The following is a 72,089-nucleotide window of genomic DNA, read 5'->3' on the forward strand; positions in this document are numbered from 1 at the left end:
TCCCACTGACACCAATGATGGGGCACTATTCCTTGCACTGATACCAATGATGGGCACTATTCCCCCCACTGACACCAATGATGGGGCACTATTCCTCCCACTGACACCAATGATGGGGCACTATTCCTCCCACTGACACCAATGATGGGGCACTATTCCTCCCACTGACACCAATGATGGGGCACTATTCCTCCCTTTGATCCCAATGATGGGCCACTATTGCTCCCACTGATCCCAATGATGGGACACTATTCCTCCCACTGACACCAATGATGGGGCACTATTCCTCCCACTGACACCAATGATGGGGCACTATTCCTCCCACTGACACCAAAGACGGGGTGCCATTCCTCACTGACACCAATAGGGGGGCACTATTCCTTCCACTGGCACCAATGATGGGGCACTATTCCTCCCTTTGATCCCAATGATGGGCCACTATTGCTCCCACTGATCCCAATGATGGGACACTATTCCTCCCACTGACACCAATGATGGGGCACTATTCCTCCCACTGACACCAATGATGGGGCACTATTCCTCCCACTAATACCAAGGATGGGGCACTATTCCTCCCACTAATACCAATGATGGGGCACTATTCCTCCCACTGACACCAATGATGGGACACTATTCCTCCCACTGACACCAATGATGGGGCACTATTCCTCCCACTGATACCAATGATGGGGCACTATTCCTCCCACTGACACCAATGATGGGACACTGTTCCTCCCACTGATACCAATGATGGGACACTATTCCTCCCACTGATACCAATGATGGGGCACTATTCCTCCCACTGACACCAATGATGGGGCACTATTCCTCCCACTGACACCAATGATGGGACACTATTCTTCCCACTAATACCAATGATGGGGCACTATTCCTCCCACTGACACCAATGATGGGGCACTATTCCTCCCACTGACACCAATGATGGGGCACTATTCCTCCCACTGACACCAATGATGGGGCACTATTACTTCTCCTACTGACCACAGGCACTATGCAACTGAACACCATACCTGAGGCAATACCCAGCCTAGGACATTTTCTACCCTCCCACTGGCCACAATCCGGCCCCCCAAAAAACTGAAGGATAGTAAACTGGCCCTTTGTTTGGAAAGTTTTGAGACCCCTGCACTAAAGTAATGCAGCTCCAACAATAAAAGGGTTGCAATGCACCATAATGCACAATAACGCACTACAACATCCATTGTGCATTGCATTTCCAAAAATCCTATTTCCTGTCTACATGCACTCCGGTGATGGCTGTATGGGATTTCTTAGGGCAGGTCTTCTGGTGGTGACATCAGTGGACCATGCCTGTGTAAAGTGCGTAGGAACTGCAGCTTGTGACAACACAGAAGCACAGCCAGGAGACAAGGACAGAGCATTGTCACACTTTTTTCGGAAGATCCTGCATCAGGAAAGAGAGCAGGGATAACTCATGACTTGGGGAAAAGTCAATGTTCTGTATATGGCCTGAGCCTAGGATCTCAAAAGGCTCCACAAAGGGATTGATCTGAAGTAGAATCTTCAGATTAATCCCTTTGTGGAGCCTTTTGAGATCCTAGGCTCAGGCCTTCTACAGAACGTTGACTTTTCTCCAAGTCAAGAGTTATCCCTGCTCTCTTTCCTGATACAGGATCTTCCGAATAAAGGGTGCCAATGCTCTGTCCTTGTCTCCTGGCTCCTATCTGAGGTTCCAGAATTACCAGCAGAAGAGGATTATGCAAATGGAGATTCCTCAGTGGACGCTGTGGGATCCCCATTCCTCCTCAAGCAGTCTAACCGTGCAAAATAACCTAGGAGTTGTCACCTTATACTCCTTTTAGGCCGGGTCAGGTTCACTTTAATTGGTCCATCTCACCAATGAATCTGATATATGTTGTCAGAGATGTAATGACACAACTGTCCACCAGAGGGAACTCTTATCCACACAAGGACTAATATACCATCTCTGACCACCAGGGGGAGTGCACCCCCATAGGACAATATCTATACCATTTTTTTTTTTTTTTTGCATTTTTGTGTCACATTTGATTGCCATTTTCATAACACAACTGATTTGGCAAATTCAGTGACTCCTAACTAATTCCTAATATGAATCCTCTTATTATATCCGGCTAATTTATTGCTTGCACATTCATGGTCCTATAAATAATGATTTTTTTTTAACTTTTTTTTTTAACATAATGTCCTCTTTTCCATAGGCTAACATTTGCCCTATGAGCACGGTGATATAAAATCCCACATGGAAGAAAAATATATTTTAAAAATATTCTTCCCAAATATATTGCCATATATTTGAAATGCTACAATTTCGGCCATATGCTATATATATTTTTTACTAGTAATGGCGGCAATCAGCGACTTATGGCGGGACTGCGGCAGGCATTCTGACACTAGGGGGGGGGGACTGACTTGGTGTCACGGACATCCCCAGTGACACCAATACAGTGATCAGTGCTAATAAAAATCACTGACACTGTATACTGGCACTGGGCAGGAAGGGGTTAACATCTGGGGCAATCAAAGGGTTAACTGTGTACTGGAGTGTTTTCCTGTAAGAACATTGCTATGCAGAGCCATACAAAGCAGTGTTCAGGAGCTGATAGGGGAGAGATCTGTAATGTTTACACACAGGTCTCTCCCCTGTCGGAGATACTCGGCGATCACTGGGTGCCGGTGGGGAATCACTGTCCGGTACCCGGTGATTTACAGCCCAGGTCATGAATGACGGGGCGGGTAGGGCGCACGCCTACCCGGAACTGCAAAATCACGTATAGATGTGATTTTGCGCACCGATGCTGCCCCGTAGCAGTATTTCTGCTATAGGACAGTGTGATAACGGTTAAATGAAAAGAATCCCCTGGGGCCTTCCCATTGGAAGATTTTATTGCTGTTCTGGGGACAGCCCAAAATGTGGGATTTTCTTTTGCTTTCAATTTCAACAATGGCCAACAGAACAAATCGAGAGGGTGAATCTACCTAAAAGGGGCACAGACAGCTATAAAACCTGACAGGGGGTCTAATCCATCTCCACTCCATCCAAAACTAAAAAAAAAAAAAAGTTTTGCCTTTATTTATACTTGAAGTAGACTTGTACAGCTATAGACAGGTCCTCTTTAAAGCAGAACTCCAGGATACAAATGAAAAGTCTCATAAAAGATACGAATGACAGAGCCAGCTCTTGCTGGAATTTTTCACCTTCAATCCAGAGATCTCCCTGCAGTACTTTTTTTTTGTCACTAGATGTCCTTAGTCTGATGGCCGCCATCATTTAACCCATTTCCTCTGAGCCCAGGTCCTCCTAGACATGCCCCCCACAGCCTGTGACTGGGCAGTGAAAGTAGAAGCAGCACACTGATGACCTCTTCTCTCTGCTCTCTCTCCCTATCAGTATGCCCCTTGTCAGCACATGAACTGATTGGCTCCTTGTGCTGCATCTTCCTCTCACTCTCCAGCTCTGCTGTACAGGGACTGCGAGAGGTTGATACGGGGTCACACTTTGCTACTTACACGGCTTGCATTTATTGATGTATTAATGATTGAAGAAATGCATTAAAGTGGTTGTAAACCTCAGACATGAACAAAGCATTTCCCTCTATAGCGTGTCCTTATCTCAGTCCAGAGCACTAAGTGCCATTTCTGTCTGCTGCTTCCTTCCTCTGCTATCTGTATGACTCACTTCCGACTAGTTTTCCTGACACCAACAGAAAAAAGGTGATGGGGAGGGAGCTCCAGCACACAGCCTGTGATTGACAGCCTCAGCTCTGTTCCTGTGTGTCCCTTCTCTTTAACCAGCTCTCAGAAGTCTCCTCACTGAATGCTGGAGAGTGTAACTTCAGCTCTCCGCCCCCCTTTTTTCAGAACTCCCAGACAAGCTTTATAAATTCAGCACTTTGAACAGGATGTAGAGAGAAAACTGCAGATAAACAGGTACAACATATGTAGGAGGATTTGTTTCATCTCTGTGTATCACCTGTGTGGGATTATAACAAAGTGGAAGCAACTGAGAACAACAGCCACTCAGCCACCAAGTGGTAGGCCACGTCACATGACAGGGCGGGATCAGCGCATGCTGAAGCGCACAGTGCGCAGAAGTCGCCAACTGTCTGCAGAGTCAATAGCTAAAGACCTCCAAAGTCGGTGTGGCCTTCAGATGAGCCCAACAACAGTGCGTAGAGAGCTTCATGGAATGGGTTTCCATGGCCGAGCAGCTGCATCCAAGCCTTACATCACCAGGTGCAATGCAAAGCGTCGGATGCCGTGGTGTAAAGCACGCCGCCACTGGACTCTACAGCAGTGGAGATGTGTTCTCTGGAGTGACCAATCACGCTTCTCTGTCTGGAAATCTGATGAATGTGAAATAAAGGGGAGCGGGGGGCTCAGGACCAGCCCTGGGAGTCCAGCATGTTGTATGTGTGGAGTGGCCTCAGCACCCCGCTAGCCATGCCCTCTGATGCATTTTGCCCCACCCATCGGGGCTTGCACAGACACTGGAATGGACTAAGGACGCTGCTCTCCTCATTCCCATTCCAGCGGGTTGAACCTTTCTGCCTATCTGGCTTTGGAGCGGTGCCATTAAGCGTCACACATAATCTGATGGACATGTCTGGGTTTGACGGTTGCCAGGAGAACGGTACTTGCTGACTGCATTGTGCCAAGTGTAAAGTTTGGTGGAGGAGGGATTATGGTGTGGGGTGGTTTTTGAGGGGTTGGGCTTGGCCCCCTAGTTCCAGTGAAGGGAACTCTTAAGGCGACATTTTGGACAATTTCATGCTCCCAACTTTGTGGGAAGAGTTTGGGGATGGCCCCTTCCTGTTCCAACATGACTGCGCACCAGTGCACAAAGCAAGGTCCATAAAGACATGGAGGAGCCAGTTTGGGGTGGAGGAACTTGACTGTCCTGCACAGAGTCCTGACCTCAACCCCATAGAACACCTTTGGGATGAATTAGAGCGGAGACTGCGAGCCAGGCCTCCTCCCCCGACATCAGTGCCTGACCTGACAAATGTGCTTCTGGAAGAATGGTCCAACCTTCCCATAGACACCCTCCTAAACCTTGTGGACGGCCTTCCCAGAAGAGTTGAAGCTGTTATAGCTGCAAAGGGGCGGGGCCAACTCAATATTGAACCCTACGAACTAAGACTGGGAGGCCATTAAAGGTCATGTGCGTGGAAAGGGCGGGACCAACTCAATATTGAACCCTACGGACTAAGACTGGGGGGCCATTAAAGGTCATGTGTGTGGAAAGGGCGGGACCAACTCAATATTGAACCCTACGGACTAAGACTGGGAGGCCATTAAAGGTCATGTGCGTGGAAAGGGCGGAGCCAACTCAATATTGAGCCCTACGGACTAAGACTGGGGGGCCATTAAAGGTCATGTGCGTGGAAAGGGCAGGATCAACTCAATATTGAGCCCTACGGACTAAGACTGGGGGGCCATTAAAGGTCATGTGCGTGGAAAGGGCGGAGCCAACTCAATATTGAACCCTACGGACTAAGACTGGGGGGCAATTAAAGATCATGTGCGTGGAAAGGGCGGAGCCAACTCAATATTGACCCCTACGGACTAAGACTGGGAGGCCATTAAAGGTCATGTGCGTGGAAAGGGCGGGGCCAACTCAATATTGAACCCTACGGACTAAGACTGGGAGGCCATTAAAGGTCATGTGCGTGGAAAGGGCGGGGCCAACTGAATATTGAACCCTACGGACTAAGACTGGGGGGCCATTAAAGGTCATGTGCGTGGAAAGGGTGGGACCAACTCAATATTGAAGCCTATGGACTAAGACTGGGGGGCCATTAAAGGTCATGTGCGTGGAAAGGGCGGAGCCAACTCAATATTGAACCCTACGGACTAAGACTGGGAGCCCATTAAAGGTCATGTGTGTGGAAAGGGCGGGGCCAACTCAATATTGAAGCCTATGGACTAAGACTGGGGGGCCATCAAAGGTCATGTGCGTGGAAAGGGCGGAGCCAACTCAATATTGAACCCTACGGACTAAGACTGGGGGCCATTAAAGGTCATGTGTGTGGAAAGGCCGGTGGCCCAATACTGGGGGCAATATGGTGTATGTGACACAGCCGCCAGACAAAGACACGGGACGGGATTTCATAGATATGCTTTTAATATTGTCATATTACACTACACACACCAGTAACATTGATAAATACTGCAATGGAAATGTTAAAAAAATATTATACATGTTTTACAGATTTCAACAGAAAATAAAAACACACATTCTGTCTTCAAATAAATAATACATTAAAAAATAATTAGAAATTAAAGTTACATGTAACCTCTCTTGTGCCACAGGGCCGCGTGAGGTCGAACAATGTGCCGCCCAGCCGGGCATGAAAGGGGTTAACCCGCATCGAGCCGCCCCGCCTCCTTCCTGCTGACGAGGGATTAGACCTCACGGGGGTGTCCCACCGGGGACACTCGTGGCTCCTCGGGAACAGGAGGGCGTGGAGCCGCAAAAAATAATTAGAAATTAAAGTTACATGTAACCTCTCTTGTGCCACAGGGCCGCGTGAGGTCGAACAATGTGCCGCCCAGCCGGGCATGAAAGGGGTTAACCCGCGTCGAGCCGCCCCGCCTCCTTCCTGCTGACGAGGGATTAGACCTCACGGGGGTGTCCCACCGGGGACACTCGTGGCTCCTCGGGAAGAGGAGGGCGTGGAGCCGCTTGGGTTTGCCCCTCCAGGCCCAGCTGGCGCTGTCCAGTATTTCCCAGCATGCTCTGAGGCCACTCTGACTCTACAGGGGTTAAGGCAATATTCTACACCAAGTGGATGGAAAACAGCAATAGGAAATGCATTTATCTTTAGGGGGGGGGGAGGGGAGGGAGAAAGCAAAACGGAGCGAGCGGAGGCAGAAGCCGGAAAACAATACTAAATGCGTATGGTGTGTTCTGATTGGCCGCACACCCTAAGTTTACACCCTGGATAATATTCCAGACACAGGCGGGCCGAGCTGGGGGTCAGTCATAGGAGACCGCAACCAACACTTCGTGTGACCTTCCTGAAATCTCATTAAACCAGGAAAGTAACTGCATGGATCAGTGCTCTGTGTACTACGCTGCGGTATGTGTCAGAGCTATAGACACGTATAACAATATTAGTGTGAATGGGGGGGAGGGGCATTGGAGTGTAAGCTCCTCCGGTACAGACACTGACGTCAATGACTGATTGGGATAAGCGCCTATTTCAGTTTAGACAATAATTCTAAATTAGGACCCTGACGTGTTTATCATAGGTTGCTCCAATGTATATTTCCATAAAATCCTCATCCCACCTCTTCCTGCCTGCTGTCCCTCCCACAAGTCTGCACTGAACCTCAAACATCCTATTATGGCATCCCCAACAATGTCCTTGGGTTTACTGCACTGAGAGTGTCATCATTTCTGAAAGAGCTGCAGACAGCTGGATCCTGGAGAAATCTTCACTGCAGGGATGCCCTGTCCTCTTCCTGCTTCTGCGCTGCAATGGTTTAGGCAGAACAGCAGTACAGATGGTCTCTGCAACGTAGGACATACTTCTCTCCCATTCTTCTCTTCCATCCCACCATCTGTACTGCTGTTCTGCCTAAAGACCTGAAGCTGTTAACCATTACAATGTAGGAAGTTCAGAGACAGGAAGAGGACGGGGCATCCCTGTAGTGAAGATTTTTCAAGGATTTAGCTGTCTCTGTAACGTGGGACATACTTCTTTATGAGTAATTGATGTGACTGAATCTGCAGAGGATTTATTTTTCAGCTAAACTTCAGGTTTAAAGTCAACACAGAACAGCAGTACAGACAGTCCAATGGCAAACCCCTCCTCCTTCTCCACTGAGAAGTTCTTTCATTGATTACACTGCCTGCAACATGATCTGTTAATGGGGAGAGTCCAGTCAGTCACAGGAATCTCTCCGCCATGCACTGATTGTGTTATAGGCAGGGTAATCGCTGAAAGAACTTTTCTCAATAGAAGAAGAAGGCTTGTCCCCATCCGACCGTCTGTACTGCTGTTCTGCCTGAAAATCCAAAGCTTTTATTCATTACAGTGCTGGAAGTTCAGAGACAGGAAGAGTACGGGGCATCCCTGCAATGAAGATTTCTCTAGGATCCAGCTGTCTGCACAACATGGGACATACTTCATTACAAGTAAGTGATCGGACTGAATGGCAAACCCTCCTCCTTCTCCATTACAGTGTAGGAAGTTCAGAGACAGGAAGAGGACGGGGCATCCCTGTAGTGAAGATTTTTCAAGGATTTAGCAGTCTCTGCAATGTGGGACATACTTCTTTATGAGTAAGTGACATGACTAAACCTGACGTTTAGGTGAAAAATAAAATCTCTGCAGATTCAAAGTCAACACAGAACAGCAGTACAGACGGTCCAATGGCAAACCCTCCTCCTTCTCCATTGAGAAGTTATTTCATTGATTACACTGCCTGCAACATGATCTGTTAATGGGGAGAGTCCAGTCAGTGAAAGGAATCTCTCCACCATGAACAGATTGTGTTATAGGCAGGGTAATCGCTGAAAGAACTTTTCTCAATAGAGGAAGGAGGGGGCTTGTCCCCATCTGACCATCTGTACTGCTGTTCTGCCTAAAGACTGGAAGCTGTTAACCATTACAATGTAGTAAGTGCAGAGACAGGAAGAGGACGGGGCATCCCTGTTGTGAAGATTTTTCAAGGATTTAGCTGTCTCTGTAACGTGGGACATACTTTTTTATGAGTAATTGATGTGACTGAATCTGCAGAGGATTTATTTTTCAGCTAAACTTCAGGTTTAAAGTCAACAAAGAACAGCAGTACAGATGGTCCAATGGCAAACCCTCCTCCTTCTCCATTGAGAAGTTATTTCATTGATTACACTGCCTGCAACATGATCTGTTAATGGGGAGAGTCCAGTCAGTCACAGGAATCTCTCCGCCATGCACTGATTGTGTTATAGGCAGGGTAATCGCTGAAAGAACATTTCTCAATAGAGGACGAAGGGGGCTTGTCCCCATCCCACCATCTGTACTGCTGTTCTGCCTGAAGACCCAAAGCTTTTACTCATTACAGTGCCTGAGGTTCAGAGAACGGAAGAGTACGGGGCATCCCTGCAGTGAAGATTTCTCTAGGATCCAGCTGTCTGCACAACATGGGACATACTTCATTACAAGTAAGTGATCTGACTGAATCTGGAGGATACATGTAAGAATAAATGCACACAGCACGTTAAAATGACAATTATCTGATTTTTCATTTTGCAAAATCTGCCTTTTTCCAATAAAAAAAAAGTAGCCTAGAACTGCACTCACTCAGTAATGTCACTGCACCCATTTTAACTGAGGGCAGCTGAAGGCTGTACCCTTTAGCTTAGTAATCCAGCCGATTCTCTGCCCTCCACATTGCTAAATCTTGCGCATGCGCAGTATGGCCGCTCGTGCCGTGCATGCCCAGTATGGCCGCTCGTGCCGTGCATGCCTAGTATGGCCGCTCGTGCCATGCATATCCAGTAGGGCTGCAGGTGTCACGCTTGCACAGTAAAGGCACAGTTGTCCGAGACCACTCCCGTCTCTACTCATCTCTACTCATTCAGCCCTCCTCCAGAACACCTCTACTCTCCTCCATAAAGCCCAATGACTCATGGGATTGATGACAATGATATCCGGAGTCAAGGGAATTACGTCATTCGCCTAGATCAGGGGTCTCCAAACTATGGCCCTCCAGCTGTTGAAGTACTACAAGTCCCATCATGCCTCTTGGAGTCTTGCCTGTGGCTCTCAGAGTCTTGTAAGGCCTCATGGGACTTGAAGTTCCTCAACACCTGGAGGGCCATAGTTTGGAGACCCGCAGTTCCTCAACACCTGGAGGGCCATAGGTTGGAGACCCGCAGTTCCTCAACACCTGGAGGGCCATAGGTTGGAGACCTGCAGTTCCTCAACACCTGGAGGGCCATAGTTTGGAGGCCCACAGTTCCTCAACACCTGGAGGGCCATAGTTTGGAGACCTGCAGTTCCTCAACACCTGGAGGGCCATAGTTTGGAGACCTGCAGTTCCTCAACACCTGGAGGGCCATAGTTTGGAGACCCGCAGTTCCTCAACACCTGGAGGACCATAGTTTGGAGACCCCTGGCCTAGATGAATGTAGTGGATGGAAACCGGAACTACAAGAAATAAGGTATTTACAGGTAGATAAATGTCATTTTTTTAATCAATCATAGTAAAGGAGGGGAAGACCAGCCAGATGGAATAAACTTTATGACCTGACTGAAGGTCCACTTTGAAGGCACAACAGAACCCTCCTTTGTGGGAAGAGGACTGTATTGATTCCGAAGGAACAGAGGAAGGTAAGAATCGGCAACGTTTGAGAATCCTTACAATTTACAGAACTGATCTGTGGAGAATAGGTTTCTTCTCAAGAATAGAGGTGAATAGGGATTTGTAGCAAGTCGAACAAGAAACAGCGTTGTCACGTTGTATGTTCGCCCGCAGGGTTGTGTTGTAGAGAGCATATGAAAGGCCACTGCAATGAGCTGAGATACTGAGGATAAAGAAGCTTTCTGAGCCAAAACTGCAACTCCGAGCCCTCTGGCAATCCCTGACCTGCTTTTCCACATCTCTCAAACAGCAGATTATCATCAGTTGTCACCATCCCTGGTGGGTGTTCCATACCACCCCACATCTAGAGGGATTGCTGCATTTTTGTTCAGAAGCCCTTCTAGATGGCAACTTGTGTCCCAGTTATGGTGAAGACAAGGCTGGTTTAGATGTCATCCTTCAGTATTTTACAGGACATCTAGACACACCAGTAAGCATTCTTTCAGACCAGTGGTCTCCAAACTGTGGTTCATGGGCCAAATTTGGCCCTTTGATTGTTTTTATCTGGTCCTTTGGGTACTGTACTACCCACAGATATGAGGCATTCTTCCTTCCACTGACACCAACGATGGGGCACCAATTATCCCACTGACGCCAATGATGGGGCACTACTCCTTTCACTGACACCACCGATGGGGCACTATTTATTTCACTGACACCAATGATGGGGCACTGCTCCTCCCACTGACACCACCAATGGGGCACTATTCCTTTCAATGACACCACTGATGGGACACTATTCCATCCAATGACACCACCGAGACACTATTCCTCTCACTGAGATAAATGACGGGGCACTATTCCTCTCACTAACACCACCGATGGAGCACTATTCCTTTCACTGACACCAATGATGGGGCACTATTCCTATCACTGATACCAATGATGGAGCACTATTCCTTTCACTGACAACCACTGATGGGGCTCTATTCCTTTCACTGACACTACTGGGGCACTATTCCTCTCACCGAGATAAATGGTGTAAGTGAGAGGAATATTGCCCCATCATTTATCTCAGTGAGAGGAATAGTGCCCCAGGGATGTCAGTGGAGGGAATAGTGCCCCATCAGCGGTGTCAGTGAAAGGAATAGTACCCCATCGGTGGGGTCAGTGAGAGGAGCAGTGCCCCATTGTTGTTGTGAGAGGAATATTGCCCCATCAACAATGGTGCACTGCTCCTCTCACTGACACCACCGGGGCACTATTCCTCTCACTAACATCAACAATGGGGCACTATTCCTCCCACTGACACCAACGATGGGGCACTATTCCTCCCACTTATACCAACGATGGGGCACTATTCCTCCCACTGATACCAACGATGGGGCACTATTCCTCCCACTGATACCAACGATGGGGAACTATGCCTCCCACTGACACCAACGATGGGGAACTATGCCTCCCACTGACACCAACAATGGGGAACCATGCCTCCCACTGACACCAATGATGAGGCACTGCGTCTCCCACTGACACCGATAGGGCATTATTCCTTCCACTAATACCAGCTGACCACAGGCACTATATAATTTTTATACTCTAACTGGCCTCCAAACCTGAGACATCTGCGTCCACCTACCACAGTCCGGCCCCTCTATAGTCCGAAGGACCCTTTGTTTAGAATGTTTGGAGACCCCTGCTTTAGCCAATATCAGTCATGTGGCCCTAGCCTAGCAATCTATTCCTTGTCATATTCAGGGGTGATAAGCCCATTATATAGTTTAATCCCTTTTTATTAAAGAACCCCCCCCCAATTTTAGGAAGAAATGTTGCCAAAGAAGGTCTCTTCCAGTCCTAGATGCCACTTGTCTTCCACAATGAATGGGATAACAGGAAGTGGGTTGAATGATGGTGGGCATCAGAGTGTCATGGACCCACCCACTAGGGGTGTGTCATCACACACCCTGGACCTAAAGGAGAATAATGCAGAGAAAAGGTGTCGTCGTGATGTTCTTTGCATCATTCAGAAACACCCACTGCCCACTCTGGAACAGAAGAAGCAGGATCCTGGCAAGTCACTCGACGGTCTGAAGATGGTTCCAAAAACTGGTATGAATATAAAAAAGGTAAAAAAATAACTGGAAAAAAAAAAAAAAAAAAAAGAAACCAGAGAAGGCCATGAAACACCCCCCAAGAAATCTAAAGCCTCCCCCCCAAAAAAAAAACCTTAAGCTGACACCATACATGGTAAAGGAAATGAAAACCAGGTCTATTGAACAGACAACAGCCCAAAAAGATCGATTCCATAATAAACAGTTATCAACATTCCCTCTGAAATCATCGTGTCCAGACAATGCCGATGCAGCTTTCTGTTGACGATAAAGGTTTTAATTTTGTAGATTTAGGAGCGGCAGATGGCTCTTGGTCCCCTGGGAACGAGCCCGCCATTCATTAGGTAAACATACGGCAAGATTCATTAAAATAATATCTAAAGAACAGACAAAAAGACGTGACTTGTATCCCGGAGGGGGCTGAGCTCCATCTGGAGAGAGAACGAGACTGGTGAGTTAAGTAGCAGGATCTCCCAGGCTAAAATGTGAGCCACCGTTTGCCTTTGGATGCGCTATCATAAAACACAGAATATTTACCTAATACTGCTAATAATGGTTGGATTGGGGAAGATTCGTATGTCTGTAGGCCCTACCTGGCTGCGGAAGGGACTCTTTGGCCAACAAGGTGAGCGCTACTGATGTCTCCAAAGAGGTTTCTGCTGCCATGGACGTCTACCTAGTGCATAAACAAGCACAAGCATAAACATTCAACAGATGTGGTTGTAGCAAGAAGTAGGATTGGCCACAGGTACAATTAGAAGAAAAGTTCCTGTATAATTATGCAGGGAAGCAAGGAGATGATTGGGGCTGGTAGGTTCTACCTGGTGCACCTGTTTTAGAGGGAACCACAGCAACTGGGGTTTCGAAAACCTGCCTAATTCACTTAGAGTGGTTGGGGAGAGGTGGGGGAATTCTCAGTCATGAATCATCACAGTGCTGAAAACTGACTACCACCACCAGATATATACGGGTAAGTTAACTTTGAGTCCACATAGAAAGCATGTCCGAATGCGGATTACCTAGGAATCGGTGCTCTGGCTCAAATGAAATGTAGAAATAATCCTCTGATACAATGAAGCCGGCTACCCGGTAACGTCCACTGGAACAATTCTTTATTGACTACATAGCAGGACACAACAGTAACCTTCTAACGAGTTTCGGCATAAGGCTTCGGATGAAACACGTTAGCATGTTACCGCTGTATTCTGCTATGTAGCCTATAAAGAATGGTTCCAATGGATCCAGTAGGGAAAGAGAGTCGTAGATGTCGCAGATCACAACAGTAAGTAAGTGTATGGCTGCCTCAGGCCAGGTTCCTTGCGTTGTTCAAGTTGGAGCCCAGGCTGAGGCTGTCATACACTTCCTTACAAGGTGTTTTTGTGATGTGCGACTTCTAGGACTCGCTATCTCTACCGCATGTTTTGAGATGGGATGAGCTCTGTCCTTGTTGGCACTCCTAGTGGTCTGTCAACCAAGAGGACCTTGAACCAGCAAACACAAATGCTCCTGCACTTGAGGATGGACTCGATGCAGGCTACAACCACATTAAGAATGTCCTGGAACATGCACACCTTGCTGCCTTCAAATAGACCGGGGAATCCAAATATACTGAATGAGGAAAGAACAAAGAGAGGGCGCAAAGGCCTAGTGCATTACCATAAAAAATGTTTAATAAGAAATAAAATAGCTGTTGTACTCACAAACGAGAATAAAGTCAAGGCACATCATAAAAGAACATCTGGGTCAACACCGCGCTGAGTAACAGTCCGCAATGGGGAGTGTAGACATCCAATAGGCTGACGCGTTTCGAGGACTTGCCTCTTCCTCAGAGCCCTATTTTATTTCTTATTAAACTTTTTTATGGTAATACACTAGGCCTGTGCACCCTTTCTTTGTGCTTTCCTCAACCAAGAGGACCTGGTAGAGCCTTCATCGGTACCTGTCATTTTTTTTGTGTGTTCCAATGGCTGTTACCAAGTATCCGGCTTCATTGCATCAGGGATGTTAATTTAGAGCTAGGCAGTCAAAGCATTTTGCTTACCTACATTGAAAACGCACAGAAAACACAAGGTAACGGGCTGAAAAAAGATACACCCTTTACAACTAGTTGAATAGTTTTTCATTTTTGGATACAAAAGGGGCTGGGGAAAACGAAGACCTTCCATTTGCTTCTGTAGGGCTGCTTTGAAACCCAACCTAAAGTGTGAGAAAGGAACTAAGTAAACCTCAAACACAAGATCTGATGCTTCAGCTTGCAAACGGATTCTGCCTGTGCAAATGAGGCCTAAGGGGACCCCAGCTCTCCTAACAAGTAATATGTAGTGCGTGGACTCCAGCGGCGTGCAAAATATTTCAGTAATTTGGTTGTGTATTTCCTCCCCAAGGCTGTGATCTTTCATCTGCAGGCTCCGTTCATCCGGCTCTTCACCTACTCAGCCTGCCACTTCCTGCATCATTAGAAGCGGCTCAGCCGTCTAGAACACTTTGAAATGTATGCAGGTACCTGGAAAGGCTGGCATCAGCTCTAGAAATCTTCAGAAGATATGAAAAAAAAAAGATTCTGTATCTTACAGGTAGAGACAACCAGCTGTTAGACATCGATGATAAGAAGAAAGAGACCGCCGCTGGAAGTAATAAGGACCACCTTTGTTCTTAAAGATGCTTTTTTAAGCTCGAAAGCAGCAACAATTTATTTCATATAGAAAAGAAGCCATGGTAGAAAGTACTCAACGGACTAAAATAGTACTTGCTGTAATAAATGTTTATAAGTCATTTTGAAAAGGTACCCGAGGTGGTGGCCATGGACCTGTCATCTCCTGGCCTCTGGACCAGACCAAACACTGGTGGATGAGAAACATCAATAGCCAAGGACAGCTTGTCAAAATATATACTAGTTAGCGCAAACTACAGCTCAGTACAAAGGAATCGCTATAACATTTTGATTTAGGATCAAGACAACCATAACGAGTAGAAGCTTCTGGAGAAAAAAGAAGGAACCTAGGGACCCAATGCCCAGAATCATTGAGAAACAAGAAAGGAAAAATCTATGCACATCTTCCAGGCCCTGACCCCTTAAGCGACCTGCAGCAAGGACATATTGGCGTCACATTGTCTATATAAAATACGAAAAACATTAGAGAAAGGATGAACTTAGACAGGGAAAACAATAAAAAACAGCATTCAATTTAAAGTAAAAGGCCATCTTCCAGGGAGCTGATCTTGTTTGAGGAGCCATTCTTTGTTTTCTTGAAAGCAGAGGGCAAAGAAAAAAAAATAATAATTTATTACCCATGACATCACTGATGAATGCTAAGGGATCCTGTGGTAGGCCTTTCTGACTGCCTAGGTCACAACAAAGAGGCATGGGCACTGTAGACTAGACCCCCTCCCACACCAGGGATCAGAAGACCCAGCCTGGTTTATGTAAGTATTGGGGCTTTTCATTTTTTTCTTTTTTTTAAAGCGATGGAATAGACACAGGTGGTGGTTGGAAAGGTTTATCAGCCTCTCCCTCGAGACAAGCTTTAAGAATGTTATAATATTTATGCCACTAAAGGGTCATGGTGGCCTTTGACTCTCAGGATAGATGGAAAAGGTGTCTAGAAAGAAGGAATACTAAAACATCTGACAATAAAGAACTCCCTTGTAACACTGAATAGGTTTTTAAACAAGCTAGCAAAAAGGTCAGCCATGATGTCAGCTCCTTGGTAGACAAAAGTACAAAGAAGTGAGCAGAGAACATAAAATGACCCGAACGTGTAGTGAGAAACACAAGCACAATCATACTGGTTCCTGGCATGTATGAAAGACTCCTGGTGAAGGCTGGTGAAAGAAAGTATGGTACATTAACTCCAAAGAAACTCAAACCAGTTGGAAAGCCATCACCTCAAACAGAAATTGGGTCTTCAAGACACAAATCTTTCACCAGCCTGTGACATCCTCCACCAAAAAAGAACAGCTAACGTGAGAATGCTCTAAAGGTTATGGACTTGTATTCAAGACTGGCTCAAAAGTAGTTTGAAGAGAAGAAAACGAACAACAAACAACCGATTGCCTCTCGGGGATCAGGAAGGATTTTTTTCCCCTGCAGGAGCGAATTGGATCATGCTTTCTGTTTTTTTTTGCCTTGCTCTGGATCATCTGTGGGTGTAGGATAACTTTTTTTTTTTTTTTAATCGTTGAACTGGACGGACTTTTGTCTTTTTTCAGCCAGACTAACTATGTAAGATACTTGTTCAGAGAGCAGATGGAGCAGTAAAATTCCACGTCTGAAGAATACACTATAGGGGGGTCCTACCCAGACACAGTAAGCTACTGGATGAACCCGATGAGGCTACAAGCATGTGTGAAGACATACAGTATTTCAAAAGGGTCTTCAGTATGACAACTGTTATTTTCAATAAGCCACCAACATCTTAAAAAAAAAATCTATGGAAAAACGGTAGAATTAAAAAAAAGGTCTGTTAAGGTCTGAACCATCCAATGTCTAGAGCAGGCGTTCTCAACCAGGGTTCCATAGAACCCTAGGGTTCCTCCAGAGGTTGTTAGGAGTTCCTTGAGCAGAGAGTAATTTCTGCCTCTCAGATATATTCCCACTGACACCATTGATCTGTTTCACTATTTGTAAGGGGGTAATTCTTCCCAATGACCACAAGTGTAAGAAGCATTCTTCCCATTGACCATCCCACTAATACAGTATATCATGAGCTGTAGATATAGTAATATTTAGCAGGGGTTCCCTAAGGAAAGCTATTTTAGGGATTCCTCTGTGTTGATAAGGTTGAGAAAGGCTGGTCTAGAGACCTGTTATACACAACAGTAACATGCTAGTGTCTGATTCTGCTTCCTACAAAATCATTCGTGTAGAACAGATGAAAATTGACTCCAAGACAAGGACACATCATCATTCAAATTCTTACTAGGCACAAGCAGGATTGGAACGCTGGACAGAAAATGGATGGAAATTTCTGTAGGATGGTACATTAAAAAGTCTATTTAAAGAAATGAGAAAGCCACGATCGACCCAGCATCTGATGTTCCCTAGAGCGCTGGTCATACAACCAAGGTGGGCTAGCATGGGGATATTTCCACAGCGGGCTAGCATGGGGATATTTCCACAGCGGGCTAGCATGGGGATATTTCCACAGCGGGCTAGCATGGGGATATTTCCACAGCGGGCTAGCATGGGGATATTTCCACAGCAGGCTAGCATGGGGATATTTCCACAGAGGGCTAGCATGGGGATATTTCCACAGAGGGCTAGCATGGGGATATTTCCACAGAGGGCTAGCATGGGGATATTTCCACAGAGGGCTAGCATGGGGATATTTCCACAGAGGGCTAGCATGGGGATATTTCCACAGAGGGCTAGCATGGGGATATTTCCACAGCGGGCTAGCATGGGGATATTTCCACAGAGGGCTAGCATGGGGATATTTCCACAGCGGGCTAGCATGGGGATATTTCCACAGCGGGCTAGCATGGGAATATTTCCACAGCAGGCTAGCATGGGGATATTTCCACAGAGGGCTAGCATGGGGATATTTCCACAGAGGGCTAGCATGGGGATATTTCCACAGAGGGCTAGCATGGGGATATTTCCACAGAGGGCTAGCATGGGGATATTTCCACAGCAGGCTAGCATGGGGATATTTACACAGCAGGCTAGCATGGAGATATTTCCACAGAGGGCTAGCATGGGGATATTTCCACAGCAGGATAGCATGGAGATATTTCCACAGAGGGCTAGCATGGGGATATTTCCACAGAGGGCTAGCATGGGGATATTTCCACAGAGGGCTAGCATGGGGATATTTCCACAGCGGGATAGCATGGAGATATTTCCACAGAGGGCTAGCATGGGGATATTTCCACAGCGGGCTAGCATGGGGATATTTCCACAGAGGGCTAGCATGGGGATATTTGCACAGCGGGCTAGCATGGGGATATTTCCACAGAGGGCTAGCATGGGGATATTTCCACAGAGGGCTAGCATGGGGATATTTCCACAGAGGGCTAGCATGGGGATATTTCCACAGAGGGTTAGCATGGGGATATTTCCACAGAGGGCTAGAATGGGAATATTTCCACAGCAGGCTAGCATGGGGATATTTCCACAGAGGGTTAGCATGGGGATATTTCCACAGCAGGCTAGCATGGGGATATTTCCACAGCAGGCTAGCATGGGGATATTTCCACAGAGGGTTAGCATGGGGATATTTCCACAGCTATTCGCATAGATCTCATATAGGCTTAAATGTATTTCCAACAAAACAACTAAGATTATTAAAAAAAAAAAACATATCTGTTCAAAACATAAACGTAGAAATCCAGGTCTGCACCATACATTAGTTTTGGAAGCATCTGCTGAAGTTCAAGCCATGTATAAATAATGTGTTAAAGTCTCTGAAGTTACATTTATGACAATTCAAAAACCACAGATATGCTCACTAAGCTGATGAGAGAAGATAGAATTCCACCAAAATTTCTTCTTTTGGACCATCCAATGGCCAGAAACCTCCTGGAGAACGTGACGTCCTAGTGTTGTATTTTAATATCCTTGTGAACAATTGTGTAAATTGAGAAAAATGTCTTGGTGTCAGGGATTAATATTTGGTGGACTGCCATTGTGAAGAAGGAAGAATCCCACTAATTTGTACACTGACAAAGAAGAGAACTTTGTGTTTCTACACTCAAACTATAAAGAACAAACTGTGCTACTCTCTGGAATGAAGGATAACTTGGCTTGAAAGTGTCTGGAAGATAACAGCTGGAACAATCTATAAGACATGCACAATTTCTTCTGTCCGAAGGCACTTCAAAAATCCATCAGTCTCCTTCATGCAGTCAATTCCTACTAAATAAAGATTTTCTTTTTATGTTATCTACATGAAATTGGCAGCATGTGTTCACTGTGTCTATACGGCGCTCTAGGCACACACACAGTCATCAAACTTATGGATTTGGTGACTAGACATATAGAACGTGTGATTCCTACACTAAAGTATAGTTTACTGTATATATGTAGTTACTGGGGGTGTTGATAAAATAAAATATTTTTCCTGTAATTTTTTGCATATTATTTTTACATGTAGGACCTCTTACATAATTGGCCTTTGCTTATTCTCCAGGACAATGAAGCACTTGATATAGTGAGGGCACCACATATCTAAATGCTTGAGGCCCCTACAATCCACTTCACTGTGACTTTGGAGTCTGAGAAACACCCATTCGTCTTCCTTTGCCCAGTAGTGCATTTTTCTAGAGCCAAAGAGGCCTTCAGTAGGGACAGCTGGGGTTGGTATAAGTTGACTTGTAGCACCCTGTAGGTTCTGCAGTCTATCTAGGCAGTTTCTGCTACTTGTGGGGATTGAAGAACGATAACAAACGTTCACTTGGATCAGTAGGGTTGGCCCGTCTGTGTCTGCAATTCTTACCGGATGTGCACTTACAAGAGTAATAAACGTGATCTGAGATGAGTAAACGTCTGCGAATCGTGCGGATTGACCTTCTCCATTCCAATAAATTGTACCTTTCCAATTCTCCTAAATACATACATGCAGATAATGTTATAACTAAATCATGAAACAGAATTGCCTGCAATTGGGAAATCAGGCAACTCATTGCTCACGTGATGAGAAGAAACACCAAGAGGACCAGATCGGGCCAATCCACAAGATACCCCAATCTATTCATTCATCTTTAGATCTGATTATCCTTCAAGACATCAGACAAAACGCGATGAACATGCAAGAGACGACACGCTCCTTTATAGAATACAGAGTGGAGCCACCCTCGTCTGCTCTGGAAAACCGCCCCATCGCTCCAGCCTCACAAAATATCAGGTCGGGGGTCAGTGAGAGAAAGGTTAGTGAAGACGCATTGGGGCAGCAGAGGGGGAAAAGTGATGGTGAATAGTGTACGGGTGTTTAAATCCGAAAGACTCAAATTCATTGTTAGAATATCAGAATTTTCTATTTGTTTGTAAAATATGGACAAAAACATGGAGACAGAAGAAACCAAAGAGAGGAAGGAGGTCTTAATCATGGTCATTCCATCCCTAAAGGTGTTGGAGCAATTGGGTGTCGCTGTTTGCTGAATGTGGAACATCATGATAACAGAACGTGCTGCTCATGGATCATCTATTGTGGTTTCAGTATAGGCTGTTTGCCGTAATTGTTTATCATATAAACATGGTAGATCTAAGAAGACTTTTGAAAAAACCTAAAAGTGTTTAAAGGATGGGGCTCATCTTGGATCTCAAAACTTCACTGGAAGTGACCCCTGGCATCTCACTACAAAAGCAACCTTAGTGATTAAGTGCTAAGTCCTTCTCTGTTTGGGGACAAAACCTATAACCCCCACTAAAAAAAGAAAAAAAGGAGGAGTTAGGTAGTGTGATTACTACAAACATAACAAATAATGCTGAACAAGAAACAATTTTGGTTTCACCTCCACACACTCAACATGGCATTGCTATATACATGTTACTCTATGGAGCTCCACGTGTGTTTAGGCGAGTCTACACCGACGTATGTCTCTACATGAATCCAGTGTGGTAACTCATGGCCTTCTCATCTATAACACTGGCCAAAATGTCTATCATCAAGGAGCAGGACAGTCTGACGCAGGTAAGCAGGAGATGCTAGATACTTGGATGTATCCTTCAATCTAAATAAAGCTAAAAATATTTGACTATAGGATGTCTAGTTGGGTTCTGGCCACCTTGTTTGGTCTACATGACTGCCCCACTGCTATCCTCCCAGCTTCCAATGTCTACAGGGTGATGGGAAGCTCACACTATCACTGTGTCACTAACCGCTCTGGCCTGAAAGAGAAGGCCCATGTGTTCAACGCATCAGTCCACACACTAGGTAGAGGGTCACATATCCTGGCAGATATTATAAGAGAATGGATTGTTTTTGGTTTCTCCTGGCTCCATGAACACAAATCGGTGCGTGTCCTACCATAGGAGGAAGCAATGGCTGTTAAGATTTACAGTTATCGTGGAATGCACAGATTGTGACCCCCCTCGCACATTACTGGATATGGCAGGCAGTAGACGAGGTGGCTTGGCAACACATGCAGGTGGGGTTGACAGATTTCGGGGGTATAAGATCCAGGTCTTCGTCATCCGGGATCTCGTCTAATCGGTAGCCATCTTTCAGCAGCTGGATGTTCAAGTCTTGGTTGATCTGCTGCAAGGGCAAAAGACAACAACGTTGTTAGATACAGGATGTCAGCGTGCCTCTTCATGTCGCCTAACACAAGGCTTATACTATATAAAAAGGATCAAAATTGGGTCACCACATTCATGGTACTGATCTTGAGGTTCTCTTGGGAACCTTGCTCTACCTCGAACCTGGCAGTTGCAATATGCACTGTATATACAGTGGGGATCGAAAGTTTGGGCACCCCAGGTAAAAATTTGTATTAATGTGCATAAAGAAGCCAAGGAAAGATGGAAAAATCTCCAAAAGGCATCAAATTACAGATTAGACATTCTTATAATATGTCAACAAAAGTTAGATTTTATTTCCATCATTTACACTTTCAAAATAACAGAAAACAAAAAAATGGCATCTGCAAAAGTTTGGGTACCCTGCAGAGTTAATATCTTGTACTGCCCCCTTTGGCAAGTATCTCAGCTTGTAAACGCTTTTTGTAGCCAGCCAAGAGTCTTTCAATTCTTGTTTGAGGTATCTTTGCCCATTCTTCCTTACAAAAGTCTTCCAGTTCTTTGAGATTTCTGGGCTGTCTGTCACGCACGGCTCTTTTAAGGTCTATCCATAGATTTTCAATTATGTTGAGGTCAGGAGATTGTGAAGGCCATGGCAAAACCTTCAGTTTACGCCTCTTGATGTAATCCCCCGTGGATTTCGAGGTGTGTTTAGGATCATTATCCATTTGTAGAAGCCATCCTCTCTTTAACTTCAGCTTTTTCACAGATGGCATCAAGTTACCATCCAAAATTTGCTGAAATTTTATTGAATCCATTTTTCCTTCTACTCGTGAGATGTTCCCTGTGCCACTGGCTGCAACACAACCCCAAAGCATGATTGATCCAACCCCATGCTTAACAGTTGGACAGAGGTTCTTTTCATTAAATTCTGTGCCCCTTCTTCTCCAAACGTACCTTTGCTCATTCCGGCCAAAAAGTTCAATTTTAACCTCATCGGTCCACAGAACTTGTTTCCAAAATGCTTCAGGTTTGTCTATATGTTCATTTGCAAAGTTCAAACGATGATTTTTGTGGTGAGGACGTAGAAGAGGTTTTCTTCTGATGACTCTTCCATGAAGACCATATTTGTACAAGTATCTCTTTATAGTGGAATAGTGACCACAACTCCAGTGTCTGCCAGATCTTTCTGGAGGGATCGTGCAGACAAACGTGGGTTTTGAATAGTTTTTCTCACAATCCTGCGAGCTGTTCTGTCTGATATTTTTCTTGGTCTTCCAGATCTTGCTTTAACTTCCACTGTTCCTGATGACTGCCATTTCTTAATTACATTCCGAACAGAGGATATTGACATCTGAAAACGCTTTGCTATCTTCTTATAGCCTTCTCCAGCTTTGTGAGCATCAACTATTTTCAGTTTCAGTTTTCTAGACAACTGCTTAGAAGAACCCATGGTGCTGATTGTTGGGGCAAAGTCAGAGGAGTCTGGGCATTTAAAACCTTTGAGATTGACATCACCTGGTCTTCCCAGACGATGATTGGGAACAATCCATGACACTGGCAGGTCTCAGCTTGGCAAAGGGGGAAGTGCATGCTATAAATTCTGCAGGGTGCCCAAACTTTTGCAGACGCCATTTTTTTGTTTTCTGTTATTTTGAAAGTGCAAATGATGGAAATAAAATCTAACTTTTGTTGACATATTATAAGAATGTCTAATCTGTAATTTGATGCCTTTTGGAGATTTTTCCATCTTTCCTTGGCTTCTTTATGCACATTAATACAAATTTTTAGCTGGGGTGCCCAAACTTTCGATCCCCACTGTATAGTGCTAATTTTGCAATAAACATGAATTTTATAACCTATCAGTGCAATAAATTCTTCTGAAAGTATTTCACTATTGGCATAAAGAGAAAGATACTATCACCAAATGGATTCCCCAAGGAGGGAGATTGGTGGTGCTCCTGGGTCAAAGTGTCTTCCCAAAACTGAAGCGACAGGAAAGTAAGGAGTGAAGAGCCGACAACTTGTCCTTCCTTCGGAAGAGTATATTACATCATATTACATTGAGTGGAGTATGCAGGTAACACTGGCTTACAGGTATCGGCAACGATCACAGCCATCATAGCTATGATTAAGGCTTACTGCCGAATCACGTAAGCCAGTTTTTTCCCGTACAATCTACTCGATGTAATAAAGTAATTCTTCACTCCTACTTTCATATTTCATTATTGCGATTTGCTTTATTTATTCCTGGGAAGAAATCTGTATAATCCTCCATACTGCACAATTATTGGCAGGTCTATACCCTGGATTACCATCCTCTTATGATTTGAAGTGGATTTAAGGATACAACAAAGCACGTTATTTGGCCTTCCTATATTTAGGGCCTAACTTAGGGTCAGCTGCTGTCCAAAATGTGGTGGAACATGTGCTGGGTGTATTTGCCCTTGCTGAGGTGGATTTGGAAACCATAGCTGGATTATTGTTCTTTTTTGTGATTTTGTATATCAACTATTTCTTATATATGATGAAGAATTGATGTGCATTCCTTCTTTGAAGAACTGCACATTACGTTATTGCTCTTCCTTTTTAAGTTCTTTTTGTATAGGTTTGATTTTTTTAAGGTAGCAGCTGTGAATATTTTCTATTAAGAGTGCAATGTATATTTTGTAATTAATATGGACTACATTTTATATTATATTTTGCCATATGTACATTGTAACGAAACTGACCCCAGACTGCGCTTGGGTACTTCCGTTAGACTACCGCTTCCCCGTCCGAACACCAACCACAGACTCCACAGCCGACCATACAAGACTAGACGACACCAGTCTTGAAGTAAACCAGAGGTAGACTACTTTATTTGAACACAGATACAAGATATATACACTCAGGGGCCAATCCCCCCCCCCTCCCTGCATAATGACACAGGGCGGGGCAATCTACATTTAGTAACAAGAGACACACAGGTATTCCAACTTCACACCAGCAGACCATCCCATCAAGAGGGAGGGCTGCTGGAGACACAACCCCCACTAAGCTAATACACATAAACACATACATACCATAATAGTTTGCTCCCAAGCCTAACAAACAACAGAACAATGGGATGCAGACCCACAACACCAAACAATCCACAACCCCCACCCCACCTATACATGTCTACACAATATTAGGACAGATCACCCTGTACCTCTAACAGGCACAGGGTGACTTACACATAATAGGGATATGGGGAGCTGAGACAGGGGTCTCCCCGCCTCTCCAAAGTAAGCTGGGTTCCATGGGCCCCCCCACCCAAAGTGACTCCCGTCACATACGTAATCAAGGGTTCTGCTTGTACAAAAGACTATTTATAGACCGTTTTTTATTTTTGTTTTGGTGTAGAGAGTTGGGAAGGGTTAGATCCTCAGTTTTCAATGCATATTAAGTGGGGAGATTTCCTCCAATTCTTGTTCACTGACACAGAGAAATCTAAATCGCAAAACATTACAGAGAACCTAAGCTTTTCCCGCTCAATGTAAAAGGTGTTTTTATAAATTTCTGAATGTGTTGTGCCAGTGAAAATGCAACACCGTTTCTTGTGCTGGTGTCACAGGGGCAAAAAGTGAGAGAAAGTCTTCCCAGTGGGGGTCTCAGACAGCAATAGAAACCCTGACAAGGAAATAAATACTGGAACAGGCAACACCTTCTAGTGGTCCATTCAGACCAGGTGCGGTGGGACTGCGTTAGGCAGCTATTCCAGGGCAGTTCTATTGTACCCTCTACTGCAAGACAAGGGCTTCGGTGTGGGCATGCAGTACTTTTTTTCCCAGTGCAGAGCAAGACACTGCATGCTGCCCAGTAGAACTCTATGAAATGTCATGGTGTGATATTTCAATAAAATGTGCTAAAAAACAAAAGTAAACAGTGCAATGTGAATCTCCACCGAAGAGAAGAAGGCATTTACCCAGAGTCAATTGCAAATGTGTTCTGGCCTAGTGTGGAAAGCACCATTTCTCATGAGAGATTTCCCAAAAAGCATCCAAGTCAACAATATGTTTAAAGAGCAGCCATCAAAAGATTGACGGTATCATCCAAAACTTCAAATTATTTTTGAAGCTCCTGGGAAGCCTTTGATCATGAGAAAACGATCTACATACTGTAGGCCTTAATTTCTGCACTGCTAAAGCTTGCTTGCATTGGGTGGAGTTAAGCCATGGCTTTACTGGAGCTAAGCCTCACCACCACTGGTACTAAGCCCTGCCCATGTCAGAGGAACTAGTCCAACCCATACAGAAGCAAAGTCCATTCCCACTGAAACTAAGCCCCACCACCACTGGCACTTAGCCCTGCCCCTACCTGAGCAAAGCCCTATAAGTGTTGAAACCAACTCTAACCTCTACTGGAGCAAAATCCAACCCCATCCGAACAAAGCTCCACCAACACTGGCATTAAGCCCTGCCCCTTCCTGAGCAAAGCTCTAAACCTGTTGGAACCAAGTCCAACCTCTACTGGAGCAAAGTCCAACTAAATCTGAACTAAGCCCCACCACCACTGGCACTAAGCCATGGCCTTACCCAACCAAAGCCCTATACCTGTTGGAGCCAAGTCCAATCTCTACTGGAGCAAAGTCCAACCCCATCCAAACTAAGCTCCACCAACACTGGCATTAAGTCCTTCCCTTTCCTGAGCAAAGCTCTAAACCTGTTGGAACCAAGTCCAACCTCTACTGGAGCAAAGTCCAACTCAGTCTGAACTTAGCACCACCACCACTGGCACTAAGTCTTGGCCTTACCCAAACAAAGCCCTATGCCTGTTGGAGCCAAGTCCAACCTCTACTGGAGCAAACTCCAACCCCACTGGAACTAAGCCCCACCACCACTGAACAAAGTCCTGCCCCATTCAGCAAAGTCCTATACCTGTTGGAGCTAAGTCAGTAGAACTAAATCCTATCACAGATGGGACTATGCCTTGTCCCCACTGTAGTTGAGCCCTACACTCGCTAGAGCCAAGTCCAAACAATACTGGAGCCAAATACAAACCCAATGGAACTAAGCCACACCCCCACTAGCACCAAAACCTGCCTTGGCTGAAGCCAAGCACCATATCCGTTGGAGCCAAGTCCAACCTCTACCAGAGCCAAGCCCACCTGAATTAAGCCCCACAGCCACTGAAACCACTTCCAATAGCAGTGTAGCAAAGCCCCACACTCACCGAAGCAAAGCCCCACGACCACTGAACAATTCCCTAATAACTGTTAGTTGTAGAACTGATAGCTTCACTTTAAGGCTTCTGCCATATGAACAGTTAATAGTACATAAATATTAAACATGTTTCTTTTGCTGCTGTGGAAGCTTTTCATCAGCCATATATTTTATCGTGTGCGTCCATGCTTCACCTCTCTGTACAGATCTGCGGGGGAATTTTCAGCTCCGAGTAAATTGCTTTCCCTGGGTGAAAATAGCCTCTGAATTTATCCAGTATAAAGGGATGTTTTTACAGCAGAAACACGGCGAGCGCCAGACTTGTTTATTTCAGACATAAAAAAGGAAGGAAAGAACGCGGGATTATTCTTGGGTAATAAAGATCCTAAATTGTTCTCTAATTGCTAGGGAAACGTGAGAATTTTGCTGACAGTACGATGCCTGCTCGTGGTTCCACCGCCGCTCACGTATGGTACGTTCAGTTTTCAGTTCCGTCAACATTTTCTATAAAGCCTCTTTGTTCTGTGCTTGTGAAACCTCCACATATGTGAATTGTCACTTTCTGACACATAGACAATCGATTAAAGCTGATCTCCGGGCAAAAAAGAAAACAAGTTTAGTACAGACACGCTCACCTGTCACACATCCAAGATTTTTATTTTTCTGCACTCTTCCGATGGTCCAAACTCTTCAAAAATAGTGGCCTTATTTCTCCTAGAAGGACCTTCATTTTTGGGATAGAGACCACTCAGCTCTGTCAGATTCCTAAATGCAGGGTGACCGGTCTTCTCCCCGCCCCTTGTAATGCTTCCAAGCATTCTGAAGATCTGGAGCAGGTGGGAGATGGGTTTGCATCTCCATGTTGGAGCACCAATGGGTACTTCAAAATTCCCTGGTTGCTTAACAAATCTTCCCCCCCAGCCTCATCTTAACCTTGCCGGGGAGAGTTGCCTATCAACACAAGAAGCCCCCAGCAGTGATCTGCCTTGCAAAGCATAGTCCCCTTTCTGCTGAAACCTACAGTTTCTGGCCTAGGTTGCTAAAAACAATGACAGGGGAGTTCTCTACTCCATGCGAGAGAAGTTGGTCACCTCCCTTGTCTATAACTGACTTTTGCAGCAGTGAACATGGACGGGCATTAAACAAATTACCTGGGCTAACCAGTTCAACTTGCAAGCCAGCCCCAGTCCAACAATGGCTATAACACAAGGAACATGGATAGGTATAACTTATCAAAGAGGGGGATTGACCCTCTTTGATAAGTTAAACCCAACCATGTTCCTCGTGTTATGGCCATTGTTAGACTGGGGATGGCTTACAAGTTGAACTGGGTAGCCCAGGTAGTTTATGAGTTCTCTACTCCAGTCTTTCTCAACCAGGGTGCCCAGGCATCCTCGGGTGTCTTGAGGTTTCTTCAGGGCTGCCTTGGCAAAATGTCTTAAAATTGCCCAACACTTGAATACAAGCCAGCGGGTGGAACAAGCTTCCCTTTTAATTACATAAATCCACAGGTTTTCATTGTGCACCATTACGACCTTCTAGCTGCCGGCGTCCTGACAATCAATGACATCATCAGTTGATAAGGAGGATGTCAGTTGCCTGCACAGCATCCTAGTTTGACCCTCCCCCACCCCTCTCCATCAGTGCTGGGGTCATATTAGCTCAGTGATGGAGACAAACTGAGGGAGAAGAGAAACAATGGAATACTAGTTGGTACCAGTGTGCAAAAGTGTATTTGCTTTGGAAGAATAAATCACCTCTAAATGTTGGGTGTCCTACATGTGTGGATGTTGCTGCGTTATATAAAACTATTAGAATAGTTTTTCACATTTTAGAATGGGGTCCCTTAGGACTGTCCATAATATTAAAGGGTGCCTCGGGACTGAAGAAAGGTTGGGAAACACTGCTCTACTCCACTGTCACAGCTCATGAAGACTCCAATAACTGTCCCATTAACAAAACCCTGCCCACACCATGCAGATACTACACCCTTCCCCAGGCTGTCCAATTCCTCCCACAGGCTGTTCAACCTCACCAACAGACCTTCCCACAGGCTGCCACTAAAGGGCGGTCATTTAGAGTCCAGCGATAGCATCGAGGAGCAGGAAAAAAACAGGATTAGATGCAGGGGCGGACTGACAACTCATGGGGCCCCCGGGCAATAGGGGATCATGGGGCCCCTGTGTCCTTGCCCAAACTCAAAAAAGCCTATGAAAAAGGTACCAGGGGCATCTCATGGGGCCCCCTACTGACCCCGGGCCCTCGGGCAGTGCCCGAGTTTCCAAATGGTCAGTCCGCCCCTGATTTGATGTTACCTACCATAAAATCCCTACCTCCGAGTTCATTGACGGGAACAGCTTTTCTCATTCTTGACCATAGGGGTATAGGGCCACCTACAGGAGTATGATACTAGGCAGAAAAAAAAAAAAAAAAAAAAAGAAGAAGAACACAGCACCTCCTATGGGCAGTTCTAGCTTTCTTTGCCATAGGCAGGTCAGTTAGTCACAAAGCAGTACAAGAAAAGTAAAAAGCACCAATAGAGGGGTGGGCGGTGCGTCCGTCAATGTACTCAGAAAGTGATTTTAAGGTGAGGAACAAAAAATCCTGTTTTTTCTTACATTCATTGACAGACAGAGCTCTTGTCATTCTTGACCATAGGGACATCCCAAAGCAGTGCCCCATAGTGGGACGGGCAAGCAAAAAGCAGTGCCCCATAGTGGGGCGGGCAAGCAAAAGCCTGGAGCACCCAAACATGTCAACCACCCACATAGACCCCCAAGGGGAAACAAGGAACAGTGGCCTACAGAACATTGAGGCTAAAACATGCATTCAAAGATGCAAACACATCAACATTGTCAAATTTGGTGAGCAGATAGCTGCCTTGCAAACCTGAGATGCAGAGGGCTGATGCTGCCACACCCAAGAGGTACTAATTGCCCTGGTGGGGTGTGCTGTGATAGGAAAAGGGGAAACCCAACCCTAAATGGCATAAGTCTGACAGTCGACTTCCGAGGCCATCAGAAAACAGTGGCAGAGGTTTCCTCTGCCACTGTTTTCTGATGGCCTCGGAAGTCGACTTCCACCAGGCCTTTCTATGGGCATTCCATGATCACAAAAAAAACACAAGCCCCAGCAGGGAACTAGGTCCTGAAACACTAGACAGAAATAACTGGCTTGCCTATAGCAGAGAGGGGGTTTATACCAGGACTGCCCATAGGTGGTGCTGTCTTCTTTTTTTCTGCCTAGTGTCCTATTCCTGTAGATGGCGCTATAACCCTATGGTCATGAATGGAAAAACGCTGTGCCTGTCAATGAACTTAAGAGAAATACAAATATCTGGAGAAAAGAAGCATGAAAGTTAAAAAAAAAAAAAAAAAAAAAAAAAATCTCTGTCTTTTGAAGGATTGGAAAGGGAGGATTTATAGTATTTTTTTTTTTATTTGCATGGAGATCAGCTTCAAGAAATCAATTTCTGCACACAAAGAAGAAGAAGAAAATAATTTGATTCGAGTGTGTAACCATAATGTATGTAAAGCGGCCATACGGGAACATTCTCGGAGAGAGGGAAAACAATTTTTTCTCCTCATCCCATTGATGTTGCTTTGACCCTGGACTAAAATGGTTGATTGCAACCGCCAACGTTGCAATCATCAAATGATTGCATTTATAAGGCTGGATTCACATCTCTACATTCTAGTAGTATATGTAACATGCGCTGATTTTTTTTTTTCTTTTTTTTACAATGCCACCCAAACGCAGTAAGAAAACATACCTGTATTGTAGCACGCCGAAAGCCGCGGCCTTGTTAGGCACATAAGGGTACATTGGAAGCCCAATTATTTTGAATGGGATTTATTTATTTATTTCAGGTACTTATATAGCGCCGTCAATTTACGCCGCGCTTTACATATATATTGTACATTCACACCAGTCCCTAACCCTCAAGGGGCGTACAATCTAAGGTCCCCAACTTACATTCATACATACAAATTTTTTTATTTTTTTTTAAGTCTGCGAAAGTGCGAAAAACGAAAAGCCGTAAGTGAACAAGAAACGTGCTAGTGCAAAAGCAACACAAAAAAGTGCACTTAGGGGTGTGCTTTGTCCACCCCCCCCCCCCGAAGGGGTAGGATCTCTACCCTGATCCCCCGGGGCACGAAGCTCCTGACGGAGACGAAGGTTCCCATATGGTCCACCTAGCCAAAAGGCCTGGCGGACCCCTTTCCTTGTGGCTAGCCTAAGCCAGCCACCAAGTACTAGGTCAGGGGGCTCTCCCGAAGAGAGATCCCCTAAGGACAGGGGAGGAAGGAACCAAAAGGCCACACATCCTCCCCCTAGACTTCAGGGTAGGCCCGAGGACCCACACTCTACATTCATACATACACATACTAGGGCCAATTTAGACAGGATCCAATTCACCTACCAGCATGTCTTTGGAGTGTGGGAGGAAACCGGAGTACCTGGAGGAAACCCACACAGACACAGGGACAACATGCAAACTCCAGGCAGGTGGTGCCGTAGTTGTGATGCGGTAATACATCAGATATCGCTCTCCACTTCTTGACAGAGGCCTATTCCTATGATAGTAGTTGTGTTTTCACAACACTGCTTTTTCAGGTGTTTGCCATGAAATGGAGATGATAAGCAGCTTAAACCACTGAGTTTGGCTCCCGATAATTTTTTTTGGTGACACTGGCTGTTAGGCACTTTCTGGTCCAACAAATATATATATAGTCCATTGAAAATACTTCAATATTAGAACACACTGAGCGCTTGTGTGGGCACAAATTCACCCTAAAAGGAGCACGCACGTGCAATCTAAAAATGAGACATCGTGGACGTCCGCCATGGTACAGGAGCAGAGAGTTAACGGAAAGGTCTCTGCTGGTTGGTCACTCAGGGGTTAAAGCTGTGTGCAGGGTACTCTAGTTCTACAGTCAGCCCTCCCGAAATGCCCATCCGTCATATAAAGGACTGCGTGACAGAAGACTTCATCACAGCGTGACTCTGGGACAGCCCCAGGGAGCCCATGACATTCAGGGAAACTACAGAGGAGCTTGTACTGGCACTGAAGCCAGGCGTGGGAACAGGCCGTACGTGGGCTGGGAGCTGGAGGGGGAAGAATGTGCGGAGTACATTCAGCGTCTACTCTACACTGTGCAATAGGAAGAGAGAAAGAAAGAGAAAAGAAAAGAAAATTAGAGGAAAAATAAAAGAGAAGAAAGAGAGAGAAAAAAGAAAGAAAAAAAAGAAAAAGAGAGAAAGGAAAGAAAAGAAAGAAAAAAAGAGAAAGAATGGGAGAGAAAAAAAAAAAGAGAGCAAGAAACAGAGAGAGAGGGAGAGAGAAAAAAAGAAAGTGAGAAAGAGAGAGAGGAAGAGAGAAAAGAAAAGAAAAAGAGCAAAAGAAAAGAAGAAAAAAAAGAGCGAAAGAATGGAAGAGAAAAAAAGCGCAAAAATTAGAGCAAGAAAGAAGAAAGAAGAAGAAAGAAGCAAGAAAAAAAAGAAAAGAGAGAAAGGAAAGAAAAGAAAAAAGAGAAAGAATGGGAGAGAAAAAAAAGAGAGCAAGAAACAAAGAGAGAGAGAGGGAGAGGGAGAGAGAGAAAAAATAAAGTGAGAAAGAGAGAAAAGAAGAAAAAAAAGAGCGAAAGAAAAGAAAAAACGAGTGAAAGAATGGAAGAGAAAAAAAGAGCGAGAGAGAGAGAGAGAGAAAGAGAAAACGAGAAAAGAAAAAAAGAAAAGAAAGAAAGGGAGAACATATGAAAGAGAAAAGAGAGACAAAGAGAGCAAGAAAAATGGAAAGAGGAAGCGAAAGGGAGGGAGAGAGAGGTAGAAAGAGAAAAGAAAAGAAAAGAAAAAGAAAAAAAAGAAAAGGAGAAAAGAAAAGAAAAAAGAATGAAAGAAAAGAAAGAATAAGAGAGAGAAAGAACAAGAAACAGAGATAGAAAGAAAAAGAGCGCGCACGCGAGAGCGCGAGAGAGAGAGAGAGAGAGAGAGAATGTGCAGAGTACATTCACTGTCTACACTACAATGCACAATAGAGAGAGAGAGAGAGAGAGAGAGGGGGGAAAAAGAAAAGAAAAATAGAGGAAAAAGTAAAAGAGAAGAAAGAGAAAAAAAAAAAGAAAACGAGAGAAAGGAAAGAAAAGAAAAAAGAGAAAGAATGGGAGAGAAAAAAAAAGAGAGCAAGAAACAGAGAGAGAGGGAGAGAGAAAAAAAGAAAGTGAGAAAGAGAGGAAGAGTGAAAAGAAAAAAAAGAGCGAAAAAATGAAAAAACGAGTGAAAGAATGGAAGAGAAAAAAGAGAGCGAGAGAGAGAGAGAGAGAGAGAGAGAGAACGAGAAAGGAAAAGAAAAGAAAAGAAAGAGAAAATAAGAAAGAGAAAAGAGACAAAGAAAAAGAGACAAGGAGAGCAAGAAAAATGGAAAGAGGAAGCAAAAGAGAGGGAGGGGGAGAGGGAGAGAGAGAAAGAGAGGGAGAGAGATAAAGAGAGGGAGAGAGAGAAAGAGAGGGAGAGAGAGAAAGAGAGGGAGAGAGAGAGAAAGAGAGGGAGAGAGAGAGAAAGAGAGGGAGAGAGAGAGAAAGAGAGGGAGAGAGAGAAAGAGAAAGAGAGAGGAAGAGAAAGAGAGTGGAAGAGAAAGAGAGAGGAGGAAGAGAAAGAGAGAGGAGGAAGAGAAAGAGAGAGGAGGAAGAGAAAGAGAGAGGAAGAGAAAGAGAGAGGAAGAGAAAGAGAGAGGAAGAGAAAGAAAGGAAGAGAGAAAGAAAGGAAGAGAGAAAGAAAGGAAGAGAGAAAGAAAGGAAGAGAGAAAGAAAGGAAGAGAGAAAGAAAGGAAGAGAGAAAGAAAGGAAGAGAGAAAGAAAGGAAGAGAAAGAGAGAGGAAGAGAAAGAGAGGACGAAAAAGAAAAGAAAAAAGAAAAGAAAGAAAGAATAAGAGAGAGAAAGAGCAAGAAACAGAGATAGAAAGAAAAAGAGCGAAAGAGAGAAAAAGAAAGAAAGTGAGAGAAAAAAAAGACCGAGAGAGAGAGAGAGAAAGAAATAAAAAAAAAGAGGTAGAAAAAAAAAAGAAAACATAGTATGGAAAGTTATGAATTACTCTGATGATGAAATATCCTGAAAGTGACCACTTAATTCATCATCCTTATCCTGGATGTTGTAAAAATGTAAATCTACTCTGGTAAAATTCAGCAGACCTTTCACAGGACATCCGGGTGAAAAGGAGCAGACAAAGCCCGAACACTCCGGCTTTATATCTGCACACTGAGATTTGATGTCAATCAGAAACGAAGAATTCTGGCAACTATAGAGACCATCTAATCAGAGAATTCAGGGTGTATCATGAACACCGGTGTGCATGGTGGGAGCACTCAGTGGGTGGTCTGTGTTCCCGGAGTTACTTAGATGTTGAATTCTCCTACTTGATGTTTAAGTATTACAGACATCTTAGTCTCTGTGGGCCGTGATAGCAGCCAGCGATGGTGCAGCTGTTGGATCTGGGGGATTATCTCAGGATTGGACACAAAGAAGTATACATCAGCATCATCTCCAATCACCAACTCACCTCGGCGGAGGAATACCCTGAAGACGAATATCTGGACATGTCAAAGTCATCGTCACTGAGAGAGAGAGAGAATGGAAAGAGAACAGTTCATTATTGGGATGCAATTCACAGGAGGGAAGAGAGAGAGGAGGGAAGAGGGAGAGGAGAGAGAGAGGAGAGAGGGGGGGGGGGGAAAGAGAGGAGATAGAGAGGGGGGGAAGAGGAGAGAGAGAGGGGGGGGAGAGGAGAGAGAGGGGGGGGAAGAGGAGAGAGAGAGGGGGGGGGAGAGGAGAGAGAGGGGGAGGAGAGAGAGGGGAAAGAGAGAGAGAGGGGGGAGAGAGAGGATAGTATTGAAAGTTATGAATGACTCTGATGATAAAATATCCAGAAAGGTACCACTTAATTCATCATCCTTATACTGAGTATTGTAAAAATGTAAATCTACTCTGGTAAAATTCAGCAGACATTCAAGGGCATGGAGAAGTGAGAGGATGGAGGAAGAGAGGGAGAGGAGAGGGTGGAGGTAGAGGAGAGGGTGGAGGGTAGAGTGGGAGGAGAGGATGAGGGAGAGGAGAGGGTGGAGGAAGGAAGAGGGTGGAGGGAGATGGAGAGGTTGGAGGGTAGAGTGGGAGGAGAGGATGAGGGAGAGGAGAGGATGAGGGAGAGGAGAGGATGAGGGAGAGGAGAGGATGAGGGAGAGGAGAGGATGAGGGAGAGGAGAGGGTGGAGGAAGGAAGAGGGTGGAGGGAGAGGAGAGGGTGGAGGGAGAGGAGAGGGTGGAGGGAGATGGAGAGGTTGGAGGGTAGAGTGGGAGGAGAGGATGAGGGAGAGGAGAGGATGAGGGAGAGGAGAGGGTGGAGGAAGGAAGAGAATGGAGGAAGGAAGAGAATGGAGGGAGGGGAGTAGTTGGAGGAGGGAAGAGGTAGGAGGGAGGGGAGCGGTTGGAGGAGGGAAGAGGGTGGAGGGAGGGGAGAGGTTAGAAGGAGAGGGTGGAGGGAGATGGAGAGGGTGGAGGGAGAGGAGAAGGTGGAGGGAGAGGAGAGGGTGAAGAGAGGAGGAAAAGGTGAAGGGAGAGAAGAGGGTGAAGGGAGAGGAGAGGGTGGAGGGAGAGGAGAGAGTGGAGGGAGAGGAGAGGGTGCAGGGAGAGGAGGTGTAGAGAGAGGCGAAGGTGGAGGGTAGAGGGAGAGGAGAGGGTGCAGATAGAGGAGAGGGTGGAGGGAGAGGAGAGGGTGCAGATAGAGGAGAGGGTGGAGGGAGAGGAGAGGGTGGAGGGAGAGGAGAGGGTGGAGGGAGAGGAGAGGGTGCAGATAGAGGTGAGGGTGGAGGGAGAGGGAGGAGGGAGAGGGTGAAGGGAGAGGAGAAGGTGGAGGGAGAGGGGAGGGTGCAGATAGAGGAGAGGGTGCAGATAGGAGGAGAGGGAGGAGGGAGAGGGGAGCGTGCAGATAGAGGTGAGGGTGGAGGGTGAAGGGAGAGGGGAGGGTGCAGATAGAGGAGAGGGAGGAGGGAGAGGAGAGGGAGGAGGGAGAGGGGAGGGAGAGGGGAGGGTGGAGGGAGAGGGGAGGGAGGAGGGAGAGGGGAGCGAGGAGGGAGAGGGGAGGGTGCAGATAGAGGAGAGGGTGCAGATAGGAGGAGAGGGAGGAGGGAGAGGAGAGGGAGGAGGGAGAGGGGAGGGAGAGGGGAGGGTGGAGGGAGAGGGGAGGGAGGAGGGAGAGGGGAGCGAGGAGGGAGAGGGGAGGGTGCAGATAGAGGAGAGGGTGCAGATAGGAGGAGAGGGAGGAGGGAGAGGGGAGCGTGCAGATAGAGGTGAGGGTGGAGGGAGAGGGTGAAGGGAGAGGGTGAAGGGAGAGGAGAAGGTGGAGGGAGAGGGGAGGGTGCAGATAGAGGAGAGGGAGGAGGGAGAGGAGAGGGAGGAGGGAGAGGGGAGGGAGAGGGGAGGGAGAGGGGAGGGTGGAGGGAGAGGGGAGGGAGGAGGGAGAGGGGAGGGAGGAGGGAGGAGGGAGAGGGGAGGGAGGAGGGAGAGGGGAGGGTGCAGATAGAGGGGAGGGTGCAGATAGAGGGGAGGGTGCAGATAGAGGAGAGGGTGCAGATAGAGGAGAGGGTGCAGATAGAGGAGAGGGTGCAGATAGAGGAGAGGGTGCAGATAGAGGAGAGGGTGCAGATAGAGGAGAGGGTGCAGATAGGAGGAGAGGGAGGAGGGAGAGGGGAGCGTGCAGATAGAGGTGAGGGTGGAGGGAGAGGGTGAAAGGAGAGGTGAGGGTGGAGGGAGAGGAGAGGGTGCAGATAGAGGCGAGGGAGGAGGGAGAGGAGAGGGAGGAGGGAGAGGAGAGGGAGGAGGGAGAGGAGAGGGAGGAGGGAGAGGGGAGGGAGGAGGGAGAGTGGAGGGAGAGGGGAGGGAGGAGGGGAGGGTGCAGATAGAGGGGAGGGTGCAGATAGAGGAGAGGGTGCAGATAGAGGAGAGGGTGCAGATAGAGGAGAGGGTGCAGATAGAGGAGAGGGTGCAGATAGAGGAGAGGGTGCAGATAGAGGAGAGGGAGGAGGGAGAGGGGAGGGAGAGGAGAGGGAGGAGGGAGAGGGGAGGGAGAGGGGAGGGAGGAGGGAGAGGGGAGGGAGGAGGGAGAGGGGAGGGTGCAGATAGAGGGGAGGGTGCAGATAGAGGGGAGGGTGCAGATAGAGGGGAGGGTGCAGATAGAGGAGAGGGTGCAGATAGAGGAGAGGGTGCAGATAGAGGAGAGGGTGCAGATAGAGGAGAGGGTGCAGATAGAGGAGAGGGTGCAGATAGAGGAGAGGGTGCAGATAGGAGGAGAGGGAGGAGGGAGAGGGGAGCGTGCAGATAGAGGAGAGAGGGGAGGGAGAGGGGAGGGAGAGGGGAGGGAGGAGGGAGAGGGGAGGGTGCAGATAGAGGGGAGGGTGCAGATAGAGGGGAGGGTGCAGATAGAGGGGAGGGTGCAGATAGAGGGGAGGGTGCAGATAGAGGGGAGGGTGCAGATAGAGGGGAGGGTGCAGATAGAGGAGAGGGTGCAGATAGGAGGAGAGGGAGGAGGGAGAGGGGAGCGTGCAGATAGAGGTGAGGGTGGAGGGAGAGGGTGAAGGGAGAGGAGAAGGTGGAGGGAGAGGGGAGGGTGCAGATAGAGGAGAGGGAGGAGGGAGAGGAGAGGGAGGAGGGAGAGGAGAGGGAGGAGGGAGAGGGGAGGGAGAGGGGAGGGTGGAGGGAGAGGGGAGGGAGGAGGGAGAGGGGAGGGTGCAGATAGAGGGGAGGGTGCAGATAGAGGGGAGGGTGCAGATAGAGGAGAGGGTGCAGATAGAGGAGAGGGTGCAGATAGAGGAGAGGGTGCAGATAGAGGAGAGGGTGCAGATAGAGGAGAGGGTGGATGGAGAGGGGAGGGAGGAGGAGAAGGTAAAGGGAGGGGGTGGAGGGAGAATGTGAGGAACTTTGAGTGCCGGTATTCTAGCACAGCTTAAAACTATTTCAATATCATCATTGAATTGTTATGTGACTTCTTTGCAATAGACAGATAAAAAGAGACATATAAATAAAGAGAGATCGAAAAACAGAGGGAGAGAGTTAGATTGGAAGGTAGAGAACCAGATATACAGACAGTGAGAGAGAGAAAACCTTATGGGCAGAGGGAGAGAATAAAAAAGAGAGTGTGTGATGTATAGAGAGCGAGACGGACAGAGTAAGATAAAAAGACATCAAGGTGGAGACAGATGGACAGAGAAAGATAAGAAAGAGAGAGAAGATTGATAAAGAGAGAGCGAGCGCACAAGATGGAGAGTTATATAAAAATGTAAAAGAGAGATATAGACAGAAATAGAGATACATGGATACAATTACGTGGATAAAGGGCTTGTTCACATAGGCGGCCAGGCAATAAAATTAGGCGGTTGAGCAGGTCATTCCGCTGTGGATCAACTGCCGCCCCCCCCCCAAAAAAAAAAATCACAATGGTGGCCAGAATGGGTTGTGCACATGCTACAGAGGCGGCAATAATAGTCAGGCAGTGTCACCGCTGAATGTCACAGATTCACATGAATAGGGCTGTGCAGCAACCGTCTTCCAACCATATGTAATGTACGCGGTTGTGGTACGGTGGTGCAGACTTTCATGGTTAGTCTAGGTGGTGAGAAGGTGGCATATCACATTCCAGCCGCTCTGTATACTGTGGACCACTTTTCAGAGCAGTGGAAAAGCCTGCGCAAGTGTGAAAGAGTCCAATGCAAGAGAGGTGGATAGATAGATAGAGAGGTGGATAGATAGATAGAGAGGTGGATAGATAGATAGAGAGATGATGGAGAGATAGATAGATGGAGAGATAGAGTAGATAGAGTAGATAGAGTAGATAGATTAGATAATAGATAGATAGATAGATAGATAGATAGATAGATAGATAGATAGAATATAGATAGATAATAGATAGATAGATAGATAGATAGAATATAGATAGATAATAGATAGATAGATGATAGATAGATGATAGATAGATAGATAGATAGATAGATAGATAGATAGATGATAGATAGATAGATAGAATATAGATAGATAATAGATAGATAGATAGATAGATAGATAGATAGATAATAGATAGATAGATAGATAGATAGATAATAGATAGATAGATAGATAGATAGATAGATAGATAATAGATAGATAGATGATAGATAGATAGATAGAATATAGATAGATAATAGATAGATAGATAGATAGATAATAGATAGATAGATAGATAGATAGATAGATAGATAGATAGATAGATAGATAGATAGATGACAGATAGACAGATGATAGATAGATGACAGATAGACAGATGATAGATAGATGACAGATAGATAGATGATAGATAGATAGATAGATAGATAGATAGATAGATAGATGGATGGATGGATAGGTACCTGTCTGTGTCCAGAGCTACGAGGGGCTTTTCATCCGGACTCTGGTCTAGGGAAGAATAGCCTTTGTTTGGGACGACCAGCCTGGAAAGAGAGGACAATATATTGTTCTAGTCCTAGAGATCTGGAGGACATGAACGGCCAATTTCCATTTTGTTTCTTAATGTAGCCTATAAGATCTGCTTACAAAGAGCACTAGGCTGTACAGTACCCTGACACAAAGTCATATCTCTGTTTCTGTGAACATTATCGGTAGCTGGAACAAAATAAGGAAGACTGTTTTGAGTTCCCTGACATATTGTAGAAATAGAATGGTGATCCTGCCAGTCCCCCTGCTTTCCTATTGGAAACTGACCATGCTAGGCATAGAAGCACATCCTTCCCACAATGGTAATTTTTTCTGGCCGTGCTGGGAGAACAGCCTGCTTGTCCTCCAATAGTCAGACTTGTGCTGACATGACCGTGGAATAACATCCTTACAGGATGTCTCCAAATTGCAATTCGACCTCAATGCACTGTGTAATTGGGGGACTATGGGGCCAATGAGGTTTAATGTTGATAAATGTAAGGTTCTGCACTTGGGGGCTAAGAATACGCATGCATCATACACACTGGGGGGGGTACAACTGGGGGGGTCAATGGTGGAAAAGGATCTGGGGGAATCAATGGTGGAGAAGAATCTGGGGGTTCTGGTAGATCACAAGCATAATAATGGCAGCAATGCCAAGCTGCGGGTTCTAAAGCGAGCAAAATCCTCTCTTGTATTAGGAGAGGTATAGACTCCAGAGAGAGAGATATCATCCCTCCCCCCGGGTACAAATCATTAGTAATACCTCATTTGGAACATGCAGTTCAGTTTTTGGCACCAATTCACAAAAAAGAACATTGGGGAACTGGAGAAAGTACAGAGAAGGGCAACCAAACTGATACGAGGCATGGAGGAGATCAGCTATGAGGAAAGAATAGAGGAACTGAATTTATTCTCTACTGAGAAGAGGAGATTAAGGGGGGATATGATCTCCATGTATAATACATAAGGGGGGATATGATCTCCATGTATAATACATAAGGGGGGGATATGATCTCCATGTATAATACATAAGGGGGGATATGATCTCCATGTATAATACATAAGGGGGGATATGATCTCCATGTATAATACATAAGGGGGGGATATGATCTCCATGTATAATATATAAGGGGGGATATGATCTCCATGTATAATACATAAGGGGGGGGATATGATCTCCATGTATAATACATAAGGGGGGATGATATTATCTCCATGTATAATACATAAGGGGGGATATGATCTCCATGTATAATACATAAGGGGGATATGATCTCCATGTATAATACATAAGGGGGGGATATGATCTCCATGTATAGTACATAAGGGGGGATATGATCTCCATGTATAATACATAAGGGGGATATGATCTCCATGTATAATACATAAGGGGGGATATGATCTCCATGTATAATACATAAGGGGGGATATGATCTCCATGTATAATACATAAGGGGGATATGATCTCCATGTATAATACATAAGGGGGGGATATGATCTCCATGTATAATACATAAGGGGGGATATGATCTCCATGTATAATACATAAGGGGGATATGATCTCCATGTATAATACATAAGGGGGGGATATGATCTCCATGTATAATACATAAGGGGGATATGATCACCATGTAATATACATAAGGGGGGATATGATCTCCATGTAATATACATAAGGGGGGATATGATCTCCATGTATAATACATAAGGGGGGGGATATGATCTCCATGTATAATACATAAGGGGGATATGATCTCCATGTATAATACATAAGGGGGGGATATGATCTCCATGTATAATACATAAGGGGGGATATGATCTCCATGTATAATACATAAGGGGGATATGATCTCCATGTATAATACATAAGGGGGGATATGATCTCCATGTATAATACATAAGGGGGGGATATGATCTCCATGTATAATACATAAGGGGTGATATGGTCTCCATGTATAATACATAAGGGGGGGATATGATCTCCATGTATAATACATAAGGGGGGATATGATCTCCATGTATAATACATAAGGGGGATATGATCTCCATGTAATATACATAAGGGGGGATATGATCTCCATGTAATATACATAAGGGGGGATATGATCTCCATGTAATATACATAAGGGGGGATATGATCTCCATGTATAATACATAAGGGGGGGATATGATCTCCATGTATAATACATAAGGGGGATATGATCTCCATGTATAATACATAAGGGGGGATATGATCACCATATATAATACATAAGGGGGGATATGATCACCATGTATAATACATAAGGGGGGGATATGATCACCATGTATAATACATAAGGGGGGACATGATCTCCATGTATAATACATAAGGGGGATATGATCTCCATGTAATATACATAAGGGGGGATATGAGCACCATGTATAATACATAAGGGGGGATATGATCTCCATGTATAATACATAAGGGGGATATGTTCTCCATGTATAATACATAAGGGGGGGATATGATCTCCATGTATAATACATAAGGGGGATATGATCTCCGTGTATAATACATAAGGGGGATATGATCTCCGTGTATAATACATAAGGGGGGATATGATCTCCATGTATAATACATAAGGGGATATGATCTCCATGTATAATACATAAGGGGGGATATAATCTCCATGTATAATACATAAGGGGGGATATGATCACCATGTATAATACATAAGGGGGATATGATCTCCATGTATAATACATAAGGGGGATATGATCTCCGTGTATAATACATAAGGGGGGGATATGATCACCATGTATAATACATAAGGGGGGATATGATCTCCATGTATAATACATAAGGGGGATATGATCTCCGTGTATAATACATAAGGGGGATATGATCTCCGTGTATAATACATAAGGGGGGATATGATCACCATGTATAATACATAAGGGGGGATATGATCTCCATGTATAATACATAAGGGGGATATGATCTCCGTGTATAATACATAAGGGGGATATGATCTCGTGTATAATACATAAGGGGGGATATGATCACCATGTATAATACATAAGGGGGGATATGATCTCCATGTATAATACATAAGGGGGATATGATCTCCGTGTATAATACATAAGGGGGATATGATCTCCGTGTATAATACATAAGGGGGATATGATCTCCATGTATAATACATAAGGGGGATATGATCTCCATGTATAATACATAAGGGGGGGTATGATCTCCATGTATAATACATAAGGGGGGGTATGATCTCCATGTATAATACATAAGGGGGGATATGATCTCCATGTATAATACATAAGGGGGGATATGATCTCCATGTATAATACATAAGGGGGATATGATCTCCATGTATAATACATAAGGGGGGGATATGATCTCCATGTATAATACATAAGGGGGGGGATATGATCTCCATGTATAATACATAAGGGGGGATATGATCTCCATGTATAATACATAAGGGGGATATGATCACCATGTATAATACATAAGGGGGGATATGATCACCATGTATAATACATAAGGGGGGATATGATCTCCGTGTATAATACATAAGGGGGGATATGATCACCATGTATAATACATAAGGGGGGATATGATCTCCATGTATAATACATAAGGGGGGATATGATCTCCATGTATAATACATAAGGGGGATATGATCTCCATGTATAATACATAAGGGGGGATATGATCTCCATGTAATATACATAAGGGGGGATATGATCTCCATGTATAATACATAAGGGGGGGATATGATCTCCATGTATAATACATAAGGGGGGATATGATCTCCATGTATAATACATAAGGGGGGATATGATCTCCATGTATAATACATAAGGGGGGATATGATCTCCATGTATAATACATAAGGGGGGATATGATCTCCATGTATAATACATAAGGGGGGATATGATCTCCATGTATAATACATAAGGGGGGATATGATCTCCATGTATAATACATAAGGGGGGATATGATCTCCATGTTTAATACATAAGGGGGGATACGATCTCCATGTATAATACATAAGGGGGGATATGATCTCCATGTATAATACATAAGGGGGGATATGATCTCCATGTATAATACATAAGGGGGGGATATGATCACCATGTATAATACATAAGGGGGGATATGATCACCATGTATAATACATAAGGGGGGATATGATATGAAGGAATTTTTCTCCTGCAGGAGCAAATTGGATTATGCCTTGCTGGATTTTTTGCCTTCCTCTGGATCAATGGTAGGTGTGGGATTATAACTTTTTTTTTTTTTTTGAACTGGATGGACTTTTTTTCTTTTTTCAGCCAGACTATGTAACTACCCCCCCCCCCCCAGCTCTTCACTGGGAAGATTAGTGTACTGCTGTTTCTCTGCCTCCTGCTGACACCTCCCCCCTGCAGTCTCCCCCCCCTCAGCTCTCTAAGCCTCTTATGCAGCTGAGCATGAGATCACTTGCACAGGTTTAATATATACTTTAAAGTGGGATTTTAGCATCTTCCCTTCCAGAACAGGTGAAACACAGGTGGACTTACCTTGTTCTGGCCATGACGTTGTTCTTTTTGGGCTGTTGGTTCACCGGGCTTCCTACATTGCCATTTTTCAGGGACCCTTTCCGGGCCATCTCCCGCTGCTTTTCTGTGGACAGAAGAGAAGATCGTGAGATGCAACGAATAACGCCACAAATGAATGATGAGGCTATGGACCCTGCTTGGGTCTTGATGACATCCGGACCCTAGACCGATAGATAGGGGTGCAGACACTCCTGGGACCGGTCTAGCCGGGTGGAGCGAAGGATTGGGTAAGTAAATATCCCTTCACTTTTCGAGTCATAAACAAGCAATTAACCCTTGCAGTGCGGGCGCAGCCCTCTAGAAGGAATCGTTTTTTTATCTGCTCGAAGTTGGGATTTAAAGGTATCAAATCGATCAAATAACTGCCAATGCTGTGAAGGAAACATTGCAACTGTGCGAAAGTCATGAACCCCTCTCTATTTCCCTTCAAGGCTAAACTTTGGGGAACCGGAAAGTTCATTCATTGAAAGTTGTAGGTGGTTTGCACCCTTGAAGGTTCTCTACTGCCTGCTACAGGAGAATGTACCCCACCAGCCACAAAATGCAATGCCAGGGTCTAAATGACCAGTAATTTGGGTCCAGACATGGCCAGTTTAGGGGCAATTATTATATTATTATTCAGGATTTATATGGCGCCAACAACTTGCTCAACGCTACAATATAACGGGAGACAATACAGAAACAATACAGATCAATACAAGAGGGATAGGAGAGCCCTGATCCTGGGAGCTTACAGTCTAAGAGGGAGGGGCTGGTGGTACAAAAGGTAGTAACTGTGGGGGATGGACTGGTTGGAAGAGTAGAAGATTCTATTATTAGCTGAGGGCAGGATAGGCTTCCCTGAAGAGAGAGGTTTTCAGAGATCGCCTAAAAGTGAGCAGAGTAGGCGATAGTCTGATAGATTGGGGTAGAGAGTTCCAGAGGATGGTGGAAGCTCTGGAGAAGTCCTGGAGACGAGCATGGGAGGAGGAGACAAGGGAGCTAGAGAGCAGAAGGTCGTGCGAGGAGCGGGAGAGTAAGGTTTGGGTGCTATTTGGATTTAATTTTTTCATTTGGATCAATTATATGGCTTTGTAAAGAGGACCTGAGGTGCTTTGGGGTGGGGGGGCTCCAGGCCCCTGACCATTTGTACCTCTCCAAAAACCACAGCACCCAACACTACCGCTCTACCTAAAACCGGTAAAGTAGTCAATATTGGCTTTTCATGCATTTTTCTTCTTCCGCAGTCAGCAGTAAGGAGATACACGGGTATATTTTAGAAGTGTTCCCTCTTGAGGGGAATCCAAACCAGACTCCAGACAGATCACGGCTGGTGTGATCGGAATTTTGATAAATTGCGGATTACAACCGCCGTATCCTGATATCTATTCAGCTCACATCGCCCCATCACGGCGTGCAGTCAGAGCGCGGATCCGCTGTTCGCTCAGCACAATGTATCCGTCTGAAGATGGCACGAGGCCAAGGATGCCTACCGCAGGGAAGGAACATTTTTCATCGGTGATCGGGATGATGTCATGGCAGGAAGCGCAGGCCGCGGAGACGCACTGAATATAACACACAGGGATATTTATAGGTACGCAGACCGGGAAGTGTCCCCGGGGTCACTCGGCTCACGTTTCTAATCTCATCAGAGGCAGGGCAGATTTGCCAGATGGGACTGATGTGATTATGCAATCTGAAGTCTGGACGGCGATAAAAGGAAATTCCAGGATTTTCAAACAAATACGTGTTTTTTTTGCTTACCTGAGATTCAGTTTTTGATGAGATGTTTACATTTTAACCCCTTCAAGTCCGGATGCCTTCCCCCCCTTCCAGTCCGGACGCTTTCACCCCCTTCCAGTCCGGACGCTCTCCCCCCCCTTCCAGTCCGGACGCTTTCACCCCCCTTCCAGTCCGGACGCTTTCAACCCCCTTCCAGTCCGGACGCTTTCAACCCCCTTCCAGTCCGGACGCTTTCCCCCCCTTCCAGTCCGGACGCTTTCCCCCCCTTCCAGTCCGGACGCTTTCACCCCCTTCCAGTCCGGACGCTTTCACCCCCTTCCAGTCCGGACGCTTTCACCCCCTTCCAGTCCGGACGCTTTCACCCCCTTCCAGTCCGGACGCTTTCACCCCCTTCCAGTCCGGACGCTTTCACCCCCTTCCAGTCCGGACGCTTTCACCCCCTTCCAGTCCAGACGCTTTCACCCCCTTCCAGTCCGGACGCTTTCACCCCCTTCCAGTCCGGACGCTTTCACCCCCTTCCAGTCCGGACACTTTCACGCTTCCCCCCCCTTCCAGTCCAGACGCTTCCCCCCCCCCTCCAGTCCGGACGCTTTCCCCCCCTTCCAGTCCGGACGCTTTCACCCCCTTCCAGTCCGGACACTTTCACCCCCTTCCAGTCCGGACACTTTCACCCCCTTCCAGTCCGGACACTTTCACCCCCTTCCAGTCCGGACACTTTCACCCCCTTCCAGTCCGGACACTTTCACCCCCTTCCAGTCCGGACACTTTCACCCCCCTTCCAGTCCGGACACTTTCCCCCCCCCCTTCCTGTCTGGACACTTTCACCCCCTTCCAGTCCGGACACTTTCACCCCCCTTCCTGTCTGGACACTTTCACCCCCTCACCCCCCTTCCAGTCTGGACGCTTTTACCCCCCTTCCAGTCCGGACGCTTTCCCCCCCCTTCCAGTCCGGACGCTTTCCCCCCCTTCCAGTCCGGACGCTTTCCCCCCCTTCCAGTCCGGACGCTTTCACCCCCTTCCAATCCGGACGCTTTCACCCCCTTCCAATCCGGACGCTTTCACCCCCTTCCAGTCCGGACACTTTCCCCCCCTTCCAGTCCGGACACTTTCCCCCCCTTCCAGTCCGGACGCTTTCACCCCCCTTCCAGTCCGGACGCTTTCACCCCCCTTCCAGTCCGGACGCTTTCACCCCCTTCCAGTCCGGACGCTTTCCCCCCCTTCCAGTCCGGACACTTTCCCCCCCTTCCTGTCCAGACTTTCACCCCCTTCCAGTCTGGACACTTTCACCCCCCTTCCTGTCTGGACACTTTCACCCCCTCACCCCCCTTCCAGTCCGCACGCTTTCACCCCCCTTCCAGTCCGGACACTTTCCCCCCCCTTTCAGTCCGGACACTTTCCCTCCCTTCCTGTCCAGACACTTTCACCCCCCTTCCTGTCCGGACACTTTCACCCCTTCACCCCCCTTCCAGTCCGGACACTTTCACCCCCCTTCCAGTCCGGACACTTTCACCCCCTTCCAGTCCGGACACTTTCACCCCCCTTCCAGTCCGGACGCTTCCCCCCCCCCTTCCAGTCTGGACACTTTCACCCCCCTTCCAGTCCAGACACTTTCACCCGCTTCCAGTCCGGACACTCCCCCCCCCTTCCAGTCCGGACACTTTCACCCGCTTCCAGTCCGGACGCTTTCCCCCGCTTCCAGTCCGGACACTTTCACCCCCTTCCAGTCCGGACGCTTTCCCCCCCCTTCCAGTCCGGACACTTTCACCCCCCTTCCAGTCCGGACACTTTCTGGTCCCCCACAGTACTTCCTGTCCAGGCCAATTTTCAGCTTTCAGCGCTATCACACTTTTAATGACAATTGCGCGGTCATGCAACACTGTACCCATATGAATGTTTTAGCTTGAGACAGATAAAGCTTTATTTTGGTGGTATTTATTCACTGCTGGGATTTTTATTGTTTTTTGCTATATAAATGAAAAAGTCCAAACATTTTGAAAAAAAGTGTTTTTCCTATACTTTTTTGCAAATAAATAATCTTTCTTCATAATACTTGGCCAAAATGTATTCAATTATCTTTTTAGTAAAACAAAAAATAACCCAGATTAGTTTATAACCCAAAATTATAATTTTTCTAAATTTGTTTTACATTTTTACTTTTTATATTATTTATGTTTTTTTTTAACATACTGTCACCCTAGCAGTACAGTGTCACCATAGTGACACTGTACTACTTGTGGGGGGTGATGAAGACCCATGAAGTCTGTTAAACAATCATTTCTCCTCTGTTGCTGCATTCCTGCAGCCATTGAGAAATACTGTGTGAGCTGTGATTGGTCACAGCTTGTAACATGGTACAAGGCTGTTGTGAATGGCCCTGCACCATGTGATCTCTGTGATCATTCACAGATTTCACAAGTAGTAAGCAATGATGTCAGAAGTGAAATCTTGCGTACTGCTCTGCATGTGATCACCGATTGGCCAATCACTGATCACATGATCGGGACCTTGCAGAGAGGGCCCGTAGAACGATCGGTGTTCCACTGTGTCCTCTGGACAGAGCGGGCACCGGATCGCAGTGCTGCGCACTCCCAGGGAATGCGCACAAGCAGGGAGAGGGGAGGACATTTATAAACGGCCACCCGACCCTGCACTGCCACCGTCTGGCCGTTTATATACATGGGTCGGACAGGAAGTGGCTAACATACTTGATGTTCCATGTTTGTTGGTTTGTGCAATCTATTATACACTATACAAATATCGTCCCTGCTAAAAGACTGCTTCATGTGAACCTCTCAGTAAGGGCTCCTGCACACAGGGTATCTGAATTTCTAATCTGAATGCTTTTTACTCCTGGAAGGAAAAAAAAAGCTTAAAAAACTGCGCCTAAACGAGCCTGCAATACGCGGCTTTAGGCACATCAAGATTTGAGCACTTATGGACTCCATTGGCCAGAATACTAGTTTATTCTGGCCAATGGAATGAATGGAAACTCAAGTGCTAAATGCTCTAGCGTCAAGGTGCTTTTAGATGCATCAAGTGTTGTTCCTGTCCACAAGCTTCTCTCTTGAACGCGCTGGTGATGTTTTTTTTTTCCAGCCTGTAAATGCCTACGTATGCACGGACACATAGTCTAACATAGAAGTGCGTTACAGGCAGAAAAAAAAAGTCCAACGCCTGTAAAAGAGGCATTTTGTTTTTGTAAGCCCAGTGTGCATGAGACTTAATACAAAAAGACAAAGAGAGGGCGCACAGGCCTAGTAAATTACCTTTAAAAATTGATTTATTGTGTAAAATGTGATATACTCACAAAAGAATAAAAGTCAAAAGGCACATCATGAGAAATACAGCAAGGTCCAATCTCCCTGGAAGGTGTCTGGTTGGGGACTATAGACCTCCAAATGGTTGATGCGCTTTGAGGCAATGACTTCCTCAGAGCCACTACCAGATCATATTGGTAGTGGCTGAGGAAGAGGCATTGCCTTGAAACGCATCAGAAATTTGGAAGTCTATAGTTCCCAACCAGACACCTTCCAGAGAGACTGGACTTTGCTGTATTTCTCATGATGTGCCTCTCAATGCCTCTACCTCAGAGCCACTACCAGATCATGTTGGTAGTGGCTCTGAGGAAGAGGCATTGCCTCGAAACGCGTCAACCATTTGGAGGTCTATAGTCCCCGACCAGACACCTTCCAGGGAGACTGGACCTTGCTGTATTCTCATGATGTGCCTCTCAATGCCTCTTCCTCAGAGCCACTACCAGATCATGTTGGTAGTGGTTCTGAGGAAGAGGCATTGCCTCGAAACGTGTCAGCCATTTGGAGGTCTATAGTTCCCGACCAGACACCTTACAGGGAGAATGGACCTTGCTGTATTTCTCATGATGTGCCTCTCAGTGCCTCTTCCTCATAGCCACTACCGGATCATGTTGATAGTGGCTCTGAGGAAGCCTCTACGGAAGCGTTTCGAGGCAATGCCTCATTGCCTCGAAACGCGTCAACAATTTGGAAGTTTTTAGTCCCAAACCAGACACCTTCCAGGGAGACTTGACCTTGCTGTATTTCTCATGATCTGCCTCTCAATGCCTCTTCCTCAGAGCCACTACCAGATCATGTTGGTAGTGGCTCTGAGGAAGAGGCATTGCCTCGAACTGCGTCAGCCATTTGGAGGTCTATAGTCCCCGACCAGACACCTTCTAGGGAGATTGGACCTTGCTGTATTTCTCATGATGTGCCTTAGACTTTTATTCTTTTGTGAGTATATCACATTTTACACAGTAAATACATTTTTAAAGGTAATGCACTAGGCCTTTGTGCCCTCCCTGTCTTTTTGTATGCAGTTCATTTGGATTCCCCTGGTCCGTTGAGGGCAGCAAGGCGTGCATTCCATAGGCTATTTATGTATGGTCATAATCACTGCGGAGTCCATCGTCCAGCGCATTTTTCTTCATGCATGAGACTTAAGTCTCCATGAATAATTTCTTGACGTTTGAGAATGTCACCAGCACACCGAGGATCACCGATATGGGCCCAAAGGTTTTAGTGAACGATCACATAGTTACAGCAAGGCAATGTTTCGGAGTCTCTCAGGACACCATCATCGGGCTTGTGATGATGGACTTGGTCACGTCTGATGAAGGGGTCCTGTGAAACGCCAAAACTTTGCCTTACCATACACCAAATATTTACATTTACTGTATGTCCGATGATCAGGACCATCAGGAGGATCACAGATTTGTGTGGACCCCTTGTATCCCGAGCAGCTGGCCCCATATTTCCAAAAACACTAAAAGTCTATCTCTAGACAACACTTTCTGTAGCATAAAATAGATTGGGGAAGGGTTTTTATTGCTGTCAGAGTGTCCATTGTGGACAGAGCCACCATTACCCCATACAGCCTCCATGACAGGGCCTTCTAAATATGAATGGCAACACAGCCATGTACAGTATATCTGTATATCATGTATGTCTGATGATCAGGACCATGGACAGTGTCCACCACATGTACATCTACACTCACCGGCCACTTTATTCAATACACGTGTTCAATTGCTTGGTAACACCAGCACACCGAGGATCACCAATACGGGTCCAAAGGTTTTAATGAACGATCACATAGTTACAGCAAGGCAATGTTTTGGAGTCTCGCAGGACCCCTTCATCAGGCTTGAGATGATGGACTTGGTCACAAGCCTGATGAAGGGGTCCCGCGAAACTCCAAAACGTTGCCTTGCTGTAACTATGTGATCGTTCATTAAAACTTTTGGACCCATATTGGTGATCCTCGGTGTGCTGATGACATTCTCCCTTGCGGATTCTGTTCAGTTCCAGTCGACGGTTACTGCAGCACCCACTTATACACACCGCCATTTTTAACGCAGGAACGTGTGCGTTTGGATTGTACACTTTAATTTCTTGATATGTCACAACATAGAATATACAGAAACATCAGTTTTCAGAAGAGCTTTTATCATTAAAAGACGGTCTTTACATCTGATAATCAGGACCATGGACAGTGTCACCATAAACCAAATATGTACATTTACTATATGTAGGATGATCAGGACCATGGACAGTGTCACCATACGCCAAATATGTACATTTACTATATGTAGGATGATCAGGACCATGGACAGTGTCACCGTACACCAAATATGTACATTTACTATATGTCCGATGATCAGGACCATGGACAGTGTCACCATACACCAAATATGTACATTTACTATATGTAGGATAATCAGGACCATGGACAGTGTCACCGTACACCAAATATGTACATTTACTATATGTAGGATGATCAGGACCATGGACAGTGTCACCATAAACCAAATATGTACATTTACTGTATGTCTGATGATCAGGACCATGGACAGTGTTACCATAAACCAAATATGTACATTTACTATATGTAGGATGATCAGGACCATGGACAGTGTCACCATAAACCAAATATGTACATTTACTATATGTAGGATGATCAGGACCATGGACAGTGTCACCATAAACCAAATATGTACATTTACTGTATGTCCGATGATCAGGACCATGGACAGTGTTACCATACACCAAATATGTACATTTACTATATGTAGGATGATCAGGACCATGGACAGTGTCACCATAAACCAAATATGTACATTTACTATATGTAGGATGATCAGGACCATGGACAGTGTCACCATACACCAAATATGTACATTTACTATATGTCCGATGATCAGGACCATGGACAGTGTCCACCACATGTACATCTACACTCACCGGACACTTTATTCAGTACACATGTTCAATTGCTTGGCAACACAAATTGCTAATCAGCCAATCAAATGGCAGCAACTCAATGCATTTAGGCATCTAGACGTGGTGAAGTCAACTTGCTGAATTTCAAACCGAGCATCAGAATGGGAAAGAAAGGGGATTTAAGTGACTTTGAATGTGGCATGGTTGTTGGTGCCAGACAGGCTGGTCTAACTATCTCAAAAACTGCTGATCTACTGGGATTTTCACGTACAACCATCTCTAGGGTTTACAGAGAATGGTCCGAAAAAGAGAAAATATCCAGTAAGCAGCAGCTGTCTGGGTGAAAATGCCTTATTGATGTCAGAGATGAATGGGCAGACTAGTTGGAGATGACAGAAAGGCAACAGTAACTCAACCATTCGTTACAACCAAGGTATGCAGAATACCATCTCTGAATGCACAACACCTCGAGCTACAACAGCAGAAGACCACAATGGGTGCCACTCCTGTCAGAACAAAAAATAAAGGCTACAATTCGCACAGGCTCACCAAAATTGGACAATAGAAGATTGGAAAAAACGTTGCCTGGTCTGATGAATCTCGATTCCAGCTGTGACATTCAGATGGTTGGGTCAGAATTTGGCGTAAACAACATGAAAGCTGGTGGTGGTGTTGTCATGGTGTGGGGGATCCATCCTGCCTTGTATCAATGGTTCAGGCTGGTGGTGTCATGGTGTGGGCGATCCATCCTGCCTTGTATCAATGGTTCAGGCTGGTGGTGTCATGGTGTGGGGGATCCATCCTGCCTTGTATCAATGGTTCAGGCTGGTGGTGGTGGTGTCATGGTGTGGGGGATCCATCCTGCCTTGTATCAATGGTTCAGGCTGGTGGTGTCATGGTGTGAGGGATCCATCCTGCCTTGTATCAATGGTTCAGGCTGGTGGTGTCATGGTGTGGGGGATCCATCCTGCCTTGTATCAATGGTTCAGGCTGGTGGTGGTGGTGTCATGGTGTGGGGGATCCATCCTGCCTTGTATCAATGGTTCAGGCTGGTGGTGTCATGGTGTGGGGGATCCATCCTGCCTTGTATCAATGGTTCAGGCTGGTGGTGGTGGTGTCATGGTGTGGGGGATCCATCCTGCCTTGTATCAATGGTTCAGGCTGGTGGTGTCATGGTGTGGGGGATCCATCCTGCCTTGTATCAATGGTTCAGGCTGGTGGTGTCATGGTGTGGGGGATCCATCCTGCCTTGTATCAATGGTTCAGGCTGGTGGTGGTGGTGTCATGGTGTGGGGGATCCATCCTGCCTTGTATCAATGGTTCAGGCTGGTGGTGGTGGCGTCATGGTGTGGGGGATCCATCCTGCCTTGTATCAATGGTTCAGGCTGGTGGTGGTTGTGTCATGGTGTTTGTGGTTCCATCCTGCCTTGTATCGACAGTTCAGAATGGTGGTGGTGGTGTCATTGTGTGGTGGTTCCATCCTGCCTTGTATTCATTGTTCAGGCTGGTGGTGTCATGGTGTGGGGGATCCATCCTGCCTTGAATCCATTGTTCAGGCTGGTGGTGGTGGTGTCATGGTGTGGCAGATCCATCCTGCCTTGTATCGACGGTTCAGGCTGGTGGTGGTGGTGTCATGGTGTGGTGGTTCCATCCTGCCTTGTATCAATGGTTCAGACTGGTGGTGGTGGTGTCACGGTGTGGGGGATATTTCCTTGGCACACTTTGGGCCCCTTAGTACCAACTGAGCATTGTTTAAACTCCACAACCTACCTGAGTATTGTTGCTGACCATGTCCACCCCTTCATGACTCCAGTGTCCCCATCTTCTGATGGCTCCTTCCAGCAGGATAATGCATCATGTCACAAAGCCCAAATCATCTCCAACATGACAATGAGGTCACTGGACTCCAATGGCCTTCACAGTCACCAGATCTTCCATCCAATAGAGTACCTTTGGGATGTGGTGGAACGGGAGATTGGCATCATGTATGTGCAGCCGACAAATCTGCAGCAACTGTGTGATATCATCATGTCAAGATGGACCACAAGCTCAGAGGAATGTTTCCAACACCTTGTTGAACCTATGCCATGAAGAATGAAGGCCGTTCTGAAGGCAAAGTGGGTCCAACCCGGGACTAGCAAGGTGTACATAACAAAGTGGCCGGTAAGTGTATGTCTGATCATCAGGACCATGGACAGTATTCACCCCATACTGGATATATACATTTATGTCTGATGATCAGGACCACGGACAGTGCCACCACATTTTGGATATATATATTTATGTCTGACCAGGGCCAAGGACAGTGCCATTACATATATATACAGTTATGTCTGATGTTCAGGACCACAGACAGTGCCACCACATCCCGGATATATAGTTATATCTGATGTTCAGGACCACATACAGTGCCACCACATCCCGGATATATACAATTATGTCTGATGTTCAGGACCACATACAGTGCCACCACATCCCGGATATATACAGTTATGTCTGATGTTCAGGACCACAGACAGTGCCACCACATCCCAGTTATATACGGTTATATCTGATGTTCAGGACCACATACAGTGCCACCACATCCCAGTTATATACAGTTATGACTGATGTTCAGGACCACAGACAGTGCCACCACATCCCAGATATATAGTTATGACTGATGTTCAGGACCACAGACAGTGCCACCACATCCCAGATATATAGTTATGTCTGATGTTCAGGACCACAGACAGTGCCACCACATTCTGGATATATAGTTATATCTGATGTTCAGGACCATAGACAGTGCCACCACATCCTGGATATATAGTTATGTCTGATGTTCAGGACCACGGACAGTGCCACCACATCCTGGATATATAGTTATGTCTGATGTTCAGGACCACAGACAGTGCCACCACATCCCGGATATATAGTTATGTCTGATGTTCAGGACCACAGACAGTGCCACCACATCCCGGATATATAGTTATGTCTGATGTTCAGGACCACATACAGTGCCACCACATCCTGAATATATAGTTATGTCTGATGTTCAGGACCACGGACAGTGCCACCACATCCCGGATATATAAATTTATATGTGATCAGGACCATGGACTGAGCCACCACTGCCACCACCAGTATGTGCTGGCACTGGCCGTGATCCTGAACACCAGACATAACTGTATGTATCCGGGATGTGCTGGCACTGTCCATGGTCCTTATCACACATCTAGATAGATAGATGCCACAACACACTGATATACAGTACTGTGCTGTGAAAAAGTATTTGCTCCCTTTCTGGGCTTTTGTTTTTGTCAAACTTAAAAGTATTACTAAACCCCCAACAGTCCAATAAGTCTGTAGATGCAGGAAAGCATGCGTGTTATACTCACTGTGGAACCTAAGGGGTTAATCCTCTGCACTGTGTAAAAAGGATGTTTGATCCTGTCTTCTCTGATCCTCCCCTTCTTCCAGTGCCCCCCTCTTATCTCCTGATGAGACATATCATATGGAGTCACTCTGCACATGCTCGATTAAGTGTGTATTGCTAGAGAGGTTTTTTTTTTCTTAGGAGAGTGCATGTGATCAACACAGGGCCAATCAGCACTGTCCAGATAGATCAGGTGTTCTGCATCCTCCTAGAGCAGAATTAAAACTCCTCCTACAAGCTTTAAGCAGTGCTCTGCTGGATACTGATAGAAGTCACAAGACTGCTCTAACTGCTGATGAGAAAAGGGATTTATCAGTTTATATTTACTAAAATAATTGTATTTCCATGTTCTGTGTACTGTGGGAGACCAGATATAGTGAATGCAGGGTCCGGGGAGAGCGGATATAGTGAATGCAGGGTCCGGGGAGAGCGGATATAGTGAATGCAGGGTCCGGGGAGAGCGGATATAGTGAATGCAGGGTCCGGGGAGAGCGGATATAGTGAATGCAGGGTCCTGGGAGAGCGGATATAGTGAATGCAGGGTCCGGGGAGACCGGATATAGTGAATGCAGGGTCCGGGGAGAGCGGATATAGTGAATGCAGGGTCCGGGGAGAGCGGATATAGTGAATGCAGGGTCCGGGGAGAGCGGATATAGTGAATGCAGGGTCCGGGGAGAGCGGATATAGTGAATGCAGGGTCCGGGGAGAGCGGATATAGTGAATGCGGGGTCCGGGGAGAGCGGATATAGTGAATGCGGGGTCCGGGGAGAGCGGATATAGTGAATGCGGGGTCCGGGGAGAGCGGATATAGTGAATGCGGGGTCCGGGGAGAGCGGATATAGTGAATGCGGGGTCCGGGGAGAGCGGATATAGTGAATGCGGGGTCCGGGGAGAGCGGATATAGTGAATGCGGGGTCCGGGGAGAGCGGATATAGTGAATGCGGGGTCCGGGGAGAGCGGATATAGTGAATGCGGGGTCCGGGGAGAGCGGATATAGTGAATGCGGGGTCCGGGGAGAGCGGATATAGTGAATGCGGGGTCCGGGGAGAGCGGATATAGTGAATGCGGGGTCCGGGGAGAGCGGATATAGTGAACGCGGGGTCCAGGGAGAGCAGATATAGTGAATGCGGGGTCCGGGGAGAGCGGATATAGTGAATGCGGGGTCCAGGGAGAGCCAATATAGTGAATGCGGGGTCCGGGGAGAGCAGATATAGTGAATGCAGGGTCCAGGGAGAGCCGATATAGTGAATGCAGGGTCCGGGGAGAGCGGATATAGTGAATGCAGGGTCCGGGGAGAGCGGATATAGTGAATGCAGGGTCCGGGGAGAGCGGATATAGTGAATGCAGAGTCCGGGGAGAGCGGATATAGTGAACGCGGGGTCCAGGGAGAGCGGATATAGTGAATGCAGGGTCTGGGGAGACCAGATATAGTGAATGCGGGGTCCAGGGAGAGCGGATATAATGAATGCAGGGTCCGACGTAACAGATTTAGTGAATGCAGGGTCCGGGGAGAGCGGATATAGTGAATGCAGGGTCCGGGGAGAGCGGATATAGTGAATGCAGGGTCCGGGGAGAGCGGATATAGTGAATGCAGGGTCCGGGGAGAGCGGATATAGTGAATGCAGGGTCCGGGGAGAGCGGATATAGTGAATGCAGGGTCCGGGGAGAGCGGATATAGTGAATGCAGGGTCCGGGGAGAGCGGATATAGTGAATGCAGGGTCCGGGGAGAGCGGATATAGTGAATGCAGGGTCCGGGGAGAGCGGATATAGTGAATGCAGGGTCCGGGGAGAGCGGATATAGTGAATGCAGGGTCCGGGGAGAGCGGATATAGTGAATGCAGGGTCCGGGGAGAGCGGATATAGTGAACGCGGGGTCCGGGGAGAGCGGATATAGTGAACGCGGGGTCCGGGGAGAGCGGATATAGTGAACGCGGGGTCCGGGGAGAGAGGATATAGTGAACGCGGGGTCAGGGGAGAGCGGATATAGTGAACGCAGGGTCAGGGGAGAGCGGATATAGTGAACGCAGGGTCAGGGGAGAGCGGATATAGTGAATGCAGGGTCCAAGGAGACCGGATATAGTGAATGCAGGGTCCGGGGAGACCAGATATAGTGAATGCAGGGTCCAAGGAGACCGGATATAGTGAATGCAGGGTCCGGGGAGAGTGGATATAGTGAATGCAGGGTCCGGGGAGAGCGGATATAGTGAATGCAGGGTCCGGGGAGAGCGGATATAGTGAATGCAGGGTCCGGGGAGAGCAGATATAGTGAATGCAGGGTCCGGGGAGAGCGGATATAGTGAATGCAGGGTCCGGGGAGAGCGGATATAGTGAATGCAGGGTCCGGGGAGAGCGGATATAGTGAATGCAGGGTCCGGGGAGAGCGGATATAGTGAATGCAGGGTCCGGGGAGAGCGGATATAGTGAATGCGGGGTCCGGGGAGAGCGGATATAGTGAACGCGGGGTCCGGGGAGAGCGGATATAGTGAACGCGGGGTCCGGGGAGAGCGGATATAGTGAACGCGGGGTCAGGGGAGAGCGGATATAGTGAACGCAGGGTCAGGGCAGAGCGGATATAGTGAACGCAGGGTCAGGGGAGAGCGGATATAGTGAATGCAGGGTCCAAGGAGACCGGATATAGTGAATGCAGGGTCCGGGGAGACCAGATATAGTGAATGCAGGGTCCAAGGAGACCGGATATAGTGAATGCAGGGTCCGGGGAGAGTGGATATAGTGAATGCAGGGTCCTGGGAGAGTGGATATAGTGAATGCAGGGTCCGGGGAGAGTGGATATAGTGAATGCAGGGTCCGGGGAGAGTGGATATAGTGAATGCAGGGTCCGGGGAGAGCGGATATAGTGAATGCGTGGTCCGGGGAGAGCGGATATAGTGAATGCGGGGTCCGGGGAGAGCGGATATAGTGAACGCGGGGTCCAGGGAGAGCAGATATAGTGAATGCGGGGTCCGGGGAGAGCAGATATAGTGAATGCGGGGTCCAGGGAGAGCCAATATAGTGAATGCGGGGTCCGGGGAGAGCAGATATAGTGAATGCAGGGTCCGGGGAGAGCCGATATAGTGAATGCAGGGTCCGGGGAGAGCGGATATAGTGAATGCAGGGTCCGGGGAGAGCCGATATAGTGAATGCAGGGTCCGGGGAGAGCGGATATAGTGAACGCGGGGTCCAGGGAGAGCAGATATAGTGAATGCGGGGTCCGGGGAGAGCAGATATAGTGAATGCGGGGTCCAGGGAGAGCCAATATAGTGAATGCGGGGTCCGGGGAGAGCAGATATAGTGAATGCAGGGTCCGGGGAGAGCCGATATAGTGAATGCAGGGTCCGGGGAGAGCGGATATAGTGAATGCAGGGTCCGGGGAGAGCGGATATAGTGAATGCAGGGTCCGGGGAGAGCGGATATAGTGAATGCAGGGTCCGGGGAGAGCGGATATAGTGAATGCAGGGTCCGGGGAGAGCGGATATAGTGAATGCAGGGTCCGGGGAGAGCGGATATAGTGAATGCAGGGTCCGGGGAGAGCGGATATAGTGAACGCGGGGTCCAGGGAGAGCGGATATAGTGAATGCAGGGTCTGGGGAGACCAGATATAGTGAATGCGGGGTCCAGGGAGAGCGGATATAATGAATGCAGGGTCCGACGTAACAGATTTAGTGAATGCAGGGTCCGGGGAGAGCGGATATAGTGAATGCAGGGTCCGGGGAGAGCGGATATAGTGAATGCAGGGTCCGGGGAGAGCGGATATAGTGAATGCGGGGTCCGGGGAGAGCGGATATAGTGAATGCGGGGTCCAGGGAGAGCCAATATAGTGAATGCGGGGTCCGGGGAGAGCAGATATAGTGAATGCAGGGTCCGGGGAGAGCCGATATAGTGAATGCAGGGTCCGGGGAGAGCGGATATAGTGAACGCGGGGTCCAGGGAGAGCAGATATAGTGAATGCGGGGTCCGGGGAGAGCGGATATAGTGAATGCGGGGTCCGGGGAGAGCCAATATAGTGAATGCGGGGTCCGGGGAGAGCAGATATAGTGAATGCAGGGTCCGGGGAGAGCCGATATAGTGAATGCAGGGTCCGGGGAGAGCGGATATAGTGAATGCAGGGTCCGGGGAGAGCGGATATAGTGAATGCAGGGTCCGGGGAGAGCGGATATAGTGAATGCAGGGTCCAGGGAGAGCGGATATAGTGAATGCAGGGTCCGGGGAAAGCGGATATAGTGAATGCAGGGTCCGGGGAAAGCGGATATAGTGAATGCAGGGTCCGGGGAGAGCGGATATAGTGAATGCGGGGTCCGGGGAGACCAGATATAGTGAATGCGGGGTCCAGGGAGAGCGGATATAATGAATGCAGGGTCCGACGTAACAGATTTAGTGAATGCAGGGTCCGGGGAGAGCGGATATAGTGAATGCAGGGTCCGGGGAGAGCGGATATAGTGAATGCAGGGTCCGGGGAGAGCGGATATAGTGAATGCAGGGTCCGGGGAGAGCGGATATAGTGAATGCAGGGTCCGGGGAGAGCGGATATAGTGAATGCAGGGTCCGGGGAGAGCGGATATAGTGAATGCAGGGTCCGGGGAGAGCGGATATAGTGAATGCAGGGTCCGGGGAGAGCGGATATAGTGAATGCAGGGTCCGGGGAGAGAGCGGATATAGTGAATGGAGGGTCCGGGGAGAGCGGATATAGTGAATGCAGGGTCCGGGGAGAGCGGATATAGTGAATGCAGGGCCCGGGGAGAGCGGATATAGTGAATGCAGGGTCCGGGGAGACCGGATATAGTGAATGCAGGGTCCGGGGAGAGCGGATATAGTGAATGCGGGGTCCGGGGAGAGCGGATATAGTGAATGCAGGGTCCGGGGAGAGCGGATATAGTGAATGCAGGGTCCGGGGAGAGCGGATATAGTGAATGCAGGGTCCGGGGAGAGCGGATATAGTGAATGCGGGGTCCGGGGAGAGCGGATATAGTGAACGCGGGGTCCGGGGAGAGCGGATATAGTGAACGCGGGGTCCGGGGAGAGCGGATATAGTGAACGCGGGGTCCGGGGAGAGCGGATATAGTGAACGCGGGGTCCGGGGAGAGCGGATATAGTGAACGCGGGGTCCGGGGAGAGCGGATATAGTGAACGCGGGGTCAGGGGAGAGCGGATATAGTGAACGCGGGGTCAGGGGAGAGCGGATATAGTGAACGCAGGGTCAGGGGAGAGCGGATATAGTGAATGCAGGGTCCGGGGAGACCAGATATAGTGAATGCAGGGTCCAAGGAGACCAGATATAGTGAATGCAGGGTCCGGGGAGAGTGGATATAGTGAATGCAGGGTCCTGGGAGAGTGGATATAGTGAATGCAGGGTCCTGGGAGAGTGGATATAGTGAATGCAGGGTCCGGGGAGAGTGGATATAGTGAATGCAGGGTCCGGGGAGAGTGGATATAGTGAATGCAGGGTCCGGGGAGAGCGGATATAGTGAATGCGTGGTCCGGGGAGAGCGGATATAGTGAATGCAGGGTCCGGGGAGAGCGGATATAGTGAATGCAGGGTCCGGGGAGACCAGATATAGTGAATGCAGGGTCCTGGGTTTAGTAACACTTTAAATTATTTAAATCAAACAAATTTTAATATGTTACACAAAGATAATCCGAGTAAATACAAAATACAGTTTGTAAATGATGATTTTGTTTATTAGGGAAATAAGCGATAAGCTTTCCAAACCTGCATGGCCCTATGTAAAAAAGGTTGCCTCCCCTTGTCAAATCATGAATGAACTGTGATCAACCACATTTTCTGGAAAGAAGAGTTAAATCTCACTTGCCACACCCAGGCCTGATTACTGCAAGACCTGTTGAATCAAGAAATTCACTTAAATAGAAGCAAAGTGAAGAACACTAAAAGATCTCAAAAAGCAACACATCATGCCACGATCTAAAGAAATTCAAGAACATATAGGAAACAAAGTAACTGACATGTATCAGTCTGGAAAGGGTTACAAAGCCATTCTAAGGCTTTGGGACTCCAGCAAACCACTGTGAGAGCCATTATCCACAAATGGACAAAACTGGGAACAGTGGTGAACCTTCCCAGGAGTGGTTGGCCTATCGAAATAATCCAAGAGCACAACTCATCCAGGTCATAAAGGAACCCGGAACAACATTTAAAGAACTGCAGGCCTCAGTTAACCTCAGTGTTCATGATTCAACAATAAGAAAGAGACCGGGCAAAAATGGCCTCCATGGGAGAGTTCTAAGCCCAAAGCCACTGCTGACCAAAAAGAACACAAAGGCTCGTCTCACATTTGCCAAAAAACATCATGATTCTCCCCAAGACGTTTGGGCAAATATTCTGTGGACTAATAAGATACGCCAAACTTTTTGGAAGATACGCGTACCTTACATCTGGAGTAAAATGAACACGGCATTTCATAAAAAGAATATCATACCAACAGTCAAACATGGTGGTGGTAGTGTGATGGACTGGGTTCAGGACCTGGAGGACTTACCATCATTGATGGAACTGTGAATTCTTAGCTCTACCAGGAAATCCTGAAGGAGAATGTCCAGCCATCAGTTCCTGACCTCAAGCTGAAGAGCACTTGGGTTATGCAGCGGGACAACGATCCAAAACACACCAGAAAGTCCACCTCTGACTAAAAAACGTTTTAGCGCGGCCTAGTCAAAGTCCAGACTTAAATCCGATTGACCTTAAGCAGGCCGTTCATGCTGGAAAACCCTCCAAGGTGGCTGAATTAAAACAATTCTGCAAATCAGAGTGGGCCAAAATTCCACCACAGCGACGTGAGAGACTCATCGCCAGTTATCGCAAACGCTTGATTGCAGTTGTTGCTGCCAAGGGTGGCGCACCCACTTATTAGGTTTAGGGGGGTAATTACTTTTTCACATAGGACCAGGCAGGTTTGTACAGCTTTTTTCCCTTAATAAATTAAATCCTCATTTAAAAAATGCATTTTGTATCCGCCACCCACCTCTGCCAATCCCTCCACTGGCTTCCGATTGCCCAACGGATAAAATTCAAAATGCTAACACTGACGTACAAAGCTGTTCATAATACTGCTCCGAACTACCTCACCGACCTGATATCCATCTACCACCCAACCCGTACTCTCCGCTCCTCACAAGACCTCCTACTCTCTAGTTCCCCGGTCTCCTCCTCCCATGCCCGTTTCCAGGACTTCTCCAGGGCTTCCCCCATCCTCTGGAACTCCCTACCCCAATCCATCAGACTATCACCTACTCTCCTCATCTTTAGGCGCACCCTGAAAACCCACCTCTTCAGGGAAGCCTACCCCGCCCTCAACTAATTGTCGATCTCCTCCACTCTTCCTACCACTCCATCCCCCACAGCTATCTCCTCCTGTGCCACCATCCGCTCCCTCCTAGATTGTAAGCCCCAAGGAGCCGGGCCCTCGAACCCCTAGTGTATTGTATTGTTACTGTACTGTCTCATGTATTGTCTCCCTCCTAGATTGTAAGCTCCAAGGAGCCGGGCCCTCGAACCCCTCGTGTATTGTATTGTTACTGTACTGTCTCATGTATTGTCTCCTTCCTAGATTGTAAGCTCCAAGGAGCCGGGCTCTCGAACCCCTCGTGTATTGTATTGTTACTGTACTGTCTCATGTATTGTCTCCCTCCTAGATTGTAAGCTCCAAGGAGCAGGGCCCTCGAACCCCTCGTGTATTGAATCGTATTGTTACTGTACTGTCTCATGTATTGTCTCCCTCCTAGATTGTAAGCCCCAAGGAGCCGGGGCCCTCAAACCCCTCGTGTATTGAATCGTATTGTTACTGTACTGTCTCATGTATTGTCTCCTTCCTAGATTGTAAGCTCCAAGGAGCAGGGCCCTCGAACCCCTCGTGTATTGTATTGTTACTGTACTGTCTCATGTATTGTCTCCCTCCTAGATTGTAAGCTCCAAGGAGCCGGGCCCTCGAACCCCTCGTGTATTGAATCGTATTGTTACTGTACTGTCTCATGTATTGTCTCCCTCCTAGATTGTAAGCTCCAAGGAGCCGGGCCCTCAAACCCCTCGTGTATTGTATTGTTACTGTACTGTCTCATGCATTGTCTCCCTCCTAGATTGTAAGCTCCAAGGAGCAGGGCCCTCGAACCCCTCGTGTATTGAATCGTATTGTTACTGTACTGTCTCATGCATTGTCTCCCTCCTAGATTGTAAGCTCCAAGGAGCAGGGCCCTCGAACCCCTCGTGTATTGAATCGTATTGTTACTGTACTGTCTCATGTACTGTAATGTGCAGCGCTGAGCAAACTGTTGGCACTACATAAATCCTGTATAATAATAATAATTTTGTATTTACTCGGGTTATCTCTGTGTAAAGTTAAAATGTGTTTGATGACCTGAATCATTTACGTGTGACAGATGCACAAAAAAAATCAAGAAGGGGGCAAATACTTCTTCACAGCACAGTATACATTTCTATCTGATGATCAGGACCATGGACAGAGTCACAACATACCAGATATCTACATTGATGTCTGATAATGAAGATGAAGGAAGGTGTCGCCACAAATATGGAATAACTGGGACAGAGGATTACCCCCCAATATATCGGACATGAAAAGCGGTAGAGTGCAGCGTAGTAACATACGAGAATGGCTCCCAGCCTACAGAAGAAGAGAAAGGTGAAATGGTCCAGCATAGGGAACAAGAATAATGCAGCCTTGAAAAGATGGATGTATTGAAGGGCAATGGAGAGACGAATGGAGGAATTCCTCCGGAGACGGGGGGATAAGGACGTGTCACCAGCTGTGTACTGTCATTTGGGATGTGAGAAGGGCAGTAACCCATGAAGATCAACCTATCCAGCTGTGTAATGTAAAGGATAGATAAGAAATATGAAGAATTTAGGAGTAACAGCACATGCACCATCTCCAGAATTGTACCACCTTCTTCCAGCACCCTTTTACTACCACAGCATATTTTCCCAATTTTTTCTTTTTTTTTGCACACATGATAAAATGTACATTTTTTTAAACATAAAAACATGCTTAAAACCCCCAAACTTTCTATATTTTCTAAAACTGCAAAAAATAAAAACAATTTGCAATTTCTCAATGCACAATATTATCTCAACCGGTTATCAAATCTATATTTTCAGGAAAAAAGCATTCAAATCAGGCAGTAGTTACATCCCGGGCCCCATCAGGTCAGCAGTGGGGCCTGGGCCCTGCATGTTTCAAGGCCTATAGGCCTGGAGAAGTCATCAGTTTCCCAGCCAGTGGGTAGAGTATGACTTCCACAGCAGTGGGGCCTGGGCCCTGCATGTTTCAAGGCCTGTAGGCCTGGAGAAGTCATCAGTTTCCCAGCCAGTGGGTAGAGTATGACCTCCACAGCAGTGGGGCCTGGGCCCTGCATGTTTCAAGGCCTGGAGAAGCCATCAGTTTCCCAGTCAGTGGGTAGAGTATGACGTACACAGCAGTGGGGCCTGGGCCCTGCATGTTTCAAGGCCTATAGGCCTGGAAACGTCATCAGTTTCTCAGCCAGTGGGTAGAGTATGACTTCCACAGCAGTGGGGCCTGGACTCTGCATGTTTCAAGGCCTATAAGCCTGGAGAAGCCATCAGTTTCCCAGTCAGTGGGTAGAGTATGACCTCCACAGCAGTGGGGCCTGGGCCCTGCATGTTTCAAGGCCTATAGGCCTGCAGAAGTCATCAGTTTCCCAGTCAGTGGGTAGAGTATGACCTCCACAGCAGTGGGGCCTGGGCCCTGCATGTTTCAAGGCCTGTAGGCCTGGAGAAGCCATCAGTTTCCCAGTCAGTGGGTAGAGTATGGCCTCCACAGCAGTGGGGCCTGGGCCCTGCATGTTTCAAGGCCTGGAGAAGCCATCAGTTTCCCAGTCAGTGGGTAGAGTATGACGTACACAGCAGTGGGGCCTGGGCCCTGCATGTTTCAAGGCCTATAGGCCTGGAAACGTCATCAGTTTCTCAGCCAGTGGGTAGAGTATGACTTCCACAGCAGTGGGGCCTGGACTCTGCATGTTTCAAGGCCTATAAGCCTGGAGAAGCCATCAGTTTCCCAGTCAGTGGGTAGAGTATGACCTCCACAGCAGTGGGGCCTGGGCCCTGCATGTTTCAAGGCCTATAGGCCTGCAGAAGCCTTCAGTTTCCCAGTCAGTGGGTAGAGTATGACCTCCACAGCAGTGGGGCCTGGGCCCTGCATGTTTCAAGGCCTGTAGGTCTGGAGAAGCCATCAGTTTCCAAGCCAGTGGGTAGAGTATGACCTCCACAGCAGTGGGGCCTGGGCCCTGCATGTTTCAAGGCCTATAGGCCTGGAGAAGCCATCAGTTTCCCAGACAGTGGGTAGAGTATGACCTCCGCAGCAGTGGGAAGCAGCTTAGACAGGAGTGACCCAGCTAGGCCAGAGCTAAGCCACAAGGAAAGAGTGAGCCAAAGCTTAAGTCAGGGACTTTCCGTGGGGCCACAAATCTGAAGATCGAAATGTTCTCAAGTTATAAAGTAAATGCAGGGGGTGCAGTTCCTTCTCATTCTGACTTGTTCCTTGTTTCATTTGGGTCATTACACTCACTGGCCACTTTATTAGGTCCACCTTATGACAGTGATGGCACTGTCCGTGGTCCTGATCACATATAAATAATAAATAAATAATATACATATATATACATACACACACACACACACACACATATATATATCCAGTATGTTATGGCACTGTCTGTGGTCCTGATCACATATAAATGTATATATCCGGGTTGTGGTGGCACTGTCTGTGGTCCTGATCACATATAAATGTATATATCCGGGTTGTGGTGGCACTGTCCGTGGTCCTGATCACATATAAATGTACATATCCGGGTTGTGGTGGCACTGTCCGTGGTCCTGATCACATATAAATGTACATATCCGGGTTGTAGTGGCACTGGCCGTGGTCCTGATCACATATAAATGTATATTTCTGGGTTCTGGTGGCACTGTCTGTGGTCCTGGTCATCAGAAATAAATATATATATCCAGTATGGGGTGAATACTGTAATGATCAAACATACAAGAAATATATACAGTATATCAGGTTCGTGGTGGATACGGTCCATGGTCCTGATCGTCAGACATACACTTAAGGCCACTTCATTAGGTCCACCTTGCTAGTACCGGGTTGGACCCCATTTTGCCATCAGAATTGCCTTCACTCTTCATGGCATAGGTTCAACAAGGTGTTAATATGAACCAAATTCTCTGAGGAATGTTTCCAAGAGTTACTGTAGCCTATCATCTCAAACTCATTCTCCTCTGACATCGACAAGGCATTTTCCTCCACACAACTGCCAGTCACTGGATATTTTCTCTTTTTCGAACCATTCTCTATAAACCCTAGAGATGGTTGTACGTGAAAATCCCAGTAGATCAGCAGTTTTTTTAAATACTCAGACCAGCCCGTCTGGCACCAACAACCATGCCACGTTCATAGTCACTTAAATCCCCTTTCTTCCCCATTCTGGTGCTCGGTTTGAACTTCAGTAAGCTGTCGTCACCACATCTAGATGCCTAAATGTATTGAGTTGCTGCCATGTGATTGGCTGATTAGCAATTTGTGTTACCAAACACTTGAACAGGAGGACCTAATAAAGTGTCCAATGAGTGTAGATGTAGATGTGGTGGACACTGTCCATGGTCCTGATCATCAGACATACAGTAAATGTACATATTTGGTGTGTGGTGGACACTGTCCATGGTCCTGATCATCATACATACAGTAAATGTACATATTTGGTGTGTGGTGGACACTGTCCATGATTCCAATCATCAGACATACAGTAAATGTACATATGTGGTGTATGGTAACACTGTCCATGGTCCTGATCATTGGACATACAGTAAATGTACATATTTGGTGTGTGGTGGACACTGTCCAATGGTTCTGATCATCAGACATACAGTAAATGTACATATTTGGTGTATGGTAACACTGTCCATGGTCCTGATCATCAGACATACAGTAAATGTACATATTTGGTGTGTGGTGGACACTGTCCAATGGTTCTGATCATCAGACATACAGTAAATGTACATATCTGGTGTATGGTAACACTGTCCATGGTCCTGATCATCATACATACAGTAAATGTACATATTTGGTGTGTGGTGGACACTGTCCATGATTCCAATCATCGGACATACAGTAAATGTACATATTTGGTGTGTGGTGGACACTGTCCATGGTCCTGATCATCGGACATACAGTAAATGTACATATTTGGTGTGTGGTAACACTGTCCATGGTCCTGATCATCAGACATACAGTAAATGTACATATTTGGTGTGTGGTAACACTGTCCATGGTCCTGATCATCGGATGTAAAGACTGCCTTTTAATGATAAAAGCTCTTCTGAAAACTGATAACGTTTCTATATATTCTATATTGTGACATGTCAAGAAATTACAGTGTACAATCCAAACGCACACGTTCCTGCATTAAAAATGTGTGTATTAGTGGGTGCTGCAGCGACCGTCGGCTGGAACCAAACAGAATCAGCAAGGGAGAATGTCACCAGCACACCGAGGATCACCAATATGGGTCCAAAAGTTTTAATAAACGATCACATAGTTACAACGAGGCAATGTTTTGGAGTCCCTCAGGATCCCTTCATCAGGCTTGTGACCAAGTCCATCGTCTCAAGCGCTGGTGAACAGGTCCTGAGAGACTCCGAAACATTGCCTTGCTGTAACTATGTGATTGTTCAATAAAACCTTTGGACCCATATTGGTGATCCTCGGTGTGCTGGTGTTACCAAGCAATTGAACACGTGTACCGAATAAAGTGGCCGGTGAGTGCAGATGTACATGTGGTGGACACTGTCCATGGTCCTGATCATCAGACATACAGTAAATGTACATATTTGGTGTGTGGTGGACACTGTCCATGGTCCTGATCATCAGACATACAGTAAATGTACATATGTGGTGTATGGTAACACTGTCCATGGTCCTGATCATCAGACATACAGTAAATGTACATATGTGGTGTATGGTAACACTGTCCATGGTTCTGATCATCAGACATACAGTAAATGTACATATGTGGTGTATGGTAACACTGTCCATGGTCCTGATCATCAGACATACAGTAAATGTACATATTTGGTGTGTGGTGGACACTGTCCATGGTCCTGATCATCAGACATACAGTAAATGTACATATGTGGTGTATGGTAACACTGTCCATGGTCCTGATCATCAGATATACATGGCTGTGTTGCCATTCATATTTAGCAGGCCCTGTCCTGGAGGCTGTATGGGGTAATGGTGGCTTTGTCCACAATGGAGACTTTGACAGCAATAAAAACCCTTCCCCAATCTATTTTATGCTACAGAAAGTTTTGCCTAGAGATAGACTTTTAGTGTTTTTGGAAATATGGGGCCAGCTGCTCGGGACACAAGGGGTCCACACAAATCTGTGACAAGGGGGTTTAAGTGACTTCCCCATTCTGATGCTCGGTTTGAACTTCAGCAAGTTGTCTTCACCACGTCTTCATGCCTAAACGCATCGAGTTGCTGCCGTGTGATTGGCTGATAAGCAATTTGTGTTACCAAGCAATTGAACACGTGTACTGAATAAAGAGTCTGGTGAGTGTAGATGTACATGTGGTGGACACGGTCCATGGTCCTGATCATCAGATATACAGATATACATGGCTGTGTTGCCATTCATATTTAGAAGGCCCTGTCATGGAGGCTGTATGGGGTAATGGTGGCTCTGTCCACAATGGACACTCTGACAGCAATAAAAACCCTTCCCCAATCTATTTTATGCTACAGAAAGTTTTGCCTAGAGATAGACTTTGTGTTTTTGGAAATATGGGGCCAGCTGCTCGGGGCACAAGGGGTCCACACAAATCTGTGACAATTTTCCGCTCTCTATTATTTACCAAATGGTTAATGAAGAGGCGATTGTGCCTCCCCTCCCCCCCTCCCCATATACACTCTTCAAATACACAGAGGATGCCAACATGACATCCAAAATCCGCAGCATCCAAATCCGTCTCCTGCCAGGCTGTGAAAATGGCCGAGGCAGAACAAAACAAGGTGCGCCATGCCTGTCCGCGATTACCCGGGGAGGTGTATGTCTTTGGCCAGCAGCTAATAAATAGCACAGGGTATAAACAGCAACACCGCGCTCAGCTGTGCTGTGTATTCCTGACAGATTAACCCTTCCATGTGCTGCACACCAATCTAGAGGTATGTACATAGATGTATGGAAACAGGCTGCCCCTCGTGACCCTCGTGCTCCAATACACCAATGCAGAGGGATTTTCCAGCTTTACCCACTCCGTGGTTCACGTGTGCATGAAACGTGGACAAACACATACCACCTGTAACGGAGCCTGCGCTGAGTACTTCTGTTAGAATACCGATTCCCCATCTGAACACCGACAACAGACACCACAGCTGACCATACAAGACTAGACGACACCAGTCTTGAAGTAAACAAGGAGGTAGACTACTTTATTTTAACACAGATACAAGATATATACATTCAAGGGAACAACCCCCCTCCCTGCATAATGACACAGGGCGGGGCAATCTACCTTTAGTAACAAGAGACAGTCCCATCAGGAGGGAGGGCTGCTGGAAACACCCCCCACCAAGCCAATACACAAACACATACATCCCATAATAGTTTTCTCCCAAGCAAGACACACAATGCAACCACATGGCATTAAACAATTTACAACCCCCCCCCACCCCAATATTAGGACAGATCACCCTGTACCCCTAACAGGCACAGGGTGACTTACACATAAGAGGGATATGGGGAGCTGAGACAGGGGTCTCCCCACCTCTCCAAAGTGAGCTGGGTTCCATGGGCCCCCCACCCAAACTGACTCTCGTCACACTACCCATAAAAGGACAACTGCATTTTTAAATCACGTCAGCACATTCAATATATCCAAGGAACCCAAACAATTTTCAAAGATCCCCTCTTTTCTTTCCCTCTGTTCCTAGTGCTGCCATCCCAAGCCTATGCTAGTGTGACCAGTGTTTTGTTGACATTAGTCTGTCTGCATCTATTCAGACAAAGACAGAGAACAAGGAATACACCTGCACCACATTCTTGGTGATCTGCACTGCCTGGAGCCATAAAACATGATTTTAGTGCTGCAGTGCACTTATGCAGTCACTGGGGATCACCAACTGTTACAGGCAGCCCCTGCACCGGCAAGTGTAAATAAATACAGAACTGCAAATCAGAAGAGAAGACGAGGAATTTAGCAGTGGGATCAAGTGAGACCTACTGTATGCCGATGTGAACTCTGCTTTCCACAACTGGCTGGCTGGACAGGGGGATGGGAAGGTTCTACTCAAAGATAAGGAGGAGAGGTTTGCTTCTAGAAGTTTGTGATTTCCAGTAATTGCAGAATAAAAATAATCGATAATGGGTCCTGGCATGAAATTAATCAGTTCTATCACTAGTCCCTAATGAATGGATAGGCTGAATACTCCATGATGGTGGTCTGTAGTGAATGGACAGGCTGCATTCTCAGTGACGGTGGTCTGTAGGGAAAGGATAGGCTGCATTCTCAGTGACGGTGGTCTGTAGTGAATGGATAGGCTGCATTCTCAGTGACGGTGGTCTGCAGTCAATGGATAGGCTGCATTCTCAGTGACGGTGGTCTGTAGTGAATGGATAGGCTGCATTCTCAGTGACGGTGGTCTGTAGTGAATGGATAGGCTGCATTCTCAGTGACGGTGGTCTGTAGTGAATGGATAGGCTGCATTCTCAGTGACGGTGGTCTGTAGGGAAAGGATAGGCTGCATTCTCAGTGACGGTGGTCTGTAGGGAAAGGATAGGCTGCATTCTCAGTGACGGTGGTCTGTAGGGAAAGGATAGGCTGCATTCTCAGTGACGGTGGTCTGTAGGGAAAGGATAGGCTGCATTCTCAGTGATGGTGGTCTGTAGTGAATGGATAGGCTGCATTCTCAGTGACGGTGGTCTGTAGGGAAAGGATAGGCTGCATTCTCAGTGACGGTGGTCTGTAGGGAAAGGATAGGCTGCATTCTCAGTGACTGTGGTCTGTAGTGAATGGATAGGCTGTATTCTCAATGACGGTGGTCTGTAGGGAAAGGATAGGCTGCATTCTCAGTTACGGTGGTCTGCAGTCAATGGATAGGCTGCATTCTCAGTGACGGTGGTCTGTAGTGAATGGATAGGCTGCATTCTCAGTGACGGTGGTCTGTAGGGAAAGGATAGGCTGTATTCTCAGTGATGGTGGTCTGCAGTCAATGGATAGGCTGCATTCTCAGTGACGGTGGTCTGTAGTGAATGGATAGGCTGCATTCTCAGTGACGGTGGTCTGTAGTGAATGGATAGGCTGCATTCTCAGTGACGGTGGTCTGTAGGGAAAGGATAGGCTGCATTCTCAGTGACGGTGGTCTGCAGTCAATGGATAGGCTGCATTCTCAGTGACGGTGGTCTGTAGTGAATGGATAGGCTGCATTCTCAGTGACAGTGGTCTGTAGTGAATGGATAGGCTGCATTCTCAGTGACGGTGGTCTGTAGGGAAAGGATAGGCTGCATTCTCAGTGACGGTGGTCTGCAGTGAAAGGATAGGCTGCATTCTCAGTGACGGTGGTCTGCAGTGAATGGATAGGCTGCATTCTCAGTGACGGTGGTCTGCAGTGAATGGATAGGCTGCATTCTCAGTGACGGTGGTCTGTAGTGAATGGATAGGCTGCATTCTCAGTGATGGTGGTCTGTAGTGAATGGATAGGCTGTATTCTCAGTGACGGTGGTCTGTAGGGAATGGATAGGCTGTATTCTCAGTGACGGTGGTCTGTAGGGAAAGGATAGGCTGCATTCTCAGTG

The 72,089-nt window shown here is 46.8% G+C and overlaps 1 protein-coding gene across 1 annotated transcript; it reads right to left on the reverse strand.

The window, feature by feature from the left end:
- Positions 1–6,714: 6,714 nt before the first annotated feature.
- On the reverse strand, positions 6,715–43,927 carry FAM219A (family with sequence similarity 219 member A). Its single transcript, XM_089656788.1, has 4 exons — positions 43,829–43,927; positions 39,220–39,300; positions 34,351–34,405; positions 6,715–21,628 (listed from the first exon to the last, which is right to left on the reverse strand). The coding sequence occupies exons 1-4, from the start codon at positions 43,915–43,917 to the stop codon at positions 21,470–21,472; spliced, it is 384 nt and encodes a 127-aa protein (XP_089512914.1). The 5' UTR covers positions 43,918–43,927; the 3' UTR covers positions 6,715–21,469.
- Between the last annotated feature and the right edge of the window lie 28,162 nt (positions 43,928–72,089).

The sequence above is a fragment of the Staurois parvus genome, unplaced genomic scaffold, assembly GCF_062004578.1.
Source record: "Staurois parvus isolate SC_StPar_1 unplaced genomic scaffold, SC_StPar_1.0 ptg000938l, whole genome shotgun sequence".
In the NCBI taxonomy this organism is placed as follows: Eukaryota; Metazoa; Chordata; class Amphibia; order Anura; family Ranidae; genus Staurois; species Staurois parvus.

Excerpts from the sequence above, each read along its gene's own strand:
- FAM219A (XM_089656788.1), bottom strand. The coding sequence starts at position 43,917 with ATGGCCCGGAAAGGGTCCCTGAAAAATGGCAATGTAGGAAGCCCGGTG. Across the intron at positions 34,406-39,219 it reads GTAGCTCTGGACACAGACAG|TGACGATGACTTTGACATGT; the intron begins GTACCTATCCAT and ends TCTCTCTCTCAG. Across the intron at positions 21,629-34,350 it reads CAGGGTATTCCTCCGCCGAG|CAGATCAACCAAGACTTGAA; the intron begins GTGAGTTGGTGA and ends TTGCCCTTGCAG.